Consider the following 69,552-nt stretch of genomic DNA (forward strand, 5'->3'; position numbering starts at 1 on the left):
GCGCCCGCGCCTCCATGTCATGATTATATTGTCTACTATAGTTGCTTCTTATTTATTACATCCAGGCAATTGGTTGATGAAACCAATTGCCTAGAGAGAGCTATATACTATTTTTGGCAGCTGTTACAGAAACATTTTTACAAAAATCAATCGCGTTTGGTCCCATTTATTTATACACGTTTACCTCAGATTTCATTAGATAGAATATAAACTGTGCTGTACACAGGGTTTCATAATTACCAGGGTCAGACAATGTAGTTTACTAGGGGGGAACGGGGGCATGCTCCCCCGAGAAAATTTAGATTTCCCTGGTGTACTTATGTGCATTTTTAGGACGTTTTACGGCCAACAAATTGGATAACAATAGCTTTAAAACCATGTCAACAAATACATGCATGCACAGTTTTGAGGCAGCTTTAATCGCATGTTTGGTCATTTCATGACTTAACAGAACACCGACGGCTATTGCTCGTAGTTTCTTTTGCGCTTTGTTTAAGCTATAATAAAGTAATCATGCAGCGCGCACCGGCGCATTTGCGCATGCAGTTCTTGAGTGCGCGCCACGAGCACAGTATAACGGCTGATTGGACAGTCATGTTCATTTTTCTGAGTTTTACTAACAACATCTGACCGCAGTTTACTGTTGTTCAACTGAAGCTCACTCGTTGTCACCTGCACCTTTTCCGCGCTTGTTTGACTTGCGCCTGGCGCTGAGGCGAAGTCGGATAATGCGCGTCTAAAAAGTGTCCCGTTTGTTGTGGTCGTAAAGAGACAGTTCTATATAAACGCAGCGTTTTATTTAAAAAAAAAAAAGATTTTTATTTTTGGTATTTTATATGCTCTGTTGGTGGTTTGTGGAGTAGCATCACCCAGGGGGGGATATTTTTTTATATAATTCAGAAAAAATAATTTAGCAGAGGCAGGGATACATAGACCAGAAGGGGGAAATCCTCCCGTCCCCCCCCCTACAAATCTTACCCTGTATATATATATATAAATATATATATATATATATATATATATATATATATATATATATATATATATATATATATATATATATATATATATATATATATATATGTCATTGTGATATAAGGAATATAAATATAAATTGTAGCCATAGTTTAAATCTGAAAATACTGAACACTGTTATATTGACAGCATGACTAATCATTTTGAATCTTGTTTGAATCAACATCCTTTTTGATCATGGAGTATAGGCTATGACTGCATGGGCTACATTTCATAGAGTGCCCGGCTTTATAAAAACTTTAGTGTAGCTCTATTAAATGGAACGTTTATGTTAAACAATTTTAATTATAAGAATAGGAGTAACCGGCAATCAGAAGTATGCTAATTATTTTAGTTTAAAATCTAATAAGCTTTAAAGTGGTTTCTGAATGGTTAATTAATAATAAATGCAGTATCTATAAATGAACTTGAGGCATGCAGACCGGCTGCTGCAGGGCTTTAACAAATCTTAAACAAACAAATAATGATATGACCCTGAGTAAACTGCCAAAATAAGATTATGAAAATGTCTATAACAGTAAATGTATGAGAAAATAAGGAAAATTAGGCGGGCAGACGTTCAGACGTGCAGACGTTCAGACGGGCAGACGTTAAGACGTGCAGACGTTAAGACGGGCAGACGTGCAGACGTTCACACGTTCACACGTAATCTATGAGGTGTCGTTTCTCTATTTTATGAGGTGTCGTTTCTCTATTTACGATGCTAACTAAGCAATCAGTCGTGTCGATCGTCGCGTACCTTGCCGTGTATGGCAAGCCAAAGTACTCACAAACGCCTGGTCGGACGTCTGATTGCACACGGACGCGTCAAAAGCGCGCGTTTTGGCAGCAAAACGCGCGTCCTCGACGTGTGATTTGCGTTAAGAACGCGCGTTTTTAACGCGCGCTTTGGTATCATGGAAAACGCGCGTCAAGAACGCGCGTTTTTGTGTACCTAAACGCGCGTTCTCAACGTGTGATTTGCTATTAAAACGCGCGTTCTTGACGTGCGCTTTGGAGTGACAAAAAACGCGCGTTTTTGACGTGCGTTTATCATAACGAAAATGGGCGTCGAATACGTGCGTTTTGAGTCAGACAAAACGCTCGTTATGAACGTGTAAACAGGTAAACCAAACAGACAGTGCAAACGTGTGTTTGAAGTGTCCATCAGGCGAAGAGAACGCGCTCTTTCCTTAGTGTTCTCAAAAGTGCACGTCGAAAGCGTGTGCTCTCTCTTTAGGGCTTTGAGTCTGTTATAGGTTTAGGACAGCATTATCATTAAACTCAACCAAAACAACATGGAATTATCAAGGATAAATTTGGCAGATGATTATAATTGTTGAGTTATAATCCAGTATAATTAATATGAAATATGCATATAAAAATGTAAAACTATTATTTAAAATAGCCGTGGGGGATGACAGGATAAATATACCTTCGATCAAGGCCAAAACTTTGTAAGTTTGTAAGGAGCCAATAAAATACTACACCACATGTATGATCATCTTGGCTATATATTACGGTGGCGTATTGCCTCATACATAATATGTTTTCCACTCAATTATGTCGTTAAGACATCTTTACATCTTTTTCTCATAATAACGAGATGTTATGTCGTTAAAACGACATATTTTGTACGTGTACGAAAAATACCTTTATACCTTTATCTGATCTATAGAGCTCATAGCCTATATCAGTTCGATTTACATTTATTTTGTTTAGCGCTTTTCACAATACTCAGTCCTATAGTTTTAAGCAGCTTTATAGGAAATGCTTTAACATTACAATTTGGAGTACATAATCTGTTATCAAAGGTGACTGTACAAGTTATGGCCTAATTTCAGACATATATAGCCTACATACATAGGCTATATGTAGTTAGCTAACATTAATTTAAACAATGTAGCCTATTAAGGTAGAAACAATGAGCGATGTCCAGAAAAATGTGTAGACATAGCTTATATTAAACGCTGTAGCCTACTAAGAAAGCATAGGTACTACACAGAAAAATGTATTCGTGCAGAATTTGATATTTTAATAGCCTATCACTTAGTAGGCTACATTAAGAGACCTTAAGCTTTTTCTTTATAACGGTTTTCTATAAGAGAAAAACACTTAATTAAACGAACTGCGTTCATATCTTTGCTGTACATAGTATGGTTTAGTATGGTGTTTACTGAGTTTGGTCTTCTATGTCACACATTACACAAGCATTAAGCTTTAAACATGTATTTTAGGCTATTTCCACAACAAATCTATAATGGTATTCATAATGAGAATAGTTATAAAAAGTATAAAATAATCATAAACAAATTATAGCATTCATTACAAACAATATTTATTTTAAAGCCTAAAATATTATTTAAATCGAAACTGTTGGGCTCTCATTCGGCACAAATCCAATTGTTTTTTAGCACTTGGACGTTAAAATATATTTACGCCTATTATGTTGTTAAACAATGCTTTCATGTCCCAAAACCACACCCTTCAGATGCGCAAAAACATGTTTGGAACAGGGCCGATTATTTCAATATTAGGGGAATGAAATATGAATTATAATCATTCTAAATTACCTGGTATTATTCATGAATATTCAATAAGAATATCGACAAACTTTAGGCTATTTTGTATTTGTCTAGATTGGCAATATGTAGCTATTATTTTCTTTTTAATATTTTTTCCAATACATGTAATCTTTTAAACACTATTATTATTTTTTAAACTCTGCCTTTGTGCAAATTAACTTGGATGTATAACAAAATTTAGTAGTTTAGGCTTTAAAATATTGTTTGTAGGTAACGAATGACAATATAATTTATGTTTATTTAATACTTATATTTTGTATAGAACAATTTAAAGGATTTGTTGTGAAAATAGCTTAAAATACATGTTTATCGTATTTTTTTGTAAAAATTTCGTTTTCACCGGCTATCCCGGCTTCAGGTTGGCATAGGGGCATTTAATCCCATAGGGGGGCACCACTACTTAGGTATTTTTAGTTCCCCTACAAATCTTTTCAATTTAATGGTATTCAGAAAAACAGAACAATAATGAAAAATATAATATATATTTTCCATATGCACTAGTATTTAGATGCTATAGCCTATAGCCTATTTATTATTTAAACTCTCTGATTGTACACAGATATTTAAAATGAGCAGTGGAACTTTTTCTGTATTTGGTTGACTGTATTTTGTTTTGACAATAAACAGGCTGTGAAGTCAAGTTAAAGTAGGCTAGCTACTAAAACTGATAGTCTATGGCGCCGGCGCGTTCACTTGATTTTTTTTTTTTATAAAAGCGTAAACAACTTAAAATACTCAGACATTTATGGTCATAAGAGTAATACCATTCCAATCTGTGTAGGTATAACTATTATTGTAACTATTATTTGTACTCACACAATAAAACATTGCTTGAAAAATAAAGACAAGCAATGCCTTTTCGTGAACTTCTCAAAAATGAATGGAAACTCAGCATATTAGATGGTCTACTTGTCGAAACTTTGTACTTGTACTTTTTTTCTTTCATTTTCTTAATATGTTAATTATTTAGGTTTAATATATTTTGTGTATGCCTAGCTATATAGGAAGAAGCTATTTATTCCTTTTATAAGATTTTATGTCGTTTCTTCTCCGTTCACAGAAGCGCTGCATGCGATGCAATGAATCCTCCTGTTTTGTTGTTTCTTCTATATAGCCTAGGCTAAAACTGAACCCCTGGGATTTTTTCCTCATTCTAATTTCGTTTAATTCTAATTTAACATAATCTTGTCGGTTAATGAAAGGATCGCCTCAGGGGGGATAAAGGAAATTATATTTAAATTTTTAACTAATATTTAGGCTATATTTTCTTAAATTTCAGGTTTATTTCGATTAGCATAAATGTTTTGAATAGTTTTTTTTTTTTTTTTTTTAGTTAACTATAGGCAAGGATAATATCCTTGCCTAGACAAAACACCCACAGAACTGCAGTATAGCCACAGTCATTTTTCCAGCTGTTTGAGCCACGAATATTTACAAATATTCACGAATTATTTAATGCCGTCTGAGACACAATCTCTGACCGGGAGTCTCAGACTCATCGAGGCCAATAAACCTTTTAAGAATAATGACACAAATGTTGGAAAAGTAATGTAGATATTTTTGGAGGTAGGCTATTGTCTCCACTTTCATTTATCAGTTTTATTTTGATAAATAGGTCAATGACAATATAGCATTATTGTTGTATCCGTAGTGTCAGGCCTGTTTACCGGTATTTTAGCTATATTATTTTTGAATAGGCCTATAATAAAATGCGACTGAAACACCAATGATATTTTTTTCTCTTTTATTAGGCTAGAAACTGCATAGGCTATAATATTGTGTTCATTATTCTATGGGCATTGCCATCGATACAGGCATCGAAATGTATTTTACACTATATTTGCTTATGCTTTTCGAGTGCGGAAGTGTGATAAAGGCACTGATCTAGGATAAATTCTCTATTATAGATCAGATAAAGGTAGCCTATATGTTCACGTCATATATGCCTACAAAATATGTCGTTTTAACGACATAACATCTCGTTATTATGAGAAAAAGATGTCTTAACGACATAATTGAGTGGAAAAAATATTATGTATGAGGCAATACGCCACCGTAATATATAGCCAAGATGATCATACATGTGGTGTAGTATTTTATTGGCTCCTTACAAACTTACAAAGTTTTGGCCTTGATCGAAGGTATACTATTTATCCTGTCATCCCCCACGGCTATTTTAAATAATAGTTTTACATTTTTATATGCATATTTCATATTAATTATACTGGATTATAACTCAACAATTATAATCATCTGCCAAATTTATCCTTGATAATTCCATGTTGTTTTGGTTGAGTTTAATGATAATGCTGTCCTAAACCTATAACAGACTTAAAGCCCTAAAGAGTGAGCACACGCTTTCGACGTGCACTTTTGAGAACACTAAGGAAAGAGCGCGTTCTCTTCGCCTGATGGACACTTCAAACACACGTTTGCACTGTCTGATTGGTTTACCTGTTTACACGTTCATAACGAGCGTTTTGTCTGACTCAAAACGCACGTATTCGACGCCCATTTTCGTTATGATAAACGCACGTCAAAAACGCGCGTTTTTTGTCACTCCAAAGCGCACGTCAAGAACGCGCGTTTTAATAGCAAATCACACGTCGAGAACGCGCGTTTAGGTACACAAAAACGCGCGTTCTTGACGCGCGTTTTCCATGATACCAAAGCGCGCGTTAAGAACGCGCGTTCTTAACGCAAATCACACGTCGAGGACGCGCGTTTTGCTGCCAAAACGCGCGCTTTTGACGCGTCAGTGTGCAATCAGTCGTCCGACCAGGCGTTTGTGAGTACTTTGGCTTGCCATAGCCGTGAGCAGAAGCCGTGACCAATGACGTGTGATAAGAAGCGTGACACTTTCGTCGCCCCTCTTCTCGCCTGAGAAACCGTGTGAGAAGCTACGTGAGAAGCTACGTGACGTCTGCGCCGTGACGTCTGAAGTAAGTTTTGCCAGTTGTTATTTTGTAAATTGTCAGAAGTTCTTTAAATTAGTGTTTTTGCTTTGTTTTGAGCAAAAAGAAAACACATTTAACGCACCTCAAAATCGCTGAATATTTCTCCATTCCTAATTTTGTTTAAATATGTTGACGAAAACATGACCTAACGTACACTATTAGCCAATCAACTGACATTAAAAGATGTGCTATTGCTTAACTTGAAAATGCCTGGGCTTAATGTCCTACAGTGACAACCAGAGACAACTAATCAACACATTTCTCCTGTCATAAACACTACTGCTAAGATAATGACAGCATTATCCAAGTAAAACATATTGTTACAGAGTTTTGTCCCCCATAGAAATCCTTTATAAAACAAAACAAATCAAACAAAAAAAAAAAAAAATGCATGATGCATTAAAGACAGTTAAATTAAAAGACCAAATTCGAAATTAAAAGATTAATTCAGAGTGCAAGCTATGGCCTATTATCAAACACTTTAATCATGTATTTTAATAGAAATTATAATATTGTAAGCTATATACCGGAAAAAAGAAATGCACATGCAGAACAAACTGTCATAGGCTATTAGTTAAGACAGCATATAAAAATAATTATTCTTGGGATAAGCATTTCTCATATGTCAATGTACAGTAAAACTATATTGTCAGAACATGGTTAAAGAAATTTAATGGTTATAGTTCAAAAGTATAAGTATGGAAACAGATAAGCTTAAAAATAAGGAAAATAAGCTTAAAATATTCCTTATCCTGTGGCTCCCTCTATTGGACAACATTTTCAGGCGAACCTCTTTCAGATGAAGTGCTGATCGTTAAGAAATTGCTTAGCTTCCCGAGCATCAATAACTGTATTTGGCTTCGATGAGTCTGAGACTCCCGGCCTGAGATTGTGTCCCAGACGGCAATAAATAGTTCGTGAATTTGTAAATATTCATGGCTTAAACAGCTGGAAAATTGACTGTACTGCAGTTGTGGATGTTTTTCCCAGGCAGGGTTATTATAGTTAACTAAGAAAAAATAAAACTAGCTATTAAACATTTATGCTAATCGAAATAAACCTGAATATAAGAAAAAAAAATATTAGTTAAAAAAAAAAACTTAAACTAAACGAAAACTAAATGTTGCCTTTGTCATTTCGTTTCCTCCCCTGACTTTCAACCGACGAGATCATTATCTTTTCATTAACCGACAAGGTAAAATTAGAATTAAACGAAATTACAATGAATACGTGTCTGTGACCCATTAATAAAATCCCAGGGGTTTAATTAGTTTTAGCCTACATGAACAAATAGCAGAATAAACAACAGAACATGAGGATTCATCATCATCATCGGGCAGCAGCACTTCTGAATGGAGAAATCCTATAAAAGGAATAAATAACCTCTGCGCGAAGTTTATTTCACCTAAATAATAAACATATTAACAAAATGAAAGGAACAAACTGCGACAAGTAAGTTATTTGAGTTTCGGTTCATTTTTGAGAAGTCCACAGAAAGGAAATTCTTTTTGCTTTCTTTATTTTACAGGCATTTTTTTTTTCTTGTGAAATAATAGGCCTATTTAACCCTTCACAGATTCGAAATGTTACATAAATGTGACCATAAATGTCTGAGTATTTTATTTTTTTCCCGCTTTTATAAGAAAATGTAAGTGATCGCGTCGGCGCCTCACGCACAAACAACATTATTTATTTTTTTATGACTGAGCACTGTTCTTAATTCACTTACCCAGCAACATCACCTAAAATATAACTAAAGCTTAAATATAATAATTCAATTTATTGCATTAGACAAATCGAATGCAAACACATGAACAAATAAATAAGTCTAGGCCTACTAATAATAATTAATGCAACACATCTCAAACGAGCGTGTATAACCATGAAATATATTTGTTTATTTCGTTGTGCTAACCTTAATGTTTTTTATGCCATTGCAGCACTTTTACATTATTTTTCTACGTAAACATGCGCTTAAAAAACAAAAAAACAAAAACCTGTTTGACCGTTGAGTTCGTCTCTGCTGTTTTATTTGTTTAGCTGCTTCAAGCCAAGCGCGCACTTGCAGTGTTACCATGGCCACTTATATGCATTTTTGGGCTTGTTATTATTATTATTATTATTAGCCTATTATTATTATTATTATTATTATTTTCCATATTAAGAGGTGAAAGCCTTAGTTCAGCTGGAATAGCGGTGTGTCCTTTAAACGGAGAAAAGTCAACAAATGCGGTGCTTGCGCAACAGAGGTGGCCGGAGGAATGACCAAGCTTCATTCAGAGAGACAGATTTGTAATGCTTCCTACATTTATGAACATTTACACCTTAATTAAAGCTTCCTTTGGACAAAATAAGAATAAAGCTAAAATATTATTATCAATGTTATCCACACATACATTATCCAGACGCTAGTCCACACGTACGTTATCCAGACGTTTATCCACACGTACGTTATCCAGACGTTTATCCACACGTACGTTATCCAGACGTTTATCCACACGTACGTTATCCAGACGCATATGGCGCTCCCTTTGTGTCATTTCTTTCCTAACCAAGCTAAAAGACGTGTTAACGCGCGTGTGGAGAACGTCTGCACGTCTGCCCGTCTGCCCGTCTGAACGTCTGCCCGTCTGAACGCAATACTTAACGTGCCTTGGCTAATTTAAAAATAGCGCTCCTACTTTTATGCTTGTATGATGGATTAATAAATGACTAACTAACTAACTAACTAACTAACTGTATTTTTATATGTAGGCTACATTTCTGAAATGCATTTTCTGTAAAGCTGCTTTGAAACAATATGTATTGTGAAAAGCGCTACAGCCTACAACTAAATTTGAATTTAACTGAATTGAACGGACTTGTCTTACTTGAGACACTGTTCGAACAGTAATTTAAGCTATTATTAAATTAGATTAAGTAATTTTCAGAAAATCACATTAATAGATAGGCTACATAGGCCTAGCTTTTAACATCCTCAAAGGATATTAAGAAAATACTATTTAGGTTTGGATACATTGAAAAAAACTAATCTCAACAGTAAAAAGCTTTGAATGTATTTTGAAATATCAATTATGCACGAGCTTGCATGGGAATAGGAAATAGGCTATATAGGCTCCAATAATAATTTAAAAAAAGCTAGTAGAGTGGATGCATTACTTAATTATATTCTGAATTTATATGTTATAAAAATCGTTCTATGAACTTCTAGTAACCTCATTTAAACCGAGTTGTAAATGCTGAAATGAAAGGAGGCTAAATAAATATTATACTAAATATCAATATAAAATTGCCAGTAGATGGCGCCAAGGCCCTGTTCTATTGAGAATACTGGTTGATGTTCAACCTATTCTTTCAAAAACACAAATATATATTTAACACCCACACAACTACTTCTTTCAGACAATTGCAATTGTTCTGCTGTGGCGCTGTTTGGAACTGTATTTTCATTGACTATTGTGTGAAATGCCAGTCATTAATATATTGTTTATTTACAGGCATTCTGGTTTTCTAAAAACTGTTCATTACAGAAACATTCAAACACATATGTATAAATTTGTGTTTTACTTGGTATTTTTCCTCAACTTGTCTCAGTTGGCAATTAATTTTCATTATATTTAAATATATATATATATATATATATATATATATATATATATATATATATATATATATATATATATCATTATATTTCTGTTACTCAGAAGTGAAACATTATGTGAATTTAAAGTGGCTGCGATACAAATAGAAAATGGGTATAGCCTAAATGTATGTGCTGTTGTTGGTTCCTATGACATGCTATTTTAACGTTTTAATTTTTCATTTCACTAATAAAGGAGAATGTAAAGCATTGAATCAACCAGGGGTGCGTTTCCCAAAGCGAACTATGGTCGTAAGTTCCGTCGTTACCAATAGAGTTCAATGGGACTTACGACCATAGTTCACCAACGATGCTTTCGGGAAACGCACCCCAGGTCTCTGAAATAGCTCAGAGGTGCATCTCATGAAGCTTCATTTGACAAGCATATATTGACAGAGCACAACTCAGTGTCACACATTTAGATAATGGAAGAACAACACAGAAACCAACAGTGTCAACAGCCGTGAAGAAGAGGAGTAATAATGTGTGGTGGAAGGGTACGGAGGCAAAAGAGTGGAAGAGTTAAGATTATAGCCGGGGAATCGATATTGGTCTTATGAATGTGACCAAAACAGCAAGGAGACATTTTAATTGTTTATTAATAAAGTAATGTTTTCTGAATCAGTGTCGACTGCAAAGATGAAGCTGACATTGACTCTCATCATCTCCTCATAGTGGACGCGCTTAGAGAGAGAATGCACATTTCATTCGGTTTATTCTACATAAACAGAGTAGCCTATTTCTTTTCGTTTTGAATTATTTCGTTTTCGTTAAAGTAGATATTTCATGCTTTCTATAGAGATATTTCTCATGTCTCTGAGGCAAGCAGCCGCTGAGTTTCGGTTTATTCACGTAAGACGCGTTCCAGTTCACGCGCCAGTGATCGCGCCCTCGCCTCCATGTCATCATGATTATATTGTCTACTATATTTGCTTCTTATTTATTACATCCAGGCAATTGGTTGATGAAACATTGATTAAAATTAATATACAATTTTTACGATACGAAATTCACTTTAAAGAAAGGCTTTCTACAAAATAAAACTTCATGAAGTGGTCAAAATTATGTCTGACCCACTCCATGTCTCCCGATATATTCTTATGATGCATCTTATTACTCATGCTGTTCACTTTTCATAATCAAATAGATCATTTTAAAACATAACATAGGACTATTTAAACATAAATATGAAACTACGTTTTCTTTAATGGCTACCAACACGTAGCCTATAGTACAGTACAGATAAATTTCACGTGTGAATTACCAATTCAAATGTGAATAAAAATAAAGGCAATTAAATGTGTTATTATAATTAAAAGATGAAAATTAAAATGACGGGTAATAATAGATTATGACGGATTTTTTACGACACTGTCAGTCAAAATGACGGACAAAGTTACAGTCTAATGCAACCTCTGATATATATATATATATATATATATATATATATATTTTTTTTTTTTTTTTTTTTTTTTTTTGTGTGTTAAAAACCACAGTAGAGCTATATACTATTTTTGGTACAGAAACATTTTTACAAAAAAATTCTGATTTAACTTTGAGATTTCAAGTATTAGATATAGCTTAGATATTTGCAGCACTACAATGACACTAATAATTCTTAATTCCTGATAGAAATGCAAAATCAATCGGTAGTTATTAATAGAATAACGAGATACAACCCTTTACATTCAGTCGCGTTTGGCTCAGATTTCATTAGATAGAATATAAACTGTGCTGTACACAGGGTTTCATAATTACCAGTGTCAGACAATGTAGTTTACTAGGGGGGTACGGGGGCATGCTCCCCCGAGAAAATTTAGATTTTCCTTGTGTACTTATGTGCATTTTTAGGACGTTTTACGGCCAACAATAGCTTTAAAGCCATGTCAACAAATACATGCATGCACAGTTTTGAGGCAGCTTTAATCGCATGTTTGGTAATTTCATGACTTAACAGAACACCGACGGCCATTGCTCGTAGTTTCTTTTGCGCTTTGTTTAAGCTATAATAAAGTAATCATGCAGCGCGCGCCGGCGCATTTGCGCATGCAGTTCTTGAGTGCGCGCCACGAGCACAGTATAACGGCTGACTGGACAGTCATGTTCATTTTTCTGAGTTTTACTAACATCATCTGACCGCGGTTCACTGCTGTTCAACTGAAGCTCACTCGTTGTCACCTGCACCTTTTCCGCGCTTGTTTGACTTGCGCCTGGCGCTGAGGCGAAGTCGGAATGCGCGTCTGAAAAGTGTCCCGTTTGTTGTGGTCGTAAAGAGACAGTTCTATATAAACGCAGCGTTTTATTTGGTGATGTTTAAAAAAAAAAGATTTTTATTTTTGGTATTTTATATGCTCTGTTGGTGGTTTGTGCAGCATCACCCAGGGGGGATATTTTTTTATCCCCACCGGGGATACAAATAATTTAGCAGAGGCAGGGATACATAGACCAGAAGGGGGGAAATCCCCCCCGTCCCCCCTACAAATCTTACCCTGTAATATATATATATATATGTGTGTGTGTATGTATGTCATTGTGATATAAAGAATATAAATATAAATTGTAGCCATAGTTTAAATCTGAAAATACTGAACACTGTTATATTGACAGCATGACTAATCATTTTGAATCTTGTTTGAATCAACATCCTTTTTGATCATGGAGTATAGGCTATGACTGCATGGGCTACATTTCATAGAGTGCCTGGCTTTATAAAAACTTTAGTGTAGCTCTATTAAATGGTACGTTTATGTTAAACAATTTTAATTATAAGAATAGGAGTAACCGGCAATCAGAAGTATGCTAATTATTTTAGTTTAAAATCTAATAAGCTTTAAAGTGGTTTCTGAATGGTTAATTAATAATAAATGCAGTATCTATAAATGAACTTGAGGCATGCAGGCTGCTGCAGGGCTTTAACAAATCTTAAACAAACAAATAATGATATGACCCTGAGTAACTGCCAAAATAAGATTAGGATAATGTCTATAACAGTAAATGTATGAGAAAATAAGGAAAATTAGGCGGGCAGACGTGCAGAAGGGTAGACGTGCAGACGTTCAGACGTGCAGACGTTCAGACGTGCAGACGTTCAGACGTTCAGACGTTCAGCCATAGTAAAGATCAACAGCTACACGTTATTGACGTGTCTACGTGACGTGATGTTTGCGTGTACGTCTCCATATAAAACAAATGGAGACGTACACGCACGTATACACGTGTGTTATCCGTCGTGCTTGTCAGTCTCGTCGCCGAATGGAACATTTGGAGCGCCATAGACGCAAAGTAAAAAATATACTTTCTCAACTACGTCGCCGCCATCGCTGCCGTGCACTTTGAGCGCAGCTCTAACACGTGACCGTGACGTCTAACGTCTCATATCTGACGTCTGACGCCTGAATACTATGGGATTTTGGCCAGACGGCGGGTGATTCTTCAATTGGGGGCTATTTTGCCATCTTCCATTTTGATGAATGAAATTTGTTTGAATTTTGTTAGAATTATGTCATGACAATGTTTACATGCTTTGATGTAAAGATATAATAATGGCCACGACTGAGCTTAAATATAATTTGAGTATTTTATATCTATTTGCCAACTGGCACTGCAAAACGTCATTACCATCACAACATCAAAAAGTATCATAATGCAAAGAATGTATCAACGAGATCATTTAAACTCATTTATCTTGTAAACATTGTTAACCTTCAACAATACGTATAAAAAACAAAATGTTTCCATTCAGTGAATTACATATATTTTCTTGTTCTTACCATCAAAATGGGTTTTTCTGTGTTCATCAAAGCACACTTTTGTTTAATTTCTGGAAAATTAATTTGAGATGTTTTTTCTTTGAATAGGTGGATGAGTATTTCATTAGGCTTTTCATGTAGCACCTCAAGATTGAACATAAAACGGTTTTAAAGGTATGTTTTCTGTAAATTAAGCAACGTGGCGGTAATGACATACTGTTCTGGTAATGACATAGTGTTTTGGTAATGACATAAATGAAAAGTGCACTGATACATAAAGCAAATTTAAAGGATTAAATAATGACTTCTGGTGAGTGTTTTTGAAAGAAATGGACAGATGTGAGGAGATATATATAAATATGACACAACCATCAACTTGAACATGTTTATTTCAATCATGAAGAAACCATACAATATTTTCTAGAGAATCAATTGTCACAATGGGATAAAACAGCATAAAAATATCCTTCAGAAACATTTCATAACTATGACTATTAGGTGAAATCAAGTTTTTAACATAAAAGTTTAACATAAAAGTTTTTAACAGAAAACAAAAGTTTTCAAACTCATAAAAGTTGCATTGAGTTAAAACAATGCATACACTGTGTGCAGAATTATTAGGCAAGTTGATTTTCTGATCATATTTTTTTTTCCAGGCACATTTTACAAATTCCAATCCACATCAATCTTAATAACTACTATTAATATTGTTTTTAATCATTTATAAGTGATATATAATTGTTCATGAAGGCTGGAAATGAAAAATGCCCTATATTCAGGTGTGCAGAATTATTAGGCAGGTTTTCTTTTACAGATAAAATGATAAGATTTAACTCAGACTGAAAAGTCAAAAATTATTAAATACTCATGAGAAGGACACAATACTAATGTAATACTAGAAAATTGCAAAGTTAAAGCATGACCATTGGACAGTGAAATGCTCATTGGGTCAGCGGGGTCATACAAAAACAGCTGGAGAAGAAAAGACACGTTAACTGCAAAATAATTAAGAATTAAGGTGAAGAATTAAGTGTGAAACCATCAGGAACCCTTTAGTCTCCAGCGCCACCATTTCCCAGTACTGAAACCTACCTGGAGTCTTCAGAAGTGTGAGGTGTCAGGATCTCAGAGACTTACATTAGCTAAAGAATCCTAAAAAATGACCTGCTCTTAATAAGAATCACAAGCTGAAGTGTTGTGAAATACATACCAGCAGGACCAGCACCACATCCTCTTGTACCACTTTGTGAAGAATTTATCTTCCAGAATCTGGCAGTAAGTTTTGGAAGATCATTTAGTCCATCTCTGCAAGATGGGCATTTCAGGATAAGAGATGGACTAAAAGTGAACTCCCACACCTTACTGCCAGATTCTGGAAGATAAATTCTTCAAACAGTGGTACAAGAGGATGTGGTGCTGGTCCTTCAGGAGTCACTCTCAAGCTGTCTGTCTATAAGGCCTATAAAAACCCAGTCTTCATGTACTTTATAACACTTCAGCTTGTGATTCTTATTAAGAGCGGGTCATTTTTTAGGATTCTTTAGCTAATCTAAGTCTCTGAGATCCTGACACCTTGCACTTCTGGAGACTCCAGGTAGGTTGCAGTTCTGGAAAATGGTGCCGCTGGAGACTAAAGGGTTCCTGATGGTTTCAAACTTAATTCTTCACCTTAATTCTTAATTATTTTGCAGTTAACATGTGTCTTTTCTTTTCCAGCTGTTTTTGTATGACCCTCTCTTTTTTGGCTCATTTTGCCTGTAAAAGAAAACCTGCCTAATAATTCTGCACACCTGAATATAAGGCATTTTTCATTTCCAGCCTTCATGAACAATTATATATCACTTATAAATTATTAAAAACAATATTAATAGTAGTTCTTAAGATTGATGTGGATTGGAATTGGTAAAATGTGCTTGGGAAAAAAATATGATCAGAAAATCAACTTGCCTAATAATTCTGCACACAGTGTATAATGAAATGTGTTTGCTTTCAAACATGTATTTTACAGGATCTTCCTTAATTTTTTTCCTTAATCTCTAGACCTTTTAGCTGATTTCTTGGGAGCCATTCTAGTTAAAAAATAAGAAAAAATAGTTTTAGGAAGTAAGGCATCTCATTTAAGTTTCATTGTAAAATAACAATATTATGCTTCTTTAACTTAATTTATAAACACATAATATGATATAGATAGTGACACAGAACATGTCATTACCACCATCACTTGTCATTACCATCACAACAAGTTGTGTGTTGGTAATGACGTGTTGCGGTAATGACATTTTTTTTGTTTTTCAGGAAAAAAAGATGCTAGGTCATGGATTTGCTAACATCACTCAACAGCTAGTACAAAAAGAACTTTAAATACACATAAATCATGTGAATATATACATATATTTATCACAATATTGCCGCTACAGCATTAATGGTAATGACGCTGAATAAGTCTACTCCATGATCAGAAGGAATTCATGATTAAATTACTTACTTTTTCAGACATCAAATGTCACTGTTCTTCCATGGCTGACATGTGCTCCCCTGCTGGTCTTCATTTCCATGGTTACGGCATAAACAAGTCTTACCCCCCAAAAAATCCTTGTTGTAATCATAGACTGTCGCGGTAATGACAGTATTGTTGTGGACAATACTAAATTGTTAAAAATATTCACAAATTGCACGGATATGAACCCAAATTATGCATCAAGTGCCTTTTTAAGTTACTGTTTAAACATATATTGTGATTTTTTAATGAACTGATAACATTTTATCACATTTTCAGAGCAGACAAGTTTTAAAGTCTGGGTTGGGGACAAGGCTTGAGTAGCCAAATATTAGTGATGAAAACATTTTTAAACATGGAAATCATACTGATTTTTGTGTATAACATTTTTTGGTGGTGCAATAAATATTATTTGACATAACTAAACTATTTATTTTATAATATATTATTTTTAACATGAATGTATAATCTGGGGACATAAAAGTTCCCCTAATTGAAGAATCACGTTAGTTCTCCTCTCAGTTTGCTTAGCAATCATCACATTTTGTTGAAGTCACCCCTCATATCCGAACGCCATACAAATGGAGACGTACACGCACGTATACACGTGTGTTATCCGTCGTGCTTGTCAGTCTCGTCACCGAATGGAACATTTGGAGCGCCATACTAAGGCTAAGCAGGCGAAGGATAAGGCGCAGTCTACCCTTACGTCGCCGTCAGACCGTGTCAAATTTTGAATGGGATTGATAGGGAGGGCAGACGATAGACCCGCGGCGCCGTCACTGTAAAACTAATCGTAGGCGGCGACGTGACGGCGGCGTACGTGAGAAATTTGCATAAAAAAATGACGTGTGATTGGTACGTCTGAAATATGTACGTCGCATCATATGACGCCTGATCATCATACGTCGCATCATATGACGCCTGATCATCATACTTCGCATCATATGACGCCTTTATATGGAAGGCCATGAGGGCCAAATACACGTGAATTTTAACACGTCAACAACATGTTAAATACGTGTATTTGACGTGTACTTAACGCGTGAAGTACGCGTGAAATACGCGTTAAAAATCAGTTTGAACGGGTCATTGTCATTGGCTGCTGAGAACTTGGGTCAAACCATTTCTGTGAACTTAAGGGGGTGTACCATTCATTTACTAAGATGCCACCATTTAACATGCTAGATCAGCTTATTCTGCCTTTTTATTTGGTTATTTTTGTATAATCTTTAGAAATAATATATTTAAATTGCCGTTTAATGAAAAAATAATTGATTTTTCCCACTTATGCCTTTTTTTCTTTTTACAACGCCCTTACCTTTACTGACAATAAAATGCAGCATTATAAGCTCACTGAATGCGAGTATGCTCTCATATGACCTGCATAGTTTTTTCTCAGGTGTGTGTTGGGGTGGGGACACATAGGCTAACTGAAGTGTGTGACTAGAGATGATAGACCTGCTGCACAGTTTTGTTCTAAAGAAATAGTGCAGGGCAGCGTTTCCCAAAAGCATCGTAAGCTTAAGTTGCTTAACTAAGGCTTACGATGCTTTTGGGAAACGCTACCCAGGTTAGTAATATAATTTTAAAATATAGATTTAAACGGAGCGCAAGCTCAAACCCTTTGTGACATACTGGATCGAAAATATGTAAAATAAGTTATTTCTAGTCGACTAGTACTAGTTCATTTAAGCCATTAGTGACTAATCACATTTAAATTCATTTAATTTCTTAAATACTGGAGAGAATAAACCATATTAATGAGCATTTACGCAATATCTATATAGCAAGGGCACGCATAAACCTTGCATTGAGAACTGGCAAAAGTAATGATTATGAAACTGGCAAAAAACAGCAAGGAGACATTTTAATTGTTTACTAATAAAACAAAAATTGACATTGCTGACTCTCATCATCTCCGCAGAGATGCACATTTCATTCGGATAGGCCTACATAATCAGAGAGTAGCCTATTTCTTTTCGCTTTGAATTATTTCGTTTAAAAAAAAGACATATATTAAAAGGCTATATTCTGTTCTAATTCAATTCGGTAAATTAATATTTGATTAAAAAATTATTGAATTAGTAAAATTTTTTTTTGTGCATCGATGTTGCGCTGTAGATTAGTTAAAGCTTGCTCGCACAGGCAATTCAGCCGATTTAATTTGATTTTCCGACATATGAAATGCATATCTATCTGCAGTGCGGCCTTTCTGCAGTTATTTACATAAATATAGCATATATATTAAGGTTAAGATCCAGAACAAAAATGAAACTGGCACGAATCTTTTGCTATGTGTTTGATAACGCACATGCAAGTACCCAGAATCAACAACAATCTATTATGCCACATTAAAGAGCGCCAAAACGGTATTTATTGCTTGAATTTCTTAATGAAATGGACAGAATTTTAAATCTGAGTCTTTGTTCCATATCAAAAGCAACACAAAGCTTTAAGCCTTTTGCAATTTATTGAGTGGGAGGTGAAAAAGGCATATAGCCTGGGATTCGATATTGGTCTTATGAATGTGACCAAAACAGCAAGGAGATATTTTAATTGTTTATTAATAAAGTAATGTTTTCTGAATCGGTGTCGGCTGCAAAGATGAAGTTGACATTGGCTCTCCTCGTCTCCTCATGGACGCGCTTAGAGAGAGAATGAGCATTCCATTCGGTTTATTCTACATAAACAGAGTAGCATATTTCTTTTCGTTTTGAATTATTTCGTTTTCGTTAAAGTAGATATTGCATGCTTTCTATAGAGAAATTCCCCATGTATGTGAGGCAAGCAGCCTATATGCTGAGTTTCGGTTCATTTATTGTAAGCATTCCAGTTCACGCGCCAGTGATCACACTGGCACGTCATGATTATATTTTCTACTATATTTGCTTCTTACTTATTACATCCAGGCAATTGGTTGATGAAACATTGATTCAAATTAAGATACAATTTTTACAAAACGAAATTCACTTTAAAGAAAGGCTTTCTACAAAACAAAACTTAAGTGAATTTCGTTTTGTAAAAATTGTATCTTAATTTTAATCAATGTTTCATCAACCAATTGCCTGGATTTAATAAATAAGAAGCAAAATATAGCAGAAAATATAATCCTGACATAGATGCGCGGGCGCGATCACTCGCAGGTGAACTGGAGCGTGCCTTATAGGCTAAATGAACCGAAACTCAGCGTATAGGCTACTTGCCTCACATACATGAGAAATATACAGAAAGCGTGAAATGTCTACTTTTAAACGAAATAATTCAATAGGCTACTCTCTGATTATGTAGGCCTAATCGAATGAAATGTGCATCTCTGCGGAGATGATGAGAGTCAGCAATGTCAACATCTTTGCAGCCGACACTGATTCAGAAAACAATAGTTTATTAATAAACAATTAAATTGTCTCCTTGCTGTTTTTTTTTTTTTTTTTTTTTTTTTTTTGCCACTTTTATAATCATTACTTTTGCCGGTTCTTAATGCAAGGTTATATCTATATAGTAGGCTACCCAAGACTCCACAGAGTCATATAGATATTGCGTAAACGCTCATTAATATGGTTTATTCTCTCTAGTATTTAAGAAATTATATGAATTTAAATGTGATTAGTCACTAATGGCTTAAATGAACTACTACTAGTCGACTAGAAATAATTTATTTCACATAGTTTTGATACAGTATGTCACAAAGGTTTGAGCTTGCGCTCCGCACCATATTCTGACACAAACACAGAGGGAGCATCTACATTATTATCAGTTTAAAATTATATTTGTGTATGACTAAACTGTACTATTTCTTTAGAACAAAACTTTGCAGCAGGTCTATCGACTCAAGTCATATACCAATCTTCTTCAGTGTCCCACCCCAACACACACCAGAGAAAAAACTTTGCAGGTCATATGAGAGAGAGCATACTTGCATTCAGTGAGCTTATAATGCTGCATTTTATTGTCAGTAAACGTAAGGGCGTTGTAAAATAAATAAAATAATAATAAAATAAAAAATGCATAAGTGGAAAAATTAAATCTATTTTTTTCATTAAACAACAGTTTAAATATATTACATTATACAAAATGACCAAATAAAAGAGCAGAATAAGCTGATCTAGCATGTTAAATGGTGGCATCTTAGCAGATGAATGGTACACCCCCTTAAGCTCACAGAAATGGTTTGACCCAAGTTCTCAGCAGCCAATGACAACGACCCGTTCAAACAGATTTTTAACGCGTACTTCACGCGTGAAGTACACGTCAAATACACGTATTTAACGTGTTGATTTTTCACGCGTATTTCACGCGTTAAATACGTGTATTTAACGTGTATTTTACGTGTGAAATACATGTCAAATACACGTATTTAACGCGTTGATTTTTCACGCGTATTTAACGCGTGAAATACGCGTTAAATACGCGTGAAATACACGTATTTAACGTGTTGTTGACGTGTTAAAATTCACGTGTATTTGGCCCTCATGGCCTTCCATAACTTAAAGTGCGTCCGAAACCGCCTACTTACCTACTATATAAAAGGGGGAAAGCAGTAGGCGAGCGAATAAGTATGTCAGAAACCTCAGTAATCATAAATTAGTAGTCGAGGAGTTCCCGGATGGCCTACTACTTCCGCCCAGATTCTGAAGTATTCCTCGATAGATAGGCTGCATTCGAAACCGCATACTTCTCTACTATATAGTAGGGGAAAAGCAGTAGGCGAGCGAAAAAGTATGTCCGAATCCGAAGTATTCATAAAAGAGTAGGCGAGAACTACCTGGGTGATGTCTAATTCTCGCGAGATTCGGACGTGCGTCTACTTAAAGTGCGTCCGAATATGCCTACTTATCTATATAGTAGGGGGAAAACAGTACGTGAAAGGAGTAGTATGTCCGAAATCCTCAGTAATCATAAATGTGTAGTCGAGAAGTTCTCGGATGGCCTACTGCTCCCTCCCAGATTCTGAAGTGTTCATCCGATGGACACTCTTCTATCCCAGGAGGCCACGGGAGAGGATACGTCACACTCGAACACGGAGGAGAAAAGCGGCACGGATGTTTTCAAATGTGAGTATTAAAAACCAAAAACTTGGTTACTTGTGTTAAATTCGCATTTGTTGAACTACTGTAGAGGTGTAAAGACGCTAGTCAGTGTAGTATAGTTGTGATTTTGCAGTAAAAACACGTTTTATTGTGTACAGCTAAGAGGGGAGCTTCAATAAACACACGTTCGTCTCCAAAGTGGATTTACATTAATTCCAAACCATATACATCATAAAGTTGATTACTAAATGTTTATTTAACATCTAACATCATTCAATAAGTATTGCAGGTAATGAGTACATCACAATATGAAATATACATCTTGAGTGATGTGTGCTATTATGTAGAATTCACTGTCTGTTCCCAACACTTTACATGAATGGAGGTAAATGTACAGGAATGAATGTAAATAAACAAATGTACAAGTAATTAGATCTAAGTTATCTATTTTATTTGTCCGTTAGTACTGTTGGTAAATTATATACAGTTGGATAAGAAGTGAGTTAACACATCATAAACATGTAAATGTAGTATTAAACATGTAAATGTAGCACATAAATCTCAGAGGAAACTTGAATCTTGTCTGGATGTTACAGGGACAGATGATCACACGTGTGTTTATCCAGTGGAGAGAGGCTGATGAAGGAATGATGGCGTCAATGGCTTTGAGTGAGTAAACTACAGAAATTAATACAAATCTATTTAAATATTAACTTGTATTTTATTTTAATTACTGTAATTTCAAACAGAGTTACTACAGCACTTCTGATTCTTGATGTCGGTATGTTTGCCTGCAAGGCAAGGTGATGGCGGCATTTGTGGGGGAAAAAAACCTGAATAATGACTGAATTTATATGTTTGGGTGAACTAACCCTTTAAGCCCCCAAATAGAAACTGTATGTATGCATTTATATTATGGTACCTTGAAAAAGTAAACTTTAAGAAATAATCAGCTTTATTGAGTGTTTGTGCCCAAGACACTAACAAAAAAGGATTTACAAAAATCACATTTACATTTATTTACAGGTTTGTTTTTGGCAGATGCTTTTATCAAAAGTGACATACAGTGCTCTTATTACAGGGATGATCCCCATGGAGTAACCTGGAGTAAAGTGTCTTGATTAAGGATGGTGACAGCTGCAGAGATCGAACCCGGAGATTTATCCCACTACACCACTAAAATAATAAAGCTGAAACAAAAAAATAGCACGTAATTGTAAAAATATTGAATGAAATATGTCAGGAAACAGAATTCTGACATGAATTATTAAACGTTTCAATCAGTTTAAATGTTTTACATGTAGTCTTGTTCATGGAGAGCACATGAATGTTTGGAGCAGACACAGCAGCAGTCAGATTGTCCCACACATCTTCTCCCACTCCTGCTTCAAGGTTATGGAGTTCAGGGGTCCATCATCATCTTCCTCATCCTCTGGATCAAAGATGTCCCCATTGAGAGGAGCAGCAGTGAGGGACATTATAGATGGCAAAGACAGGTGAAGGTGCAGAATTGGCACAGCTGTGTGAGATGGCAGATATGCTGAAATATGCGATTGTAAGAACGAGTTTGAATAAAGCTTTGTTTCATGTGTTGTTGACTTGTATATGTATTTATTTATTGTGATGATTACTTTTATTCATTCTATAACTCATTTATGTTTCCTATTGTCCGTAAATAAAATATATTTATTTTATTCATGCATTAATTCATTGCTTGACTGTAAATTGAGATGTGTTCACCTTGGTTGTATTTGTCTAGTGTTTATTCATGCATAGCTATGTCATATGACAAAACATTAGAATTTGCTTGTTTTAATAATACATTATTTTCTGTAAAAAATTAATATGATTAAGTATTGGTCAGCATTCATTATTAAGTGTTAGGGTGGTCTAGCAATGCTGTTCATTCTGGGGTAATCTTATCTTTAGTAGTAATACATTAGTCTTCTCCAAAGGTGAGATCTTCAAGCAGCTGTCCGACATCTCCTTTGTGCAGATATTGCAAATGCTGATGAAAACCGTACAAGGTAGCGATGGCAAGTTACTGGTGCTGTGAGGTGTTAGTGCACCTGTCACTCATATCTTTTTTATTATATTATTATTGCAGAACTAACAATGAGCAATCATAATGACAAAAAAAAATAGATTATATACACAGAAAAAAGCACAATGACAATGTTAAATATCACAAAAATACAAAATAACTCTTCTATATATATATATATATATATATATATATATATATATATATATATATATATTATAAGCCTAAGGGATGAAACGACAGTTAAATTCAATGAGAAAAAGGAAAACAGGAGATTTAAGCCACTTTTGCTTGTGGATAAAATTGTATGCATATAAAATAAAGAAATTAACAACATATTCAAGAGATCGCGATTTTGGGTTTTCATCATATATATATATATATATATATATATATATATATATATATATATATATATATAGACTATATATATATATATATATATATATATATATATAGCCTATCTTTAAGGATAAAACTGTGGGTCAGATTAGTAGGGTTAAAAAAATTCAAGATATTTACAGATATGAATTAAACCTGTTGTAAAGTTGTTGCGCTTGTGATAACGTCGTAGGTCACATGATAACGTCAACATGGCGGATTATATCCGGATCACATTCATACTCAACGAGATTAGTACCTATTCTTTTAAGGCTCGAAAAGTAAGTACTTACTGAAATTAAGTACCTACTCAGTGAGTAGGCGATTTCGGACGCAGCCATACTTTTCTATCCCAGGAGGCCACGGGAGAGGATACGTCATAATCAAACACTTGAGAAAAGCGACGCGGATGCTGTTAAATGTGAGTATTGAAAACCAAAAACACATTTGTTGAACTACTGTAGAGTAAACTGCTGAATGTGTGAAGATGCTAGACACTAGTTGTGGCTTTACTGTAAAACACGATTTATTATGTATTATGTAGATAACGGGATCTCTAGTAAACACACATAACTTAATTCTCCGAAGTGGAATTACATATTCTAAACCATATACATCTTAAAGATGCTTATTAAATGTTTATTTAACCTCTGACAGGAACATATTTAAGTATTATGACTTATGAGTGATGGATTATGTAATTTGAGTGATGTGTTTGTGCTGTTATTCACTGTTGTCAACACTGCTTACATTACATGAATGAAAATAATGTAAATAAATAAATCTACAGTAACTACACATAAGTTTAATCTATTTTATTTGTCCATTAGTACTGTTCATACATTAAGGAACATTTGTGTTGGATAAGAAGTGAGTTAACACATCAACATATAAATGTAGATTTGAGCACATAAATCTCAGGAAACTTGTCTGATGTTACAGGGACAGATGATCACGTGTGTTTATCAGGTAGAGGAATGATGCCATCAAAAGCTTTGTGTGAGGATACTACAGAAATGAATACAAAGTCTATTTAAATCTAAAGTCTATTTTATTTTAATTATTGGAATTTAAACGGACTTATTACAGCACTTTTCTGGTTCTTGATGTCTGTATGTTTGCTGCAGAGCTTTTGTGGAGCAGGACCTGCAAGGAAAGCTGACGACAGCATTTGAAGAGTTCATTTGCAAAAACCGATAAACGCCATTTTTAAAAAAAATGAACTAAGTGTTGTGCATTATTCTCCATATATAGCACGTTCTGTACCCTAAATCCATTTTGTCAGAAGAGCCGGTTTTGCCCACTTTCAGGCATCGCAAGTTCACGTTTTACAGCAGAAGCCGACAAGCGCCCTTGTTTGTGTACAGACAGAAACCAATAAGTCCGTTTTAGCGAATCAGCGCGCAGTATTCAGGTCAGGTGACAAGGCTTCTAGTCACTTCAAAAAGACGCGCTAGCTGAGGGAAGTTTTATCAAAGCTCACTAAAAGTGATCGAGGATTTATGATTTCGACTCCTGTAAGTCCTTGTACACCATACACGACTTACATGCTGAAAAATTGGTTGTCCTTTTGCTTGTGTGTGTGTGTATTAGTGCGTGTGTGTGTACTTGTGTGCCGATCTGTGTGTGTGTGTGTGTGTGTGTGTGTGTGTGTGTGTGTGTGTGTGTGTGTGTGTGTGTGTGTGTGTGTGTGTGTCGATCTGTGTGTGTGTGTGTGTGTTTGAGAGAGAGAGAGAGCGTGCGCGCGCGCGTGTGTGTGTGTGTGTGTATGTGTGTGCCGATCTGTTTGTGTGTGTGTGTGTGTGTGTGTGCGCGCGTGGGTGGGTGTGTGTGTGTGTGCGTTTGTGTGCACATGTGTGTTTCAGCAACCCAGTCTCATATGAAAACGTATCCTGACTACGTTGGTCCAAAGTGCAAAACGTAGAGGGGTTACAATAATGGCCCTTAAATTGTATGACTGTTACATTTTTTTTTTTTGCCTATTGTTTTGCGTCCAAGTCACGTGACTTTAGAGAGCCCGGCCGTGAGAACAAAAAACATGGCGGACATTTCTCTACTTTTTAGTGAAAAAAACAATATTTTGAGTTAGTTTCTGCATAAAAATAAGTTTTGATTACATTTTTAGCGAGAAATATATATTCTATTTTCATAATATTCACTCAGTGAATGTACATAATCACTCGCTTGCGCGTTGTTGCAAAGATTTATCTGATCTCGCCAGAATAATGTGAAACTGCTACGTTTTGGTTGCTATGAACAATATTTTGAGTTAGTTTCTGCATAAAAATAAGGTTTGATTACATTTTTAGCGAGAAATATATATTCTATTTTCGTAATATTCACTCAGTGAATGTCAACCCGTTCTCACTCCTGACCGTTCTCACGCTGAAGAAGTCTCCTTCAGAACACATCGCGATATTTGGCATCAGTTCGCGTGTGCTGGATGTTGGTAAGTAGTCGTAAATACGCTGTTCTAATGTTTGATATAATGTCTTTTCTGTTTGCAGATATTAATCAGATTAACGTTAGCTCCCTCATGTTCAGTCACTGCATTATATCTGTCACCTCCGCTGAGGTTTTGCTTTTCATTGCTTTCTATATTAAATACTAAACTAGGGTGATTAAACACTGTCACGTGACGTGCAATATATTGCACAATATAACATATTCAAATCAGGTTCAAAGTAGTACAAGTGTAGTTTCAAAATGGTATTTGTTGTAGAAGCACGGTAAAAAACAACACTTACCATGCTTTTTACCACAGTATTGGTAGTTTTAATGTGATTTTTGTTGTAAATACAGAGTAACCACAACACTTATTATGCTTTTAATGCCTAATAATGTTAAATCCAAAAACTGTAAGGTCAATAAGAACTTCTTTCCTATATATATTTATATATAAACCTATATATTATAAATAATGGTATTTTCTTTTCTCTTGTTTTAGCTGAAAAGACAAAAAGGGCCTTTCGGAAATGGATGAAGGAGACAGAAAGCTGCAAAGGCAAATAATTGCAATGGTATGCATGTGTTGCTTTTAACCCTTTATCAAACATTTTATCAAGCATTTGTTAAATAGTCTCACAGTAAATTAAAATTAAAGTCAAATCCTGTACATATTTATCACCTTATTTGTAAATCAGTTGTGCCCCTTCTTGGACAGTTGGACGTCCCACACATAAAAGTTTATATTAATTCCCTTGAATTCTTTAAAATGATTACAGATTGGGCCCAAAATGTTCCAATGATACATGATGTCTCTCCGCACCTCATAACTACCTCTGTTTGCAAGAGTGGAAATTATCATTTGACTTGTCACATGACATCAGATATTCGATTATTTTGTCATGATCATTTACACTGCTGATAATGTCCTGCTTGCATGTGAAACATGTTATTTATTTATTTTTATTTTTTATTTTTTAAAATATGAATATAGCTTGCTATACTTTTAATCATGGAAATGCCCACACATCAGTGAACTTATTACATAAATGCATTTAACATTTAATTGTGCAACACTCTTTACAGAAGGAAATCCTACGGTTATGTATGAACTCACAACATCATCATCAAGTGCTGTGCTGGGCACATTGGGTAACAAGTGTCCTCCAACGTATCCAATCTGTGACCACATTCTCCACATCTTCCCATGGGACACCGACATTCTTCAGGCCTTCGTTTCCATGTCTTCCCCTGCATTCTCCTGGTGGTGTCCACTTCATATCTGTCTTTGGGTGTTGTTGTTTGGTCATGCTTAGGGTGTGTCCAGGGAGGTGCACCCTTCACTCTGTCACAGTTTTTAAAAGTCTTCACGTGGACTCCTCCTTATGATCTCCTTGAAACGTGCAGAACCAATATTGAAAATAGTAATTTATCTTTTTCCATATTCTTGCCTTTATCAAAGAAGCACCAGTGCTCATCCGGAGTTTTGGTAAAAGTTCTAGTAATGCTGCGACTATAGTCAAATATGTATTTCTGCATGTGTGTATAGCAGGTGTTTGTCCGAACAATTGAAGTTAGTGAGAGTGTTCAGGAAAACCCTCTGAGAACAATCAATATTTATTTAATTCTGTTTGGTGCTGATATAGAGTATTACAGAAATGACACATTGACATTCTGGACATTATTCTGTGAGTTTGTTACCTCTTCATTTAGATGGACTTGAAAATGTCTTGCATTTTGTTTCATTAAACCTTTTTTTACAGTGTCACTATAGTAAATGTCCACCTTAACTACATCTATGGTATCATTATATCAGTACCTGGATAATGTAAATGTAACATACCCATGAATGTATTTTATAGAAGCATTTTATTGCTGAAAATATTTAACATTTATAAAATGCATTAACTATTTGAATTTGCCTTTCATTTAGTTACAGTAAAAGTGAACAATAAACACAATATTATATTGTATTAAAGTTGAGAATGTAAAATGTTATTTTTTTCCCCCTATTCTTTAAAGAAACATATTTTCACATGGAATTTTATCTCATCTCTTGGTTTGTAAAAATAATACTTCATCATATCGATTTGTGTAGTTATATTTCACTATAATAGATTGACTCTGTAACTGGATATATTTTTTCTCACAATTAACTGATTTTTATACTGTTGTGCAGTAGTTTGGGGACTACATTTGTCTTTGACACTAAATATTGGAATATGATTACAAAATCGAGTACATTCATTATGCTTTTATTTATATTTATTTTAATTCCAAGAGTTCAAATGGTGAAGAATGGTATAAATAAGTGATTAAATGTATACCTTTAATATACTACATATCTACTGTAAATGTTAGAAGCACTTTAGTAGATGCAATTATATCTCTTTCAAATATATTTATGCATCAGTTTAAAACACAAAGGAGTCTTTCGTTGTAAAATGTGATTTTTATTATATTTAATTAGATTAATTATATATTTAAGGAATCTTTCTCGTCAGCCGGAACCGAAGGAGATCTGTCGTCATTTACCATAAATGGACAAGTAAGCGTGACGCATCTGTTCAGCTGTGTTGTGATTGGCTGTGACTCTATCGCAGAACTCGCTGTGATTGGACTACCTTTCAACCCATATAAAACGGCGCTTTATCTTACAAAGTTTGTTTTAGTGTGAATATTACGTTACTCATACATTAAGTTAACTATAAAGTGTTTCCATGTTGTGAGAAATTACTCCTTTACCGAGATCCCAACCCTAACCCTAGCTTCTCAATGAACTACAGCGCCATGTTTCCCGTTCATTGATAGAATGACAGAGACATATGGGTAATGTAGTTTAAAACGTTTAGTAAAGAAATGATAAATGTTAAAATAATAAGATCTTTAATGGACAACTCGATATCTAAATATGTTTATTGTGCAAACATTTATTAAATATATGAGGGACAGGCTGAAATTTAATATTTTACTGTAATCACTATTAAAAAACCTTTATGCCAGCTTTCCATGTATGTCTGAAAACTGTGCCCAACATTATTTAGTAATCATAGCATAAGCAGTTGTCCTGTTGATTTTCTCTTTGATACGCTAACCGGACTTTGAGTTACAGCCATTTGAAATGTGCATTTTTTTTGCTCTTCCAGGGGCCGGTACTGGCCCCTTGGGGGTGGAAGGGCATTAAAATCTACCCAAGTGTGTACTCCTCATCATGAATAACAAACTTTGTTGAATCACATTTAAATATTGCAGTATTTTATCATTTCCTCATTTTCCATTCTAACATCATGCTTGTATAGGTTTTTGATGGGTATTGTGAGACCATCTGATGAAATATGGAAATATTATAACAAAATGTTGTAATACAATAATAATAATAATAATAATAATAATAATAATTGATTAATTGAATAGTAGTTGATTATTTCTTTGCTTTTTTTTTTGTATGAACACCAATAAATATAATGGATGAACCCACAACAACTTGCCATTATCCAGCTGCCAGTGTTGGCAGTAAACTAAAAACTATTTATATTTACACTTCACTATTACTGTTACACAAGGATAATGCACTATTCAGTAAAATAAGAAACTGTGCCAAAATGTCATTATCACCCCCTCTTCTTGCTCCTCACATGCCTGACATAAGTAATGTCCAGCTGTCATTTTGAATGCAGTAGTAGATGTACCAGAATGATCAACATCCATCTTCTTCAACTCTGCTTGAAGTGTTTTTATCAGTATAACCCACTGCAGCCTCTCTTTATTCACATTCCTTCCCTTTATTTATCTGGAAACTGCCATCCTTGTCACAACATGAAAGTATATGCAACTTTTGGTGCATTGTTGTCCCAAATATCATGAATTAGATCGAAAATATTTATGTAATATATATTTATGTATTAATAAGTAAAACAATCATGGAAATTATATGTCATTTTTTTAAATTATGAAATAAACTCAGCTTAGTTAAATTGTATTTACTCTACCAAACACCACGTTCACCATAATTTATTACACAACACTTTATTGGAGGATACAGCATAAGGTTGAAATTTGCATAAAGACAAATGAGATTCAAGATAAATAAAAACGTGTCTTCAAAAATACGTTAACGTCATAATAATCCATTCACAGACTTTACTCCTATTGCACAAATGAGCGCCACAGAATCCCATCCAGTCAACTATGATCCAGAAAACAGATTTGATATTGAGTTTAAAATAAAGATTCATTATCACAGCTGAACTGGGTTCTTGCTCTTCCCTGTACACGTCTCTATCATGTTCATGTTCTTCTTCTTCTAAACAGTTTGTTCAGTTGTACTCTACAGTACAACTAATGACCAGAAGATGTGATCACTGATGTGCTGTAGCTTTTTCTCAACCAGAGGAAGAAGTCTTAACATCCCATTGTCAGGCGTTCTTCAGTCCTGGTCTAAAAGTAAAACAAAAAAACACACAATTCAAGTTAAGTAGTTTAATGGACAGCCAGGTCAGCTTATGTTCTGCATGATTTAAACAGTGGTGGGCTACTCTGGCCCTCAGCGTCCACGGTCCTGCAGATTTAGCTCCAACCTCAAACCCAACTGCCTATAACTGTCTATAAGTACACATGAAGACTTTGGTTAAAATTTTCAGGTGTGCTCAATTATGGTTGGAGGTAAACTCTCCACCTCAAAAAGGAGACAGCAAAAGGGCTAGAGTTGCCTGTTCCTGATTTAACTTTACAAAACAGCAGTACATAATATATATATTATAATAAAAATGCAGCACAGACTGTAAGCTAAGTACTGAACAAAAACTGTTTTACCCATATTAACAGCAACCTGTTTTAAAAGATCTTTTAGAAAGGCATGCTCTCTTTTGAGCCTTGATTTCTTTCAGGACAACATACTCTTCTGTTTCTTGTTTCAAGAGCATAATTTGGTCAAAAACCAAGTGATAACCTGTACAATGTAAAATTGTTAAAATACTGCAATAAAAACTTTAAGGCAAGAATTAAGAATAGGCACAGGACTTACTGTACTCATGAAGAAGCCATGGCCATGCATAGTTTCTGCCTCTTGTGTTCCTCCGTAGCTGCACATCAGTCATTTTTCCTCTAGGATCTTCTGTTAGTGACTTCACTTGCTATCTGTTTTAAAACACAAATACAATGTTTTAGGTCTGTGCAGTATAAGGCCTTATTTCAAGCCAAAAAAACTAGGTATTACACATAATTTAAAGAACATTTACTATTTAATTCCTATTATACTATATTATATTATATTAACTCATTATCTTCCAAAGCTTCCCTGTCTGCTTTTATCTAAAAAAACAAACAAACAAACAAAAAAAAAAAACAGAATGAACAGTTTTTAAGAACTTTTTAAGAACTTAATAGTCCTTTGAGAGAACAACATCAAATTATGTACTACATATTACAGCATTGTTTCAATACAAGACATACCAATGGACTCGCGCAGCTTTCTGTCTTCTTTGGGCACCAGATGTTCCTTCCTCACCCGAAACAAAGGACTTATTCGATTAGCTTGCGTTGATATAAGGACTGGTCTTCCTTCTCTGCTGTAAAACAAGAAAGTCTCGACTTACTCTATGTGCAATTACTATTGTTCTTGAAACATAAATTAAGACAGTTATAAATAAGTTAATTTACCATACGATTCAGGAGAGAGCATTTGATGAGTAAATACTGATTTAAATATCTAGAAACTTTACCTGGAAAGGGCTGATCACGGCAGGTTTGCAGCGACTCACTAGTAGCTCTTGTGAGGGTCGGCTCTTAAAAGAGCTGTTGAGTTTGATGTTGTAGAGATCCTAAAAAGAAGGACTAAGTAATCTGCAAGTAATCCTGCAAGACAGAAAGGAAGGTAAATTTATTACATCACATTCAAGTTGTCAATTTACTCATAACTGTAGGATTTCCTTCTGTAAAGAGTGTTGCATAATTAAATGTTAAATGCATTTATGTAATAAGTTCACTGATATGTGGGCATTTCCATGATTAAACATATGTCTTTAATAGCAAGCTATATTTATATTTAAAAGAATAAATAAAAAAATAACATGTTTCACATGCAAGCAGGACATTATCAGCAGTGTAACTGATTAGATATTGAATAGACATCAGATATTCAATTATTTTGATTATGACAAAATAATTGAATATCTGATGTCATGTGACAAGTCAAATGATAATTTCCACTCTTGCAAACAGAGGTAGTTATGAGGTGCGGAGAGACATCATGTATCATTGGAACATTTTGGGCCCAATCTGTAATCATTTTAAAGAATTCAAGGGAATTAATATAAACTTTTATGTGTGGGACGTCCAACTGTCCAAGAAGGGGCACAACTGATTTACAAATAAGGTGATAAATATGTACAGGATTTGACTTTAATTTTAATTTACTGTGAGACTATTTAACAAATGCTTGATAAAATGTTTGATAAAGGGTTAAAAGCAACACATACATACCATTGCAATTATTTGCCTTTGCAGCTTTCTGTCTCCTTCATCCATTTCCGAAAGGCCCTTTTTGTCTTTTCAGCTAAAACAAGAGAAAAGAAAATATCATTATTTATAATATATAGGTTTATATATAAATATATATAGGAAAGAAGTTCTTATTGACCTTACAGTTTTTGGATTTAACATTATTAGGCATTAAAAGCATAATAAGTGTTGTGGTTACTCTGTATTTACAACAAAAATCACATTAAAACGACCAATACTGTGGTAAAAAGCATGGTAAGTGTTGTTTTTTACCGTGCTTCTACAACAAATACCATTTTGAAACTACACTTGTACTACTTTGAACCTGATATGAATATGTTATATATATTGTGCAATATATTGCACGTCACGTGACAGTGTTTAATCACCCTAGTTTAGTATTTAATATAGAAAGCAATGCAAAGCAAAACCTCAGCGGAGGTGACAGATATAATGCAGTGACTGAACATGAGGGAGCTAACGTTAATCTGATTAATATCTGCAAACAGAAAAGACATTATATCAAACATTAGAACAGCGTATTTACGACTACTTACCAACATCCAGCACACGCGAACTGATGCCAAATATCGCGATGTGTTCTGAAGGAGACTTCTTCAGCGTGAGAACGGTCAGGAGTGAGAACGGGTTGACATTCACTGAGTGAATATTACGAAAATAGAATATATATTTCTCGCTAAAAATGTAATCAAACCTTATTTTTATGCAGAAACTAACTCAAAATATTGTTCATAGCAACCAAAACGTAGCAGTTTCACATTATTCTGGCGAGATCAGATAAATCTTTGCAACAACGCGCAAGCGAGTGATTATGTACATTCACTGAGTGAATATTATGAAAATAAATAATATATATTTTTTGCTTAAAATGTAATCAAACCTTTTTTTGATGCAGAAAATAAAATATTGTTCATAGCAACCAAAACGTAGCAGTTTCACATTAGCGAGATCAGATAAATCATTGCAACAACGCGCAAGCGAGTGATTATGTACATTCACTGAATGAATATTATGAAAATAAAATATATATTTTTTGCTTAAAATGTAATCAAACCTTATTTTGATGCAGAAAATAAAATATTGTTCATAGCAACCAAAACGTAGCAGTTTCACATTATTCTGGCGAGATCAGAAAAATCTTTGCAACAACGCGCAAGCGAGTGATTATGTACATTCACTGAGTGCATATTATGAAAATAGAATATATATTTCTCGCTAAAAATGTAATCAAAACTTATTTTTATGCAGAAACTAACTCAAAATATTGTTTTTTCACTAAAAAGTAGAGAAACGTCCGCCATGTTTTTTGTTCCCACGGCCGGGCTCTCTAAAGTCACGTGACTTGGACGCAAAACAATAGGCAAAAAAAAATGTAACAGTCATACAATTTAAGGGCCATTATTGTAACCCCTCTACGTTTTGCACTTTGGACCAACGTAGTCAGGATACATTTTCATATGAGACTGGGTTGGTTTCAGAGTGTTTTAAATGCAATTACTTGGGTTTTGTTTAACTATGAAACATGAAATGTGGAGTTATCTGCTTTTGCCAAAAAACGACTGTTGGAGTTATCTGCTTTTGCTAAAAAACAAACTTTTAATATATATATAAAACATACTTTCAATGAATTTTAATTTTTTAATTTACCTATATTTTTTAGAGTTATCATTACTTAATCAAAACAGCCCAACTGCAGTTTGATTGTTATTAATTGGAATGCACAATAAAAAAAACATGATTTGTGAGAATTCATAAAAATGGAGTTATCTGTTTTTGCAAATAAACTCTTCATTTGTTAAAAATAAAGAGGAAAGCCTGAAACAAAATATAAAGTAAGATCATTTTGTTATTTCTAAAACAGAAATCAAATAACACTGTGCTGTTAAAATGGCTGCTTTTGTATTATATTTGTGCATTATTGTAGGATGTTAATGTCCTCAGACTGGTGTGAGCACTGAGGATGGAGAGCCACAGCAGATCCTGGGAATGGTTCAGTGTCATGGACGAGATCCTCCATCACTCCTCCTTTCAAGTGACTCAATCAAGGGCACACTGGAGGAGACGCTGCACAGATCAAACCAGCAAACCTTCTGCTGACCAGCTCAGTGGTTTAGCCCACCACACCACAAATGTAATGAAGCTACAACAAAAATTAGCAAGTAATTGTAAAAATATGAAATGAAATATGTCAAGAAACAGAATGCTGACATGAATTAATTGTAAAATGTTTTAATCTGCTGATGGAGAACACATGAATGTTTGCAGCAGCAGATTGTCCCGCACATCTTCTCCCACTCCTGCTTCAAGGTTGAGGGTTTAGGGGTCCATCATCATCACCGTTTTCCTCATCCTCTGGATCAACACTGTCCCCATTGAGAAGAGCAGCAGTGAGGGACATGATGATGAAGGTGTTCATCAGCTGCTTCATCAGAATAAAGCTGCAGAATTGGCACAGCTGTGTGAGATGACAGCAGGACTGTAAATACCTGATTGTTAGATCAATACATTTGAATAAAGTTTTGTTTCGTGTGTTGTTGTCTTGTATATGTATTTATTTATTGTCATTATTACTTGTATTTCACTTTTTTTTATTAATTATGCTATTATTATCATTTAAATGTATATATTTTATTAAGCAATGAATTAATGCATGAATTGACTGTAAATTGAGATATATATTCACATCAGCTGTATTTGTCTAGTGTGTGTGTTTATGCACAGCTGTCATATGACAAAACATTACATTTTGCTTGTTTTACTAAAGAAGTAAAATGAAAAGTTATATAATTAAGTTTTGGTCAGCATTTATCATTGTTATTGTGTATAAGTGTTGGTGCTAGCAGAGCAATTCATTCTGGAGTAATCTTAATTTTAAGTAGTTATACTTAAATTTTTTGAGTATAAAATCAGTCTTCTCCAAAGGCGAGATCTTCGAGCAGCTGCTGATGTCTTCTTTGGCTTCAGACATTGCTAACACTGAGGAAAATTGCTCTAGGTAGGGTTGTGGAGTTACTGGTGCTGTGCGGTGTTAGTGCACCTGTCACTCATATCTTTATTTTTATTGCAGGATCTACAATTACAAGATCAGGGAAAATACCATGGTTGTATCTTTAACAATGAACAATAATAATGACAAAAAAATATGGGTTTGTATACATGATAGTTTGAGATTATATACACAGACATAAAACATGACAAGATTAAATATTTTGAATACATCATAATGCATAAAAGTTATTTATTTGTTATTTATTGAAACTAAAGCTAATTCAACAAGAAAAAGAGAAAAACAAATGAGATTTATGCAAATTTTGCTTGTGGGTTGACATTTTTGCATATAAAATAAAGAAATTAACAATATATTCACGCGAATTTGGGTTTTTGTAACAAAAAATAAACTCACATCAGTAGTTAAAAAAATATAAGAACTTTAACCCAAATACATATTAATTGTACTACAATTTCAAAATTACTGGCAGCTGTTTCTTCAACAAGACCACAAAATAAGCAATTTGATCAATATCAAGATATTTACAGATAGATGAATTAAACCTGTCACTCATTTCTTTGTTGCGCTTGCGATAACGTCGTAGGTTACATGATAACGTCAACATGGCGGATTATTCTTGGATCTCATTCATACTCAACGAAATTTGGCTGTTAAGTACCTACTCTTTTAGCGCTCGTTAAGTAAGTACTGAAATTAAGTACCTACTCATTGAGTAGGCGGTTTCGGACGCAGCCAATCTGTATCTTTGAAAATTAGCATAGGGCGGTGAATAAATATCTCCGTGTCGCCTCTAATTTCACGTTGCTTTGAGAAGTTTGCGCTCAAAAAGCATCATGCCTGAACCAGCAAAGTCCGCGCCTAAGAAGGGCTCCAAGAAGGCCGTCACGAAGACCGCCGGTAAGGGAGGCAAGAAGCGCAGAAAGTCCAGGAAGGAGAGCTACGCTATCTACGTCTACAAAGTCCTGAAGCAGGTTCATCCTGACACCGGCATCTCTTCCAAAGCGATGGGCATCATGAACTCTTTCGTCAACGACATCTTCGAGCGCATCGCCGGTGAGTCGTCTCGTCTCGTTCACTACATCAAGCACTCCACAATCACTTCTAGAGAGATCCAGACCGCCGTGCGTCTGCTGCTGCCCGGAGAGCTGGCCAAACACGCCGTGTCCGAGGGCACCAAGGCCGTCACCAAGTACACCAGCTCCAAGTAGAGATTCAACCGAGACACTCAACAACCCAAAGGCTCTTTCAAAAACCACCCATGCTTTCAACTAAAGAGCTTTTGAAGTGACTTATTTGTAGCCTTGATCCTACGAGAATTTTGATGTATGTGCAATAACACATTTTAGAATACTGTTCTGTATTCAAAATGCAAAATGTATAATTGTAAAATAAAGATTGTGGTAATAATCACTAAAGTATTGCCAAATCTTTCTGAAGGAGTTTATTTATAGTGGTATTCTAAAGTGAACAGCATATTCTGCCTCATATTGACTGAAAGCTTTTGAGGTTGTTGAAAGGTTAAAGATTGGTGTCTTGTCTGGTTTCTGAAAGACTTAATCTGAAATTTTAGCTGACCTACAATCTTAAGTTTTAATGTGCTCTGCATAAAGAATTATCCGAACAAAATGATAGTATTAAAGTTTCCAGAATCTGAAGTAAAAGTAGCTGTGGCCTCATGGCAGGAGGAAGGCAAACTGCTCCAATTCATTAATCCCAAACTTTTTACTAATGACTGAAGAAGAGAAGTTGAGGAGTACCGCAATATTTTATTATAGTAATGCTACCCATCCACAATCTGATTTTCTGACTTGAGTCAAAAAAGTTGGAAAGAAATCAATGGCTGCATCCGGAATCAAATACTTCCCTACTATATAGTAGGTGAAAAACCGTATGTGACAAAAGAAGTGTAAGTGCAAATTCACTCTTAAAAGAACAAGCAAAACCGTACCTAGATGACCCACTTCTTGTGAGATTCTAAAGTGCACATACGGTGGACTGTTTACTATCCCACGGCCAGGGAGGCCACGAGAGAGGATTTGTGAATGACAGTGAAGCAACACAACTGACACTGGTAGGTCACATGGTAATGACAACATGGCAGATGTAGTATGTACAGATTACATTCATACAACACACACTCATATAGAACATACTTTTTAAGTGGTCTTTAAGTAATTACTTATTCAAAATAAGCACCTACTCAAGAGAGTATGTGATTTCAGACACAGCATGTGCTTGACATGGCAAATGTAGGAGGCCTATTTCCAGATTACATTATACTACATTCATATGTAGAACATACTTTTTAGTGGTCATGAAGTAATTACTTATTCAAAATAAGTACTGACTAAAGAGAGTAAGCGATTTCGGGCGCAGCTTTCATATCACTTTTGTGTAAAAGTCAAGAACTAAAACAAGTATGTGAATCTAAATGGCCGGAAATATTTGGTACAGATCTGTAGCAGAAGAACTTCATACATACATTCTTTTTTTAAGTCAAGAAGCTTTTCTTTATGGTCCTAATTATCAGTATAAAACAAGGAATGGTGATGTATTTTTTAAAATTATTTGTATGGACAAGCAATTATTTCATTTATTCATTTATTGTTAGGTAATTGTGTGTATATTGTGTAGTTCTAATGTAATCTTGTTTTAAATCAATTGTAATTAAAAGATCTTTTAAATGTCAAAATTCATTTGCTCACACGATTTTCTGTGAGATCTCATGTCTGTGGAATTGCTACTGTGAAATAGTTTTCACCTGATTTCACCAAGAGCAACATGTTTCAGTATTATCTTTCTTGAACCTGGAACAACATTCCAATCAACCAATCAGATTTGAGGTACAAGTTTACAGTTTGTCAAGTTTAGGCCAGAATTTGGTGCTTCTACATCAGTGTTATTCACCATCATTTCATTTCCCAGCAAACATCTGGACGTTTAATGACTGTTGAAAAGAAATCGTTCCGTCATGTCATGGTTGAAAAATTGTTCCAAAATGATATTTGAACAATGTCTTAGACATTATCCTATTAATTACTGAATTAATTAATTATATATTGAACTACACGTAGCTAAAAGTCAAAGTAACAATTATGCATGCAACCCTAAAGAATTGTAGACATGTACAAACATATTTGAATGCATATAAATGTTCTGTGATACATATTTTTACAGATTTTGCCATCCTACTGCGACTATTTTTGACCTGGGAAGTTGCCGTCAGACCAATGTTTGCTGGGTTCCCTCTGATTTTAACCCTGTACACTCTAAAAACTCCTGGGTTATTTCTTTAACCCATTTTCTGGGTTATTTGTGTTGGGTTAAAATTATGGGTTATTTTTTCAGAGAGTAACCTTTTTCTGGGTTATAGGGCTAATATTTTGACCCAATTCCTGGGTTGTTTAGGTTTCTGGGTTATTTTTCAAAGAGTAACCCATGTTCTGGGTTAACGCCCCTCCCCCCGCCCCCCGCTGTTGTTCTGGAATTTTCTCACAACAGTCGTTTGAAACAACCGTCACTTGAACTTGAACGCACTCGATCCGTTTTGGCCTGGGCTTCTTCGGTGCAACTTCGTCGCGTATTCAAGGTAAGGCAAGTATTTTCAGTGTCAATGTAACGTAAACTTTTCTGTGTCCATGTCCCCATTGCTAGTTTAGCACCATTTGTTGAAAAAATGACCATGGCTTACCGTGGTAATTCTGTGGTGAGCATGTAGCCGCCTGCGGATATCGCGACAACATCTAACTAGTTTAAAGTCCGTGTAAAGTCAAAATAAATATGTGTTTTAAGTTTGTCAGACTAAATAAGAAAGTGTTATTAACCACCAAAGCCAAATTTGACGTAACGTAATAATACGATAAGTACAGTGCAGCTAGTGGCGACTTCATGCCGCGTTAAGGGGGTCGAACACCGGACGAGAAGCGCCGCGCTGAGCCGCGTCTAGGACAACTCGAGGTATCGTGTACTTTCTCAGTTTATGGCCAGCAATATTGTTATGTTTTAGGACATTGTGGAATTAAGATAATGTCAGTACTATGTTATGATTGTACTGTATAATTAAATACGTTGCTGAGTCTGCAGTCTGAACACTTTACCTCAGAGCGTCCGTTAACTGAATGAATTGAGAATATCACCTGAAAATCCAATAACATAAGCAATTTTTATTCATGCAGCTGATTACTGTAAATTAATGTAAAATTAACTTTATATTGCAGCACATGGTGAAGTCAGTATATACATTAACGACGATTTGAGACAAATAAGTGTAAATTTAATATAAATCTATGTACATGGCGCGCTGTGGCGCTGCAGGATTTTGAACAAGGTCCTGAACCGTTGCTGGGCGCCGCCGGTGTGTGTACACTCATAGAGAATAATGTGTTTGAATTTTAAATACGCATCTCTTCCGGTGTGCGACCCCCTTTAGCCGTGGCTAGAGCGACGAGGCTACACAATAGTTATGTTAACCAGCTGCGCTGTGCTTATCATATTATACAGTGCTCTACGGGCTTAAGTAGTGAGAGTTAATGAAGTGTGTTAAGTGTTCAAATTGTTGCTAACCTTTATTGTTTTCTCCAGGTCATTTTAAATGGACAGCTTTGTTGCTGATAAGCTAACTGAGTGGCGGATGTCTGAGCTGATAGAGAATTTTAGAGGTGAGCGTTTTACTCTTTTAAGGGATAGTTCACCCAAAAATGAAAATTTGATGTTTATCTGCTTACCCCCAGGGCATCCAAGATGTAGGTGACTTTGTTTCTTCAGTCGAACACAAATGATGATTTTTAACTCCAACGGTTGCCGTCTGTCAGTCTTATAATGCGAGTGAATGGTAACACAATTTATAAGAGTCAAAAAATATGCTTAGACAAATCCAAACTGAACCCTGCGGCGCGTGAAGACACATTAATGTCCTAAGACACGAAACAATCGGTTTGTGCGAGAAACCTAAGTGATTGCTAAATGCAATAGAAGTAAAAAATTATATAAATAATTTTCTGTTTCTCGCACAAACGTGTCTTAGGACATCAATTTGTCGTCACGAGCCGCAGGGTTTAATTTGGATTTATTTTTGGGTTATTTTTTGACTCTTATAAATTGTGTTACCATTCATTCGCATTATAAGACTGACAGACGACAATGGTTGGAGTTAAAAATCATAATTTGTGTTCTACTGAAGAAACAAAGTCACCTACATCTTGGATGCCCTGGGGGTAAGCAGATAAACATCAAATTTTCATTTTTGGGTGAACTATCCCTTTAACTGCCCTCATATCATCTCTCTATACCTAAATATTTTTCTTTAATATGGCTTAAATGTGTCAGTGCAAGATTTTGTGACAGTCACAACTTCTTCGACAGTGGGGAATGCATCTCTATAATAACCCTTATAGTTAAAAGATACTTGTGCCTTGTCTTTAAGCTGTTATGCATAATAATGGGCCAGATATTCACCTTTGCATTAATGTCATTATTACACTTGTTAATGAAAGAAAAGATGTACAGTATAGACTGTCATTCACACAAAATGGGTAATGCTGCAAAAGAACCACATTAGTTAACTAGCAAATTGGGCCACGTTTTTTTTTTTTTTTTAACAAAAAAAAAAAACAACAACAACATCATTCCCTTAAAAGTGATTATTTGTTAGCTTGATAATCAAAGAGTGTCTGGTGAGTGGTTCACAATTGTCTCGACTTATTAACAATACTCATGTTGTCTTGTTTTCTGTCTTTCAGGTGAAGACAGAGATGAGGAGGCATTTCTTCTCTTAGATGAGGACACTATCAAAAATCTTGTCCCTCAAGTTCAATCCAGTTATTGAATGTTGTCAAAAGAGAATGAGTTGTTTATTTTTCTATTTTTTCTAATGTCTGATGTTATTACAGTGTGACCTAAAATAAATAGGTCCAAGTGTGTAGAGTTTAATTTAATTTAATGCAATAAAAATGTAAAAGTGCTTGAAGTGTGTAAGTGCCTGAAGTTTTATTTTCTGAAATGAGGCATACTGGCATAGTAACCCAAGTTAGGTTATTTTTGACCTTTGACCTTTGATTAAAAAGGGACCTACTAATTTCTGGGTTATTTTAACCCAGATATTGGGGTTGTTCTTTTGACCCAGAAGTTGGGTTATATTAACTACAATTTTGGGTTATTTTAACCTAAAATTTGGGTTAGGTATTTAACCCAGAAGTTGGGTCAAAAAGAATAACCCATTTTTCTGGGTTGAAATAACCCAGAAATTAGTTGGTCCCTTTTTAACCCAGGATTTGGGTCAAAAATAACCCATTATGGGTTATTTTTGACCCAGGAGTTTTTAGTGTGTAAGACCTGACCATAGAACTACTCCGAAAGAGTATATCTAAATATTTTTACATGCTGTGCTGTCATACATTTTCATATGCCTGTAACACAGTTCAGTTCGTAGTTGGGGAAGGAAGAGGACAGGGTTGACGAACAACTGCTGACTGAGACTTTATTAATTCTCAAAGGCTTCAACAGTAAGACTGTGCAGCGCACAACAACAAAAATAAACAATCCACAAAGGGCTTCACTCCAGGTTCGGTATGCACCATCCACAAGGGCTTCTCTCCAAGTTTGGCATAAACAATCCACAAGGGCTTCACTCCAGAACCTCAACACGACTCAGTCAGCAGTTCCCCTCTCTCACACACTCCCGCTTCTCACTGCGTTTTATCCTGTCTCCGCGCCAATCACTGGAATGAGAAACAGGTGTTCGTGATTTTTATTCAACCCACTCACTTACCAAGCGTCTCCCGCTATTCTCTCCGGTTGCAGACCTCGCTGAACCACGCCCCCCTCGCCACAATGCCATATATCAATACAATCCTTACACCCCCAAATTGAATGCTATATATGTAATAAATCCATAGGAACTAGATTAAAAGCTCAATAGGGCAATAAAAAAATCATATATATATATAACAGAAATATAACAAATGTAAACCTCAAACTTGTCAATGTAAAAAACTTGCATAAAACACTTTAAAACTATACAAAATTGATTTGTAGTGTTTACATAATTTAGTTTAAAAGATACATTAATTTTTATAAACAGTGTATTGTTGAGTCAAACAGATATCATATTGCCTTTGAGAGCAATGTTGATTAAAAAATTAAGGGATAGAAGAAAAAAAAACTATTTTTAATTACACTTCTCTATTATACACTACTGTTAAGTGGTAAAAAAAAAAAAACTGTACATTATCAGAACTAAACAAGCAGAAAGCACAGAGGGGAATTTGGCATGCCACGCACATGAATGGAGTCCATTTGTATTTGTGGGGTCAAACAGAAAACATTTTTCTTTTGAGAGACATGCTGATTGAACAAATTAATTAAAATTACACAACAATTAAACAAAAAAACAAATAATTTATGGCCAAAACATACAGAAAGGCATCCATACATATATACAGTCACCCAAGCAATAAGACTTGTGGCAGTTCCTGTCAAGAATAACACAGAGGGGTACTTGGCATGCCTCACACCTGAATGGAGTGCATTTCCCACACAGCCTGCATTTCCTGTGCCTCTGTGTGGCTTTTTTGATCCAACTATACCAGAAATGGCAACAGGTAAGTGCTGGTAGCTGGTTGGAAGGACACCCCACACAGCTCCTCTGACAACTGCTCTTGGAAGGCCTGTGTCATGGGCAGCTCCCCCTGGCTGCTACACAGCTGCTTGTGCAGCAAGTAGCTGTTTGTGACAACAATGTCAATGAAATGGTGCAGCACAGTCATGTACCACTTCCTGTTTTTTTTTTGTTTTTTTTTTTTTTGAAAGACTTGGGATCCAGATCCCAAGAAATCCTTTCTGACCAGTGACATCACAGCATGAAATGAAAGCCCCTTCCCACTTGCAAAACTGGACTTTCCTTTGTAAATATTGAAATCCACTGTGTAGCCATTATTATCGCACAACACAAAAAGTTTTATTCCCCACTTTGTTGGCTTATTTTTTATGTACTGCTTCAGGCTGATTCTGGCTTTGGTGGCTACCATGCGCTCATCCGCAGAGAGGTTTCTATGAAGGTAAATCAGTAGCAAAACTCGAGAGGTTGCTGATTTGAATGTGAGAACTTGTCGTATTAATTTGTATTTGTAAATTGAAATTTACACTCACAGCTCGATTTGCACACACCCGTGTTACAAAGTTGTAGTTGCAGATTAATAGTTACAAATGTGTAAAATGGCATTCACATAAACAAAATGACAGACACAAATGTGTGAGTCATATTTACTTTTACACTTTACTTTTACTTTCGCTGTACAGCTTCATGTCAGCGCTTACAACCTCTCAGATCTGGCAGTACAAGTTCAATTCCTGGTGCTTTGACTTTTTCTTCTCGTTTTGCGATATTCCTGGTGCAAAACTGACTTGAGCACCTGAAAGCAGAAGTGAGAGAGCAGAACGGGGGTGGGGGTAGGGGTAGGGGTTGGGGGGTGAAGCCATTTTAGATGCCTGACCAATGAACAACGCCAGTGTACGCACTGTGCGTATACCATGAGAGGGCACTATTTGTATTTAATTTATTTTTTTACAAAAATGTTAAATTAATTATTAAAATGTATGCGTAAACTCATTACATATTAAGAGAGCAAGAGAGAATGATAATAAATAAAGGTGTGTGTTGTAAAGTCAAATGTGTGTATGTGCGTGCATGGTGGGCGTGGGGAATATGGGTGAAAAGAAATCTGATTGGATATGACATTACAGATAGTTAATGTTTAAAAAAAAAAGCACAAAATGAGTGAACACTCAATAAAACAGCTAAATTCGTCTGAAACATTTGCAAAAAGGTCTAAAACCATTGAGTAGGGATGGAGAAATGAAGCCTTTTAAATCTTTGAAGCTTTTCTCTAAAGGCCAGAACACACCAAGCCGACGCCGACGAATTAGTGGCGACGAAAACAAACTGTGGGGTTGGCTCACGTCGGCAGCGTCTGTTTCCAAAGTTGCCCTGCCACACCAAAACGATGCTAAACAGCCGACAGCCAAGCAGCACGTCAGTTCTGCGCCTGCGTGAGATGAAATGCCTTTCCGAAACAGCAGGCGGCAGTAGCTGAGCAGCCAATCAGAATTATCTCATGGCCCGACGGACCGACGAGCTCCAACGCCGATTCAACATTTCGAATCGGCCGAAAAAAGGCCGACGAGGACCAACTTCAGCCGACGGTGCGGAACACACTGAGAAAACTTAGTCGGCCGACGAAGAAAAACTGCCCGACGGCCGACCGTCGGCTTGGTGTGTTCCTGCCTTAAAGTTTCGGGAAAGGTTTCAAAGCATCAAAAGTGTCGAAAACAGTGCCATCTTGTGGCAGGTAAAATTTATAGCAGCCATAAACCTGAGTGTGCAGCTCCGTTGTTTTATCCATTAAACACAAATAAAAGCCTGATTGCGCTAAACGTGTTTATTTCTATAATATAACTGACATCTTAAAGTTTGGTAATAAATGAAATGGATTAACAAAAAGAATAATTATAATAATTACTAATAATACATAGCCTACTGAGTTGTTTGATGCAAGTAAATTGTGCTGTTATTTTATTGTAGCCTATATGACAGAACACAGGGGCGATTCTAGGATTTTGATTTTAGGGGGGCTCAGCCCCCAATAAGGGTAGGCTATGATTAAAAAAATATTATTTGACTGACTGTTGCTCATTTGCAGACCTACTCCCGCACGACAAGAAAAAATGTTGTATATCCATCTACAATGAAATATAAATTATTTTAGTTTTTTAGCTTTTTAGCCTTTATAATCAACAATACGGTTGGATATTCATAAAGTCACCCCATGAAAATTGATGTCATTTTAAGTATTTTAACTAACCAGCTAATATTCATTAAGAATATAGACAAACCATGTATTAATGTAATTGTCTATTGGCAATATGATTAATCTGTTCTATATTTATTTCTATTTATTAAAAATAACAACATGAATTATCAATTTGCCACTTCTATAAATCAAGTACAAATCTAGTATAAATAGTATAAATCAAGAAAATCAAAAATCCCTTTACTCTACGCTTACTCTAATTTATGTATCATGACACTCCTCCTGATTCATTATTACTTACAGTTTTTCTCGATTGCTTACACACATTTTCTGAAAGCATGCCTCATACTCTCAGAACTCTACACACAAATCAAAAAACACACACACAATGGGCAAAACTCCTCAGTTCTCCTGCAAAATGAAACTTTACATTCAAAACAATGTTCTTTCTTCTCAAAATGGTATTTTGTTTTCAAATAACACACAAACCATCATATGAATAGACATTTATAAGAACCAGTTGAACACTGATGTGCTCTATGTAAAACACTATGATGAATGGAAAACACTTCTCCATTCATCATAATGACTTTGGTCTTTATTTGGTTCAATGTTACACTTACTACAGACAGTACATACATAAGTGTGTTGTAAAATATTTTTTGTATATATATATATATATATATATATATATATATATATATATACACACACACTACATATATTTTACAACACACTTATGTATGTAAGTGTAAATATATATATATATATATATATATATATATATATATATATATATATAGTTGCACATACAGTGGTATACATAAAAAACAACAGAATAATTTACTGTATACAGTAATACATTTTACTGTTTACAGTATAAAAACAAACTACAGTATGCTGCTCTGCCTCTGTTTCCATTGTTGGCATCCAAAACAGAAGAGCTCACCTGTTGCCCTTTTATGCTAAAGCTCTGTTTGCTAATTGTAAAAATGTGTGACAGGTGTTTGCCCATGTGATGAGTCAGTGTGCATATTTGAATGGCAGTGTGTTCCTTGTGAAAACAAGAGATTTTTCTGCCCGAAAATTGTGCCAAATGCAGAGAATTGTGTGTAGTGTTTTGAAAAAAGGTGTGTTTTAGAACTGCAGTTTGAGTGTAAAGCAGGAATTGTGCTTGTAGTTTAGCAGAATTGGTTCAGGGGGTTGGTGAATGAGTTACATGTTGTGGTCATTGTGTCTCAAGTACCAGAAAATGTGTGTAAACAATTGAGAAAAACTGTAATACAAAACTATATTTAATAATACAAAACAAAATAACTCCACATTCTGTCTCTGGGCCATCTAGTGCTTTCAGACAATGATGTGTGTCATTTCTGTGCATGGCTGCATAATGTAATGTCAAAATACATTATAATATGTCTGTAATTGTAAAAAGTAAATTAAAATAAATCATGATCGTTTTCTGAATCTAAAGTATGTTTTCATGGGTGTTAATCACTTCATTTTTGTAGGAATAAAAAACAACTATCACACAAGGGCTGAAGGTGAACGCAGCGAAACGTATTGGTATTGGATGAGAAACCGAGCCGTCCCGTGTGCTCCCAATGCTCCAGTAACATTACATTATGTAAACTGCAATGCATTTATGACAAAGAACTGCACCGATGCAGATGTAATATCATAGCATTAGCAATCTATCAATAAATGCACGCACACACGACACACACCTTGTGCTCTCTGATGTTCGCTCTGCTCGGCCTCGGCGCCCCTGCAGATTGAAAAATGCGCTAAATCCAAGCAGACTCAGATAAGGGGAGGAGCCGAAACTTGACGCAGCTTGCCGCCGTTTCAAATGAGTTTTTTTAAAGGGGACTGATCAAAAATTTATTAATCAAATATTTTTTTTAGGGGGGCTGGGCAGAAGTTTAGGGGGGCTGAAGCCCCCCTAAAAAGGGCCTAGTGACGCCCCTGACAGAACATATGATTGTCACGGCTACACAACCTGCACCTTCAGACACGGACACTTACGCCACGCCCACTCGTTCACAATCACCGGAATACTGAACACCTGTGCATCATCACCAGAGCCACATATAAGCACACCAGTCCCATTCACTCATTGTCTGGTCTTGCACCGATCCCTACACGTCACTTGACCTTGTCTTACCTGAACATTGTACCTACTGTTGTCTTCATCGTCTTCATCTCCAGTCCTGAGTCCTCCGTCATCATCTGTGTCACCATCGTCATCTGCCAAGGAAAGTTTACATTGTTATACCATTCACCAGTTCTACGTGTCAAGATTCTTTACCTGTGTCTTCACCTGTGTCTGAAACCTCTGTTAATAAACACTGTTGCACTTCATCTGTGTCCTCGTCTGTGTCTGACAATGATGATGTAATATAGGCTACAGGCTTATATATGTAAAATGTTTAGTAAATGGACTTGAACTTTCATATAGTAGGCTAATGGTCTGGGTTCAAACATTGAAGCATTTACATGACTTGAAACAATGTGAGGCTTTGTTTTTCATTAATCACATGTTTCCCTGAAAACAATACGCACATTGGGACAAAGCTGCTCACCCAAAACAGGTTTTTTTTAAACTGCAATTCATCGACTGGCCGCTAGGGACATGCTCCAAAAGAGAGCAGAATCTCATTGACCATGTTAAAAAAGCCAACTTTTCAGAAGAAAAAAAAAAACATGTTTACAGGTTGGTACAAATTGTGGTTTTGGTCTATATAGCTAATTTTGCCCTTCATGACAACTGTGAGGGGGGTGAATTTTTTTTTATAACTCATCTGTTTAAATTATATTAAGCCTTAAAGTGCTGCATAATTAGGGGCGTGGTCACTTGAGTGACAGGTGAATTGTGCTGCTGAATTTGGCATCTCTGCCATGTTTGTGTTTTTTTCTGGATTATTTTATACAATTATAAAATAATATGGCTTGCTGCATTAATGGTCAAGACTTGAGACAGATGTGCATCTGTGTACATGTGCACACATGCGGAAGATAAACAGAACACATGTTGTTGGATCATCTTGGCATTTGCTAAAAGTTTTGTTCGTGAGATTTACTGCAATGACAATGGCGGGAGGATATAAAACTCAGACAGCACTGCTTGGATATTATAACTAAAATTGCTGCATTTTGAAAAATTATACTTTGAACGCAGGCTCATTTGTTTGTGAGATATATACGATCATATACAGTTTTGCTAACATGATCACGTCGAGCTAGGCGGGTGTGGTTTCAGCAACAAGGCACCTCAGTTCCGTCCCGCCTCTTTGCCCATTTTCAGTTATCCGGGAGTGATGTGCGGTGACGTGCTGCTAAGATGGCAGTGGCCTCATTTTCGCTTCAAAAATGCCCTTCAGAAATCAATGGGTGATGTCACGTCCATATTTTTTTACAGTCTATGGTGTACACACAGTGTTTTGATAGTGGACTGGTCAAAATACATTTTGAAAAGCTCAGTGGGTGTTGGGTTGTCCACTGAAGTTGACAGAGGTGGCTGCACACCTGGCTTTCTTTTGTGCAGGAACAGTTGGGGGGGTCGAGGCAAATGATCAGGGTCCTTTTGGGTTTTCCACCCACCAGAATGATTAGGGGCTGTTTCTAATCTAGAGCCCTTGCCACGGGACCTTTGGCTCTGACTTCTGTAGCCTCTGGTGTTAGCCTTCGGATCATAACCTCTCCCTCTGTAAATTGGCACGGATGGCTCTGAGTAGCAGGGTGACTCTGAGGGCTCCAATGGCTCTCCAACATCTTCAACATTACAACAAAGAAGGTAAGTAAAACAGTAAGTTAGATGAAAGTTGGTTAGTATACAAGTTAGATGTATTTGGCACAAAAGCAATATAGAAATGACAACAGTAAATGGCGCATCATGCACAATCATTCTATGCTGGTTTTGTTTATTCTCTAACTCAAAAGCAAAACATATTTCATGAATATATACTTACGTGTCCAGGGACCGATCTATTCCTTCAAGAAGGTTGGCTTCGTCCCCACTAGAAACTGAATCAGGAGCAGATGAGCAGACGGAGCGTTCGTCTTTGTCGGACGCAAATAGTAGCTCCAAAACCTCCGTCTCCGTGTAATTCTGTTTTCTATGTTGGCGTGCAGGCATAACGACACGCCTGCGTGTGTGTGTGAATGTGCTTGTATATGTAATTGTGCATTTTTGTTTATGTGTGAAAGAGAAATGACAAAGCAACAGATAAAATAATGAGCAGAATGCAGTAGATTAGCATGTACAGCAAATGGAAGTGAAATGTCGCGGCTTGTGACGTCACCACATGCGACATACCATGGGGTCATAGTGCACGTGATTACGTCATATGAGTCGTAGGAAGACGTAACTAGCAACTGCTGGCTACCTCAGGTCTGTAGAACATGTGTGCAAAGAAGTGCAAGGCATTTTAGTGTTTTTTGTTGTAAACGCATATAACGCAATTTGTGCAGACTCATTAGAGGGCAAAAACAACCCATCAGGAGCATGTTGGAGGCTTGATCTGAAAGTTTAAAGTCTCTGGTTTTGTATGCAAAAATAATATTTATGCTATGGGTTCAGTTTTTATTGGCTCTTACAGAGAGACACGCAAACGGGAGCGCTGGTGCTCCATCCAGTTTTAAAGGGTTAAGTATAACTTATTGGAAGGTTAGGTTCAGAGGTCAGGATATGGTTAGGAGTAAACTTTCAGACAGGAATGTTGTTCCAGGATCAACAAAATTTGTTGACCCAGGAATGTGCCTAACTCTGCAAAATTAGGATGTGCGTTGTCTGGCGGTCTGGCCGAATCATCCAGTGTGTGCATTCAGAGGATTATAATTTTAAAAAACTGTTGAAACTATCCTTAAGTCTGTGGTCTCCAGCAGTTTTAAAATCGGTGTGTCCCAGGCCTTACACCTTCCAACAAAACCCCCACCTATAAAAAAGCAAAATCTCAAAAAACAATTTCAATAGGCTCTTGATAAGGCATCACCCAATATGTTTTCTATTGTTTTTTTATGGTGGATCTTAGTGTTGAAGCTTTGGACTATAAGTAACCAACACATCTATATTTGATGTGTGTTGGACTTACGCATAAGAAAAGTCAAGGGATTGTGGTCAGTATATACAATGATTGGTAAAGACCTGCCACCTATGTAGACTTCAAAATGAAGTGCCATTATTAAAGCCAATGTTTCTTTTTCAATTGTGCTGTAATGAGTCTGTGCTTTAGAAAATATCTTACTGGCCACGTGTCATGATCTACAGTAAGCAGAGACATCAGTCTAAAGATCAGGCTTGGTTTTGAATTACGCTGGCCTCAACCAGTAAAATAAACAACTACACACAGAATCCAAGTCAACTCAGTTGGTTCTTCAAAATGGAATTCAAATGATGTATAGTATGTTACTGTGTAACAGTTTTTCTGTTACTAATGTAAGTACCAGTAGAGTTCTCCAGTCTATTTACTATTACTCACCGGAGCATTAGGGGGCGCTCTATTTGAGGTGTGTGAGTTGGCCTATTTAGGGAAACAAAGAAGGAGAAATGGCAGGAAGTTGGTTCTCTACCTGTAAGGAGAGGCTTGCCTCATGGTGGTTGTGGCCTTTTTGCCCTGGTTGAGGAACTTTAGAGTTCTAAGCTCATCTGTAAGTAGCTGTTATTGTTTCTATGTTGGTTTAACAATTCATGTTCATAGCACATGGTTATGGTTTGTTTGTTTGTTTGAATTCTGTTTACAGAGGGTTTGGGTTCTGAATGTATGTGGATTACTTGGGGGCTACAGCAACTGAGAAGATTGGAACTAAGAGTTGATTTCCGTTCAATACTTGACTGTTACCTGTTACATGACAATGTTTCTCTGTCGATTGAACTCTGCTGTGGATCATCTTGCCATTTAAGTACTGTTTTCTCTATTCATTGGCAACAAAGACGGAGCAAAGCTTATGGTCCTAGTTGATGAGAAACAAGGACTGTGCTTTATGTGATTGACTGTATTTCTTAATCTCTGGTACCAACTGTTTGATGTCAGAAATTGGTGTCCTGCTGAATAATGAATGTTTTGTGTGACTATGTTTAATACATTTGACTCATGAGTGAAATTGGTCTGGTTGGTCCCTTATTTTATGTAGCACTCAAGGTAAAAGTTAACTGGATAGGTGTTACAACTGAATCACGAATCCTGTCAATTCCCCATCATCCTCCCTGCCATGCTCACACTCCACACCAATCACCCATTGCCACATACACCTGTAGCACAGTATCTGGACTATAAAGGACTCACTCACACATCACCTTGGCGTGAAGTCTTGTTAACACTGTTACAATTCTGAGCGTTATATCCTGTTTGCCTGTCTGTTTCCGTTCCTGCCTGTTACCTGTTATTGACCCATTGCTGCCTGTCCTGACCTTTGCCTTGTCTGCTGTTCTGTGAATCATATCGACCTGCCTCGATCTACTTTTTTTTTATTGATCTTATGAAGTATTCTTATTTATTGAGATATTGAATTGGTGGGTTTTTGTTAAATGTGAGCCAAAATCATCACAATTAAAAGAACCAAAGACTTAAAGGTCCCGTTTTTCGTGTTTTTTTTGAAGCTTTGATTGTGTTTATAGTGTGCAATATAACATGTGTTCATGTTTCGCGTGTAAAAAAACACAGTATTTTTCACATAATTTACTTATCTGTATACCGCTGATGACTCCTTGTTCTATGAAGTCCCTCCTTCAGAAATACGTAACGAGTTCTGATTGTGCCAGCGGTTCCTGTGTTGTGATTCGACAGCAGCTTAGCGCTCCTTGCCCGGAAAGGTCACGCCTCTTTTTTTACATGTGGATTATTGTAGTGTTGTGCCGAATGAACACAAAAGACAATAATTCCCGAGAGACTGAACTCTTTAATCTCCACAAGCAGCGACAGAAAATGTACAACGTTAACACTCACTCAGAGTACCTCATACGGAAAACAGCCATACACATAAACATAGTCCCCTCTTGTGGCCATTATGTGCACTACAGTCCAACATTAACTATTGCAGTAAGGATACCACAATTATAATTTTCGGGAACCGAGTTAAACATAAATTGTAACCATTGATCTCTAAGTACAGCGTCCCTGGGAAGACCAAACAAAGGTGATTGGACTGCGAGATGAAAATAACAGCGTTTCGACGACATGGCGACAAACACTCTACAAACGCAACTCTTGCTCTTCTCCGTGGGAGCGCAACAAGACCACGGCCCTTTTTTTGTGTATTCCTGTGGGCGGAGGTTAGTCAAACTGTTTTAGTGACGTCATTAAAGGAGGAAGTAGAGGGATGTAGTGGCCATTCGATGTAGGCGACTTCTGTTAAATAAAATATCTCGCTTGGCATTGAACTTTGAGCTTTAAAATTTTACAGATTTTATTTATACCCTAACAACAACATTACACACTAACTAAAGTTTGAAACATGGGATCACAAAGAACGGGACCTTTAAAGTACTTCAGTCTGTGTGCACTGCATTTATTTAATACATGAGTTCCACAATATGAGTTGAATTACTGAAATAAATGAACTTTTTCAAGACATTCTAATTTATTGAGATGTGCCTGTATCGGATCAGATCCTTTTGCAAATAATGTATGAATTCTGTCATTTCCCCCCCTCAGTCTCCACTCATATACAACAGAAAAATGCACAAATAGAAACCTGAAACAGGGGCAAATACTTGTTGACGTCCCTGTAGTATTGCTCTGACAGTAAAGACCAAGCAGCTCTGCCTTGAGGCCTGTGGGTGTGTTCTGCCAGCCCTCTTTGAAGCCTGTAATCTGGCAGACAGGTATCTCTCAGGATTGACAGCTCTTCAGAACCAGTTCTGCTGTCTACAATTGTCCAAGTAAGTGTGTTTCTCAATAGCACTTGTGGGCTCATAGTTTGTATGTTTATTTGGAACTTTATAAGGAGGACAGCTGTTAAAAATGTTAAAACAATACTATTTTATATTACAGACATGTTAAAAAAATGTTGACTAGTAACTCATTAACTAATTGGTTTATTAATTAAATATAACAGAAAGAGGACCAGATTGCTTGGGGAGTTGCACTCATATAGACATGTGCATCTTTTATCATTTTAGCATATTACTGTTGTGAGAAAATATTCTACTTCTTTATTGTCATTGGTCAACAATTTTCATTTTCTTTTATAGGTAGGCTATATAAGGCATGCCAAATGTTTCTATAAAGTTCCTTATTAGACTATTCAGACTATGCTATTAAACCCATTTAAATTTGGAGTCTGCTTTATGCTTCTGATAATTATTTAGCGGACTTCAGTCAAGTTTCACTCATTGCATGTGTTCTGAAAAACAAGGCAAGGATTAAAGCGCCTTCTGTGAGAGGATGTCTATTTCTAGTCTTCTTCTATTTTTCATTATATATTGTTATTAGCTGTTTGCCAGGCTCATAGTTTTGTCAAAAACAGCTTGTCATATTAATTGTCAGGATTGGTTGTTTCACTGGACCAACCGGTTTATCATGTACACATATAGCCTGGCTAGAACAGTCCTGAACATGATGTTTCAGCCAGAGACTGACAATTTTATGGAAAAAAAAACTAAATAAATAAAATAAAACTAGTATGTAGAGTTTATGTAGTTCCAAGTGAAATCCAACAGTCAGAATAATTAACTGTGCATTATACAATTGATAATGCAACAAATGTTTTGATATTTTCAGAGAGCGTTAAGGACTTGGAATTTTACCTCATGGGATGCAGTCAATCCCAAGACGGATGTAGCCTTAAGTAAAGCCACACAAGTCCTAAGTAAAGCCTAATCATGACAATACAAATACCTAAGAGGGATGAATTTGTTTGGAAAAAATATAAATTATATACCATATAACAACATATTACATATTAGAGGTGCATTCTTTGTTCTGCCAAATTATTAAATACATTAAATTAAAAGCTCAGGATTACAGCATACATAAAGATACAGTGATATGGTAATCAGTGAGCTCAATCGACAGGATGAGTGGAACGACAGCATTCCATTGGGGGTGGAGATTGAACATTTGGCTTATTCTGTGTTGCAGGTTCAGGCACGATGGAAGGCATTATTCCTAAGAGCAAAACCAAAGGTACTGACTTCTGTGGCATCAACAGCTACTATTATATAATCCGCTCTGATCTCGGTTGCTATATGCAGTCAAGCAATTTCAATAAAGGTTCAGACATCTCTGTTTTCAGTCTGCACCCTACCTGCAGAAATGGTGACCATTACTTTGGTAGTGGAGATGGCTACTTTTACATCATCAAGGGCACATCATACCGTAGAGTCAGCAACCTGACGACAGACAGCAGCGCTTCAGTTCACAGCCTTCATCCCAACTGCCAGGGTGGAGACCACTACCTTGCAGCCTTTGGCAAGTTTTACATCATCTTCCAAGGAAAGGGCACTTACCGAAGAACAACAAACATGAATCGAGATTCGGATGCTGTAGAATACCCGCTGCATCCCAAATGCAAAATCGGTCTGTATTACTGGGGCCTGCCAAACCACTACTACTTCCTCAAGCCAGTCTCAGAGTGGGGAGTTGAGTACTACAAAGGCACCAACTTCAACAAAGACGAGTGCACTGGTGTCTATTCTGTTCATCCTGATGTTCTCAACTTCTTGCCTGGAGGGCTGTCAATAACTAAAGGTCCAGCCTTTGGCATTTGGGAGAACATTAAAACTATAACTAATGACAGAAATACACCAGTGACATGGCAAAAGAGAATTAACAAAAAGGTTGGATACAATAAGGAGAAAATGTCTGAGATCACACACAACTGGAAGATAGCCATGTCAACCTCGGCTGAATCTAAAGACCTCTTAGGGTTAATTGCAAAGTGCCAGTTCTCACTTTCTACCGAATATGGAGGTTCATATGTCAGCACTGAAAACGAAAGCTGGAATGAAGCGACTGAAGTGGAAGAACAGCTCACATTGGAGCTGAAGCCAAACGAACGTGTATATCTGTGGCAGTACAAACTGGGTTTTGGTCAAGAAACAGTTTTGTTCTGCCGTGATTTAAAGATTGACGATGAGCCAAACCCTCCAACTGAAGTCCCGCTGCCACCTGCGCATTCATGAAAAGAAAAAAAAAACTGGTTAACTCCAAGGATAACCACTGCCTCAGTTAAATACCTTAATTCTAACTTTTTAAACAATTACTTAGATATCTTGCAAGCATTGCTGAAAAAAAGCAGAGAGGAGGTTGGTATATAACAAAGCAATTTTTCAGTTGCAGTAGATGTAACTACTAAATACAATACAATCCATTGTGGCATAAATGAAACTTTGTGTTGATGATTAAAATAACTAAATCTCATGCACCCAAACTGCAAACAAATCTTAGCAGGCATAGTGGATTGGGTGGGGAAAATATACACTGTATTCTGTACTACTATGCATTAGGTGCATTTAAAAGGTTTTCCACTTGCCTATTGTTTAAAATCCGTATCCAGTATAAACTTATAGGGCCGGTTTCACAGACAGGGCTTAGGCTAAGCCAGGATTTAGCCTTATTTCAATTAGGGTATTGAAGTAGCTTTTATAAACAGACCCTAGAAAAAAATTACTGGTGTGCCTCTTGAGACAAAACAATGGCAGTCAAATATTTTAAGATCTGTCAGTGCAAGTTTCTTTCAGTTAAAACAGCTCAAACATGCATTTTAGTCTATGACTAGCTTAAGCCTTGTCTGTGAAACTGGGGATAATCTGATTATCAGCATATTTCTATGAATTATATCTGTTGTCATTTTTTTTTTCTTTACTTTCTGTCTTATTGCATTCTTACTTTATAGCATATACCTTTGGGAGTTTGCTTTCAATATGTTGAAATAAAGTTGGTTACCCCATTTTAAGTCTTAGTGTTTTTCTTCACTAAAACCTAGTCATAAGAATGTTTGACAACACCTGTTTGTGACTTTCACTTTCTGAACAACCTGTGGGTCAGCATATAGCCACAGATATCCAGAGTTCTTTAATGTTCAGTTAATGCAAAGGTGGGTTTGTTTGTTTGTTTGTTTGTTTGTTTGTTTGTTTGTTTGTTTGTTTGTTTGGTTGGTTGGTTGGTTGGTTGGTTGGTTGGTTGGTTGGTTGGTTGGTTGGTTGGTTGGTTGGTTGGTTGGTTGGTTGGTTGGTTGGTTGGTTGGTTGGTTGTTTTTTAAGCTGGTACTGCTGGGTAGAGTTCCTTCACAAAGGTACAAGTGGCAAGAATCCAAGGAAGGTAATCTTTAATCTGAGATGTAAAAAAGAAATAAGCTGTTGATTGACTCAAAGGGGCCTTGTTTTGAGCTTTTGACAGTTTCTGATGAATAATAAACATTTGCGAGTCCAAGACTTTTCCATTCCTCCACAAATGTTTGAAGATTCTAGTCATTAGTGGTTTAGATGGCCCAAACCACAATGCACATAGCATTACATTTTTATCTCTTTCCTCTCGGGGTATTTCATTAAATTTATTTAATTCATTGTCACAGTTGAATGACAGGGAAAAGAAAGAATCGCTAACTGATTTCAGATATTTGTACAGCTTCCCATTAGAAATATCTGTTATTCCATCTCTGTGTTGGTCATTGTAAATATTTGTAATAGGTCCATTCTCCAAAAGAACTTTAAGTATACAAATAAAAACCCAACCCAACTCTAAACTTTGTCTTGCAGTTTGGGTTGATGAGCAAATTTGACAGCCAATGTAAGAGCTGTAAACACCACAATAATGATATTATTCCGATTTGTCCTCAAAGTCTTTAAACGGCTTTTCTAACATGTACTTGCTACATGGGATGCTTCCACCATCTCCGCTACATAACCTTAACAGCTTCAACAGGTCCTCCATTAAAGTCCGTTACATTGTGCTTCAGGGAATATGTGAGGATGTTCAGCCAACTGGTCTCTGTGATATGGTCATTTGAGGGACCTGAAGAGTCATATTTGGTATTCTGTAACAAATGGCAAAGAAAAAAGTGTGTACCAAAGAAATGTGTTAGGTTAAATGTTAAAATTATTATTTTTGAACTCATCAACAATGCATTATGCTATGTACTGATTTATAGGGTCAGTTCACCCCAAAATGAAAAGTATGTCATTAATAACACACCCATGAGGGTCATTCCAAACTTGTAAGACTTTTGTTCATCTTCAGACCTGAATGGTCATTTAATGAAGTTTTTATTCAGCAGTCACGAAGTGTTATAAATGAGTGTTTGGATAATTTGCCAGCCTGTGAAAGATGGGCCCTCCCAAAGTTTCTTCCTCTGCAAAGGGAGTTTTTCCTTGCCACTGTTGCCCTTGGCTTGCTCTGTGGGGGTATCAAGGTATTATTTCCAAAGTTACTTCAGCCTCACAGGGCTTGTATCCATCTGGATGCAGGAATGCCATTCGAATGCACGTGAGCTCCTGTTCGTCTAAAATGAGAGCTTTCATGTCTTATGTTTATCGTGGTCTCTCCATTTGAATTGCAGTGTGGGCTCTCCTGTTCGAATCACGGTGTAATACTTCATGTTCTAGAACATGGAGGTTCTCCCGTTCTGATTGCAATGTGGGCCCTGTTCAGACTGAGGGAACACAGAATTCGTCCCTCGGCGGTAGCAGGCCCCTCGTGACCTCATGTGATTCAGACCCTCGCTTTAGAGGGAGGGAAACACTGCATCATATCGCAAACTTCCTCTTTCTGTGGCTGAGGGACGGGTTTCACTTCGGATATCATTTGGCCCATTTCTCCTGGGACAAGGACCTCCTTCCTCACTCATGAACAGATCTCTATTCTTGTTACAGGTGACATCACTGTGTGCTAAAGTCCTGTGTACAAAGTAGTTGTTGTTTTGAATAAATAATGGAAGCAAAGTTAAAATTAAAATAATCATAACCCAATGCTTCTTGATATTCTCAAAGTTAAGACCATATATAATCATACCACATTCTCACCCCAGTCCAAACACTGCTCCCACAGGAGCAACTTTGAGCTTCACTGCCGCAGCAGTGCTCGATCACGACCCACGTCAATAAACGCAGCAGCTAGATGTGTCACACTTCATTTAATAATAAATAAATTGTTTTCTAGTGACACTTCCGCAGCAGTACCCATTAACAGCTCCTTGTCATCACTAGGCTATGCTTTTCCAAATACAGCTCCCGCAGGTTCAACTCCCAAGCGTCACTGCCGCAGCAGTGCCTGCTCACAACTCCACATGTGGACATGACTGGGAGATGAAAAATAACTTTGTAACTTTGAAATAACTTTGTCAAAAATACAGAAAAACTGTAAACACATTTACAGAACAAACTGTAAATTTTACAGTATAAAACTGTAATTTAATGAAAAATGTGAATGTAAACCAGTAAATTTAACAACACACACTGCTACTAAAATCTGTTTTGTACCTTAAACATATACTGACAACCACCTTAATAATTTAGGTGGTAAAAGAGTAAGCCACATGAAGAATCAGAGTCCATCACGAGTAGCTTTTCCACAAGCTGAAGTATGTACAAATATAAAGAAGGTGCACAGGCTCATTCACGCAAACACAGAACACCATCATGGTAACCCACAACACTTAAATAATAGAATAAACATTCATTAAACAATCAGAATCCTCCAATCAGAATGTTAGCAGCCGATCACGTGACCGGTTCGGAGATTTCAGAAAAAAATCAAACAAGATGGCGGCCTCTCAGCAGCAGTGGAGCGGAGTGCGATAAAGCTTGAGATACCAACAACTGTCCAATGTAATGCTTGTAAGCTGTAATTAAGCCATTGAATGTTTTCAGTTAAATACTAAAAAGACAGGTCCTGTTTAATGTCTATAGTAGTGTATAGGCTGTAGGGCATATGGCACATGAGTGTAGCTTTTGATGCAATTGATGCGGGTTCAAATCCGCCTTTTGCTTAACTCGTTCTTCTCCCTTTTCCTGTCACAAATCAGAACGGAAAGGCATTTATTTTTAATTAAAATGAAGAAAATATTTAAAAAGTTGAAATAAAGTGCCTAACAAGTGTTTATAATAAAGTATTTATTGGATTGGCAAGATTTGCTCCTCTCTGATTAGTTGCTGCTAACTGTCCGTTGCCCTAGTTGCCCTGTGTCTCATCAGGTTGCCTGTTGACAGCAACATTGCTAAAAATGTTGCCACGTGTATCATCACCTTTAGATTAGAAGTTTTTTTCCTGCTTAGTAAGATTGGTTATATTTTGTTTCTTTCTTTGATTTGGCAAAGTCTCGTTATTTTCTCTTTTCCCCGTTCTTTTGTGAATTTTTTGCTTGGTTAACGAAATGGATATAATTTGTAAATTTATGTAGCTAAATAAGTATATCCTGGGTTAAATTTTTGTCCTGGTCTCACTGTAATAAACAGACAAGTTGATGACTTCAGAATGGTGTGTGATTGTTTTTCCAGTACGCGTTCAGTGTTTTAATGTTGCACCCCTTGATTTCCCTAGATTTTAAAGAAAGGGGTTTGTAACACCCTGCAAAACTTGCCACTACAATATTACCTATATTATTTACTGTAGGAAAGACAATCCCTTTAATTGCACTTCCATACTTCACCACTAGAGGGCCATATGAATTTTTTCAAAACTGAGTTCTACACACCTTTCCTTTAAGACTGTGGCTGCATCCAAAATCACATACTTCCCTACTATATCGTAGTCAAAAACATTTGACAAAGTACAGTCGCAATCATTTTTAGCCCCCTTAACCTGCAAGACATTTTGCTGCTGAGAACAAAATTTTATGAAAACAATTCATCAGAAGCATCAGTAAACTATTATACAAAGTTTATTGAGTGATCCCGAGATTGTAAAGTTGATGAAAAATCAAAGTGGCTCTAAACTTGTGAACAAAATTATTCAACCCCCAAAAGTCACATTTTGTGCAGAATCTTTTATTCTTTACAACCTCCAATAAACATTGCCTGTAAGTGCTTAGAAGCTTCTGTCACCTCTCTGCTGCAATCTTGGCCCATTCCTCACTTGCAAAAGCTTCAAGGGCACTGCTAGTCTTTGGTTTCCATGTTACCACTGTTTTCTACAAATTCCACCAAATATTTTCAATGATATTTCAATATGAAGACTGTACAGACCACTCAAGAACAGACTGATCCCTGAACCAAGCTTTAGTAGATTTAGGATGTATACTTTGGGACGGCTGTCCTGCAGAAAAGTCCACTGCTCATCAAGCTTCAGTCTCTGCACCGAAGGCATCACCATCTTATACTTCAAAGAATTTATGATGTCCTTCATACAGTCAAGATTTCTACTTCCCGCATGTTTGATCATGAAGATGTTGTTCTTCTGCTCATAAGCTTTGCCTTTTTTGCACCAGACATACCGCTGATCCGTGGGTCTAAAAATTTCCAGGTTTCTTTATAAACTTTTTGATGCTTCAAAGTGGTAGTTGCGTGGAATGCCAATGAAGAGACACAAATCCATTTCATTAAAAAGATCTTCATTTGTGTTCTGAAGATCAACAAAAGTCTTACGGGTTTGAAATGACATGAGGGTGAGTAATTAATGACAGAATTTTCATTTTTGGGTGAATTAAACCTTTAATATTCTAAAGTCTCTTTCTGGGACAAGGGCAAAATAAAGAAATCTCTGCATAAAAAGCATTTGAAAAGATTTTTTTTTTTTTTTTTAAGTTAAAATGGCACCTTGTTATAACAAAAAATAAACCCATTATACAATAAAACAATTCTAATGTTGAAGAATCAGCCATGTATGAACTATTTAAGATCAGGTTATAAATGGAGATGAAACAGTGGCAGGTCTAGAGTTTGTTAACAGCGGGGTTTGTCGCCCTCTGCTGGTTCGCTCTTGAAGAGCCTCTTGAGGAAGCAGAGCTGCAGGTATCCAGCGGTGATGATGACGAGACTCTGAACAGCAGACCAGATGTTCACATAAGTTGAGTTGGACTGAAGCAGGTAGAAATCAGCTCCTCGTTTCATTCGCTCGTAGTTGTAGTGACGCCACATGTGGAAGACAAACTTCTGCAGTCTGGTGCTGCTCTCCTGTGTGTAGGTCAAGTTTATTCAGTTGAGTAGTGGGAAAAAAATATGTGAAATACAAGAAGTCTCTTTTTTCTGTCAAAAAGAACAAAATCTATTGAATATTTCACATGAGATAAATGAGAAATCAAAACATATAGGTAAGGAAGTTATAATAACTAAAAGGAAATCACATTAAGGATGTGTTTGTTGTTTATTACCTCAATGAAGGACAAGGTACTGTTTATCTGTTTCATATCCTCTTCTTTCTTTTTCTTCTCTTCTTCCTTTTTCTCCTCTTGTCCCTCGTAATACACACCAAAGTTCAGGAAAACCTGCATGCTCCCAAAACGATTGTGGAAATTGCTGAAGCACATCTGATAAAAACCTGCTCAGATACAGATGGTTAGTTAGTTAGTTAGTAATTCATTCAACTTTTAAATTTGTTATTTTTGGAGTATGAAAGTGTGACGTTTTTATGGTACTTTGAGATTAATTTAGTATAATTTTTAATGTTTCATTAAAAAAATATACACATTTGGAACAACATTAATTTTTGATTTCTGGGTGAATTATTCTGTGTCTGGCATTCACTGCATGGTCGGCATGAAATCCACTTTGAAAAAAACAGATGATTTTTTTGTTCATAACGTGGGCAGCAGGTGTACAAAAACACATATCAAGGTGAGACTCACCAGTCTCCTCAACACTGAAGGCAATCTGACCACTTGCATCGTCAGCCGTGCCGACTATTAATCCACTCGGAGCATTAACAGTCACAGACAGATGTCTATCAAGGGACACACCAGTCACCAGCTGGACCTGAACACACACATACTGAGCTGAAACATTCAAACCATTCAAGTTCATACTAATATTTAAATGCAGAACAATATCTTACCATGAAGTGTAAGTAGAAGCGCTCACCATAGTGAGCAAAGTGCCAGAAGCACTGGAGATCTGCGGCACGCAGCATGATGGCAAAGTCATACTGATCTGCTCCCCAGAAAAGATCCTGATCTGATAGTTCTGGATGAGGGTCTTTCAATGCTCCACTGTTGCCCAACCCAAACAATAACAGAAGCCAAACAGGATAAATGCCATTCTGTAACATTTCAGATTTGAAATATGACTGGCAATAAGCTAATGAAACCGGAGACCTGTTTAGTTTCTGAGTGCACTGAAGTTTCTGATGATGATTAACTTTGAGTCTGACGTGTGGCTGGAAAATTGTTCTGTCCTACAGGTGGGAAAATCCAAGTTAGGCCACAGGTGTTCTGGAAAACATCTCTGAAGTGCCTAGAAACATTTGTTTTTACAGTACAATTTTGATTCCCAATACCTGCTGTACTTAAACTTAAAATGTTTTAATGAATTAGCTATTTCTCTGTTGCTGTAACAATGTAAAATCTCCAACATTTATGTACAAAAATTACTTCTTCAATATAATAATAATAATAATAATAGTAATAAAATTATTATTTTACTATATATCTGCATATTTCTTTTTTTTTTTTTCATATACAGTTATTGTTCTTTAAACATCATGTATTCAATGTTAAAACATGTCAGAACAGGTGACCATATTTATAAGGAGTACAAAATGATTCTGTCAAAACATGTATGGCAATCCAAAACTTTTGATGCAGATATAATATATAAAGTCTTTTATAAACACAGAGAATCATGCAGGAGAAAACCAGATGAAATCATAGCATAATCCACAAACATTAAATAAAGTCTGGACCAGACAAGCAGCAAAGATAAACAGGAAGTATATATAAATGGTGAAACAAGATATAGGTGGGGCTATATTCAGTAACTTAGGAAACTAACAGAGAGCAGTTAAGGTCAAACTGAAAAGAAACATGAGGAACTAAGACACAGGAATGATAACAAAGATACCAAAAATAACACTGGAAGTTCTCCCTCCCACAAGGCCTCTAATGAATAACTTTTAATGAATTGGATAACTGTCCATAGGTGGAGGGAGGGAGGTGGTCTTGGAGGAGGGCGACGAGCTGGTGAGGAACAGGGAACTGGAGAATTCTGCAGAGGAGAACAACTGCAGAGCTGATTAAATGAGGAGCCAAGGCAGAGCTCAGATGGACCTTCCTGGCAGAGCCTGGTGGCCGACCAACAAAGACAAAGCTGGACAATGTGGAGGCCCCAGCAAAGCTGCGAGGACAATGGTCCAGAACGACATCGATGGCCTGGAGGTTCAAGGAGATGCCGCCAGCTTGAGGGACCAAGGTGGAAACGGTGGCCTGGCAGAAGGGGTTGACACCGGAGGAAGTAAGGACCAAGGCAGAGCTGGGGGAAGGAGAACCCTGGTGGAGCCAAAGGGATGGAGGGCTGAGGTGCAACTGGAGGCCCAAAAGTGCACAGCGAAACCAGGATTACAAAAGACCAAGGTGGAGCCAGAGGGATGAGCTGAAGGAGCATAGAGCCAAGATGGAGCTGAAGGGCTGGCAGGCCAAGGTGAAGACATGGGTCTGGAGGCCTGAGGTGAAGCCAGGGGATCTGCCTTACAGAGTTGAGCTGGTGGTGAAGAGGCCAAAGGCAGAGCCAGAGTTATGGAGGGAGTCAGCGGCGAGGGCAGAGCCAAGGAGCTGGGAGGTACCAGCGGAGCAGGTGAGCTTAGGGGAGTGGATAGAGCCAGCAGAGAGGATAGGAACAAATGGGTGGGAAGATTACAGGGTGGGACTATAGGTCCTCCAACTGATTAAGTGGCTGAGGGAGAGCTAGTTCCACAGTCAAATTAATGAGCCAGTGCCCCTTTACCGGCTCAGAGGTGGATTATCCCAAAGGCGCTGACTACAGAATGGACCTGGCAGTGAGTTGGCTCTGGCTCCTTTCCTCCTTGGGATGAATACAGCATCCTGCTCTGGCTCCGGGATGGATGTGTGGGTTGGCTCTGGCTCCGTGGCTGGAGGTGGTTCAAACTCATGGTCTATGGCAGGTGCTGACTCGGGTTCCATGGAGGGCTTGGGCTCTGTTGTTGGCTTCAAGGTAGAAGCTCTTCCTGTAGTTGTGTGGCTCTCCAGGCAGGGAAGAAGTCTGCAGAAGGGACAAGGTGATACCAGAGGGAGTGAGGACCAAGGCAGAGCTGGAGGAAAGGAGAAACCTGGTCGAGCTGAAGGGGTGGCTCAATCTTATGGTCCATGGTGGGCTCAGGCATTGTTGTTGGGTTCATGGCAGAAGCTCTTCCTGTAGCTGTGGGGCTCTCTAAGCAAGGAAGATAAGGCTTCCGGTCTGGAGTGGGCAGGGAGATGGCTGCTGGCATTGGTATGGGCTCTGGGGAGTCGGAGTAGTTGGTGTGTTCTCTGACAACTCCCACTGTAAAGGAGGATCCACAGACCAACAGAACCAAATACATGGCAAACCAAACAAGACACAGGTGGGGCTAATTAGTAACTAAGGAACCTAACAGAAAGTAATTAAGGTCAAACTGAAATGATACACAAGGAAAAAAGACACAGGAACAAAAACACAAATGAATACAATATTACAAATGATTTATCCATGCACATTTTTTTTTTTTTTTAATTTGTATGCCATATAATCTTTAATCAAAATATCTTTCCCTCCCTCTTGCAGCGACTCTCTTCACTGATGACATTTACTGGCACAAGGGCAGGGCAATCTGTCACTCACATGAGATCCACCATTAGTAAACCACAACCATCCAATCAATTGCCCCTGGACAAAATCAAGCCCTGCCCTACATTTGTTCTTGTTCCAGAAGCCCACTTTATGTTTATACATCTCAGCCAAATTTTAATTTTTAATTTATTTATTTATTTATTTTTTACAGGAACAATGCAGTAAAACATTGCTACAATTTCAAGCAGCTGATGCTCCAAATACAGGCTTCTAGCCAAAGGCTAATTTGCAGCCCTAGTCCCTGGTTAGGCTTTTTTTAACAACAATAAAACAATTATCACACAAAAAGAGACTGTGCGACCATCAGTGTTCACAAACCTGTTTTTGTTTGAACCATTTTTTAGATTTCTTTGAAAAATATTCAACTCTGTTTGCATTTTCAGTTCAGCTGGCAGGCTGTTCCAAAGCAGTGTACCTTGAACTGAAAATGTGAATTTTGCAAATTTAGTTTTTCTCTTCGGTACTGTGCAATTCTGATTAGTTGCATGTCTTGTAGTGATCCCCTTACTACTCTGCTTTGATATTAATTGGCCTATAATATCTGGAGTAAGATTATTTACACATTTAAAAATGTCTTCGGTTACGCATGTAACCATGGTTCCCTAAGAGAGGAACAAAACGCCACATCAATGATGCAATGGTAACGCATCCCGCAGGACCCAGTGTCTGAGGCATGTGTAACAACTTAGCCAATATGCAGTGATGACGTTGCAGGATGCTCCCCAGCATATAAAAAGGGCACCTGAAAACACATCAACCTTTCAATGTCTTCAGGAAGCTGCCTGTCTGTGTGCTGGGTGAAGACTGCAGTGTACAGTTGAGCTCAAAAGTTTACATACCCCTTGCAGAATATGCAAATATTCTAATCATTTTAACAAAAGAAAGATCATGAAAATTGGATGTTATTTTTTATTTAGTACTGTTCTGAATAAACTATTTCACATAATAGATGTTTACATAAAGTCCACAAGACAAAAAAAATAGCTAAACTTATAAAAATTACCCCATTCAAAAGTTGTGTAAAATATCATAGATTTGAAAAGCTAAAGCAAAGTATTAATTAAAGTTAAAAGCAAACAAATATTAGTGTTGATTAGAAAATTTAGACTCTTAACAATTTGGCCATTCAAACTGTGATGAAATATTATAACTCTCCAGTTATAACTATATAAAGATATAACTCACAAATTTAATTATAGTTGATAGTTGATGTGGACTCCACATCATAAAAAGAGACCAGACCCTCCTCATAATCCACAAACACTCCCACTTTCTCAGGTTTCACTCTTAGAGGGAAAGAGACAAATGGACAATCAAAAATTTGTCTCAATAACCAGACCCAGAATCCAGAGTCCATTTTCAGGTCTTGGGACAATCAACCCCTCCCTGTTAATGGATTCTCTGGCCACTCCTAAACCCCACTCAGTCTTTCCCTTCACCTGCACCTCATAGTAAAATCTCCCTGAACTGAATCCCTCTTTTGCCAGAACACAACTATCTTCAAATCTATTTGGGTTTTCTGGGACATCCTGCTCAATGTCTCCATCACTGACTTGTTTTCCATCATCAGACAGGATTAGATTCGCTGTATCAGGATCCAGAGTCACATCCACTGAGAGAGATCAGACATTACCAATCAACTTCAGAACAAACATTTTCAGATGTACAGTAGGCCTATATAATACAGATTATAGACAAAGTATTGTTAGTGTATTAAAGAAAATTGTGTCAATCACACTGTACCTGCATACTTCTGAGCCCACTTCAACCCTGTGGACACAGATGATAACATATTAATGAATTATTTCTAGGAATAATTTTAGGTTACAGTGAGTTTATCTGCACTGGCTGCATCAGTAGAATTTCAATGTTGTTTGTCCCTTTGTTTGTAAAACAAAATGCAAAAGGTTATTACAGTAAATATACTTGCGGTAGAGGTCATAATGAGAATGTAAGAGAAGAAATTTGAAGCTTGTATTATCAAAGCTCCATATTAACAATTTAGTTGTAAAGTGTCTAAGTTGTCTTTGTGAGGTGGGAAACTTTATTTAGACAGATTATAGTTTTTTATAGTTTGTACACAGATAGTTACACATTATTTTCTAGTAATAGCGTTCAGTAATATTGCACAAGGTAAAGTTTTGATATGACAGGGTTAGCTGTGTTATGATTATACCAGTTTGACTGAGTTTTTCATTTAGTGTCTCATGAGTTTTCTTCAGTTGAGTCAGAGCTGTATACAAATTCACATTCACATCAGAGTCAATCCTGATCTCAGTCCAGTTCTTGGTGTGTGGATGAATGTACAGGGACGAGCACATCTACAGCAGGAGAGAAGACAATTAAATATTTTATTATTATTATTATTAAAGTTTTTTTTTTTCAATTTGACATTTTTACTGTTTTTACAATTTCTAAATCCTGCTAAAATTAAAAAAAAAAAAAAGGTTCAAGAATGGCCGTTTGTCCTGTAATATTGTACATGATGACTGATGAGACAAATGTTCACAGACCTGTATGACATGAAGATGATCGTCAGTGTGTGTGAGATCTGCTCCAGCTCAGTGTTTCTCCTCTTCAGCTCAGTGATTTCCCGCTGCAGCTCTTTAATGAGATCTTCAGCCTGTTTCTCTGCTGCTTTCTGCTGCTCCTCCATCATCTTCAGCATCTCATAATCCTCCAGATTTTCCATAGCATTGATCAGTATGTGTTTCTTTAGACGTGGGACTCTGCGATGAGATGATCATCACAGTAAGAGCTTTGACACGTCAGACAGGTCTTCACAGCTTTCTGCTTGCTTTCTTCACAGAAGTCACAGAACACCTCAGATTCTAGATTGAGCTTCTCCTTAAAGTGTTGCACAACCTCTTTTAGTGTTGTATGAATCTTGAGATCAGGTCTTTTGCTGAATGTTTCTTTACAGAACGGACAGAAGCAGGTCTGTGTGTGCGTCCAGCACTTGCTCAGGCAGGTTCTGCAGAAGTTGTGTCCACATGGAGTGGTGACTGGATCAGTGAACACTTCCAGACAGATGGAGCACTGGAGCTCCTCATTTAGCTCTGGACCACTGGAGGATGCCATGACTGTCAAAACAATGACAATATTTCATCTACATTGCTGAAGAGAGCAATTTTGACAATATGCCTAAATATTTAAAGTATCCATGGTCATGTTTTAGCTCTTAAAAACAGCGAACAAAGGTAACAAAATGAGATCATTTTATTTTTGGAGTGTGCCTGCTCATAAAAGTTTTTATAAGTTAAACTTGTAACCTCTTTTTATTGAAGCTAAAGTACCTGATTTTTATCTCTGCCACAAAGAAGAAATAAATAGAATGCTGAACAAAATACTAAAGATATGTCTCTTGGAGAAACAGGTCTTGCAGTAACAAAAGGCTATCATTAGAACTTGCCTGATTACATTCAGATCTACCATTCCCATAGTCTCATGTAGCCAAACCTTCAGGCTGACGGCAGAAGGTCTGGACTCTGTCGCAGCTTTCATTGGCCAAGGGCCGCCCAAGAGGACGCTTGACTGATATGTAACGCAACCAATCAGTAGCCCCTCACTGCAGAACACTCGAGATCCAGGGGGCGGAGTCTGGTAGGTTAAGGGATATGTAAAGTGGGAGGAGTTGGATCCAGCCCCCTGGATCTTGTGTTCTTCAGTGAGGAGCATCTCCAACCAATCACAGGTCGTTTTGATCCATGTCATGTTTAATAAGTTGATGTCCCTGCAATAACAGACCGGCGTGCATCTATAAATTATTAATTCAAGAGAGTTGTGCAAGTTTACTGCAACAATGGAGCCACAAACTTCATATGCTTTTGAAAATCTAGAGTTTAGTTGATCATGGTAAGCGCTTGTAAACACAAGACTGTTCTTCTTCCACGAGGGGGTTTAGTGTCCCGTACCTGGACTGCTTCCCTGCACACTTGTTATCAATAACCTTGGACTATTTAAGCACTGAACACATACTGCTCAGTGTGAAGTCTTGTTTTGCCACCGCTAATATTACTGAGCGTTTATTCCACTGTTCTAATTGCCTGTGTCTGACCTTCTGATTGTTTAACTAATTTACGATTCCTTGCTGCCTAGTGCCTACCTTGTTTACCCTGCTCTTTATTGCCTGGACTTTGACTGTTTTCTGCCTGCCCCAATCATGACCGTTTACCACTCTGACCT

General features: G+C 36.6%; 2 protein-coding genes and 3 long non-coding RNA genes across 6 annotated transcripts; 3 read left to right on the forward strand and 2 right to left on the reverse strand.

Moving 5' to 3' along the window:
• The first annotated feature begins 24,122 nt into the window (after window positions 1-24,122).
• Window positions 24,123-28,294, forward strand: LOC137014659 (uncharacterized). The gene is made up of 4 exons (XR_010893881.1): window positions 24,123-24,318; window positions 24,840-24,896; window positions 25,025-26,917; window positions 27,429-28,294. It is a non-coding gene; the product is annotated as an uncharacterized lncRNA (long non-coding RNA).
• A 3,588-nt stretch (window positions 28,295-31,882) lies between these two features.
• LOC137014686 (uncharacterized) lies at window positions 31,883-32,979 on the reverse strand. The gene is made up of 3 exons (XR_010893883.1): window positions 32,823-32,979; window positions 32,063-32,195; window positions 31,883-31,906 (listed from the first exon to the last, which is right to left on the reverse strand). It is a non-coding gene; the product is annotated as an uncharacterized lncRNA (long non-coding RNA).
• Window positions 32,980-36,704: 3,725 nt separating this feature from the next.
• On the forward strand, window positions 36,705-37,079 carry LOC137014822 (histone H2B-like). Its single transcript, XM_067379336.1, has one exon. It carries the CDS (start codon window positions 36,705-36,707, stop codon window positions 37,077-37,079), a length of 375 nt encoding a protein of 124 aa, XP_067235437.1.
• Window positions 37,080-39,351: 2,272 nt separating this feature from the next.
• LOC137015462 (uncharacterized) lies at window positions 39,352-41,835 on the forward strand. The gene is made up of 3 exons (XR_010893974.1): window positions 39,352-39,460; window positions 40,453-40,529; window positions 41,610-41,835. It is a non-coding gene; the product is annotated as an uncharacterized lncRNA (long non-coding RNA).
• An 18,762-nt stretch (window positions 41,836-60,597) lies between these two features.
• On the reverse strand, window positions 60,598-62,901 carry tmed6 (transmembrane p24 trafficking protein 6). Of its 2 annotated transcripts, none has more exons than XM_067379946.1 (4): window positions 62,629-62,901; window positions 62,397-62,543; window positions 61,923-62,089; window positions 60,598-61,725 (listed from the first exon to the last, which is right to left on the reverse strand). In XM_067379946.1, exons 1-4 carry the CDS (start codon window positions 62,813-62,815, stop codon window positions 61,495-61,497), a joined length of 732 nt encoding a protein of 243 aa, XP_067236047.1. In that variant the 5' UTR covers window positions 62,816-62,901; the 3' UTR covers window positions 60,598-61,494. The 2 variants fall into 2 exon arrangements, with proteins under 2 accessions (XP_067236047.1, XP_067236046.1); XM_067379945.1 differs by having other exon boundaries at window positions 60,599-61,725; window positions 62,397-62,523; window positions 62,603-62,900.
• Between the last annotated feature and the right edge of the window lie 6,651 nt (window positions 62,902-69,552).

Source organism: Chanodichthys erythropterus, chromosome 24 (genome assembly GCF_024489055.1).
Source record: "Chanodichthys erythropterus isolate Z2021 chromosome 24, ASM2448905v1, whole genome shotgun sequence".
In the NCBI taxonomy this organism is placed as follows: domain Eukaryota; kingdom Metazoa; phylum Chordata; class Actinopteri; order Cypriniformes; family Xenocyprididae; genus Chanodichthys; species Chanodichthys erythropterus.

Coding starts and splice junctions, on each gene's coding strand:
- LOC137014822 (XM_067379336.1), top strand. CDS start 36,705: ATGCCTGAACCAGCAAAGTCCGCGCCTAAGAAGGGCTCCAAGAAGGCC.
- tmed6 (XM_067379945.1), bottom strand. CDS start 62,815: ATGTTACAGAATGGCATTTATCCTGTTTGGCTTCTGTTATTGTTTGGG. Junction 62,524..62,602: donor GCTTCTACTTACACTTCATG/GTAAGATATTGT, acceptor GTGTGTGTTCAG/GTCCAGCTGGTGACTGGTGT. Junction 62,090..62,396: donor CTTCAGTGTTGAGGAGACTG/GTGAGTCTCACC, acceptor GTATCTGAGCAG/GTTTTTATCAGATGTGCTTC.